This window comes from Lactuca serriola, chromosome 6, assembly GCF_051521515.1.
Source record: "Lactuca serriola cultivar US96UC23 chromosome 6, Lser_US96UC23_V15, whole genome shotgun sequence".
Classification (NCBI taxonomy): Eukaryota; Viridiplantae; Streptophyta; class Magnoliopsida; order Asterales; family Asteraceae; genus Lactuca; species Lactuca serriola.
Window position 1 is genome coordinate 48,702,745 of NC_136413.1, and position 72,089 is coordinate 48,774,833.

Here is a 72,089-nt window from a genome sequence, read left to right on the forward strand (position 1 = left end):
GATTAGGTAATTATACGCGGTCTTCTTTTGCTTTCACTTGATGATCATCATAGAAAAATCTGCACAACTTTTAGTATGGCAGTTGCATCCATGTCATCTCATGATTAGCCAAATGAATGGCCGGAGTTACTCCTACTCTTAATGAAGTTAACTAATGATCAAAGTAATACAAATGCAGTGAATGGGGTTCTTAAATGTTTGGTTCTTCTCTCTGCTGATTTGAATGATAAATTAGTGCCCAAAATTATACCAGTTTTGTTCCTGTGTTTGCATGCTATTGTTTCATCACCACATGTCAACTCTATGTTATAATGTTTAACTTATAAGTCAAACTTTCCATTTATGTGAGTCTTTTTTACAAATATATGACAAACCGTTGCATACAAATTTTACAAATATATGACAAACTGTTGCGTACAAAGGCTTATTTAATAGTCTATTCGTGTACATCGATGATAGGGGTTATGAGTAGTGTGTACAAGGTACTTTCTTTCTGTACACTTACAATCTCAAGGGTCAAATTGGTCATATTATATTCTTTCTTTAATGAAAAGAATACATTGTTTAGACAGAAAGAAGTGTATTGATGTTACCATTGGTCAAATCTTGGATGGTTGAATTCTCTTCCATTCTTAAGAATCTTGTGCAATTTGAAGATCCAAATGATTAGAGTATCAGAATGGAGGTATTTATTCATTTTTTTAATTTTCTTTTTTCATTTTTTTAATTGAATGTACATTCACTTTTCAATTTCTATTCCTCTATCAGAAATTAAAGTGCTTGGGTCAATTTATTCAGAACTTTCCAAGCCTAGCAGAAAGTCAGTTCATGGGTAAGTTTGTCTTTTTCCATTGTCTCCCTCTTACCATATCAACTTTGATATTATTCACAAAACTTAAAATGATTGTTTTTTTCATAGGTTTTGGTTCCATTATGGTAAACATTTGTGTCATCTCTTGTTGTATATGAATAATCTTCAATTGAAGGACTTGAAGATTCATACAAAGGAAGATATGATTCTGATGGTTCAGAAACAAGCCTTGAATCCTTATCAATCAAGTATAATTTTTATTTGTGTTTAATCCTCGTGGCGTTGCCTCTATGCTTCGCTCTGTTGTAAGTTTGGCTTGGTTTCTTGTACTTGTGTCTTATCTGGAAATGTGACTTTTTACTCTTTTTGTTTACAGGGAAAGTGGATATATTATATGGATCCATTTGAACCATTGAAATACCAAGAACCTCTTGCAACATTGAAAGCTACAATTGAAAAGGAAGGATCAAAAGTAGTTCTTGCTTCATTGATAGAGAAATATATTTTAAACAATACTCACCTAGTCATAATTGAAATGCAGGTACTTTTGATTTTGGGTTTAGGGTTTTATTCCTTTTCAATTATAAGACATGATATTAGAGTTTATTATGGAGCGACATGAGAAGCTAGGTGGTAGGCCAACTGAATACTCATGCATGCTTCAACTTCCTTGTAGTGTACCTTTTGAAAGGCTTGAGGGACCTATATGTAGTTCAATGTGAATAGCACAACAGGCATGTCATGTCTTTTGGATTATTATGTCTGTCTCTATAATTGACTTTGACATCTTTTATTGAGTTACTTTTTGTCTTGTAATATGATATGTAGGCGGTTTGCTTAGCTGCTTGCAAGAAGCTTCAAGAAATGGGAGCATTTAACAACATGCTATTTCCTTATAAGGGGAGTTGGGGAGTAGCTAAGAACATTGATGAAAATGATGAAGGCGTAATGTTTCCAAGAACTACTAGACATAGGGAATTTTATCCAGAAGGTGTAGCTAAGATCCTACAAGTTAGTTTCATCACTTACTTCTTTTTTGATTGTTTATATATATATATATATATATATATATATATATATATATATATATATATATATGTTGGATTAGTGTCTAAGTCCATAACTATTTTGGTATGTACTTGACCCGATGATGCATGGTCCTTTTGGGTTGCCTTCACACTGGTGACTAGACAAGATGATTGTTGAGGAGAGAGACCGGTTTATTGTTAAGAATAATAAATTAGGGTATAAATATGATTTCTTAATATATTATATGAATAATATATTAATTTGGAATCATATTATTAGTTAGTATTTAATCAGAAATTAATTTAGAATTAATTTTGGGATTAAAAGAACTGACTGAAAGTGCAGGGGCTATTTTGTAATTATTCAATAGTTGAGGCTTTGGGCCGTTGGATCACCTTTATTAAGGCTTGAATGAAAATCCTAGAAGGATCTAGGAGTTTTCGTCTAAGGGCTTAAGGAAAGGAGTCCATGGACTTGCTTAGGCCCTAAGCTAAGGGATTAGGGTTTACACCTTGAAACCCTAGTTAGCCTTAAGTATAAATAGCACCCTAAGGCACTAAAATTTCGTCCAAGCTTTGGGAAACCCTAAAAGGGACGAATTCTAGGGAAAGATACCCTTCTCTCCTCTCTCCAATATTCATCCTTTCACCTAGTGTGTTTGTGAGCTATTAGAGGTACTACACTTGTGGTACTTGCTTTCAAGAGCTAAGGAAATTCAAGGAACTAGTTGTTATTGCTATATAACAACAAAAGGTATGTATTACATTATTTTATGTGGATTTCGAAAATTGTAGTAGCATGCCAGGTTTCTTTTTGTGTTCATAAAGTTGTATAACTAATAGTGAAAACATAGATCCAACTCTAGGGTTGCATGCACACATAGGATTGTTTGTATAAAACCCATCAATATATATATATATATATATATATATATATATATATATATATATATATATATATATGCTTACATGTTTTCTCTTCACATAGGGCAATTGGATATTATCTGGAAGAGATGAATATGATAAGTCTGAATTGGTTCTGGTTCGTCTGTATATGTATACTGTGAAATGTGTTAATGTAGGGTCCTAAAAACATCCATTTTAACTTAAGTTTTAGAGTTCATAGTGTTTTTGGGTAATCAACTGGATGCAGAGGTACCATTACCTAATATTACCATGTTTTACATTTATCAATTTTGTTTTGTCATTTAATATTAGAGTAAACTACATTTTTGTAATTGGTCCTTATTTAAGCCCATGTTCTTCTTATGAATATTTTTGGTCCCTTGGGGTATAGCAGAATTTTGCAATTTTGGTTCCAAAAATAGTCATTTTACTTGGAACAACCCAAAAATGTGATTTACTCTTTATTATCCCTATGATTAAACTAGACTAAATGAAAAAAATAAAATACATTTTAAAGGTGTTATCGATGTCAACGGAGCTATTTATTGCACGAACAATGACAACTAAGGCATCTCTTGTTTTTCAGGGATGTATCGAGCTTAATGAAACCCAGGTTTGTTGCACTTGCAACTCTTAGTTTTGATTGGTTGGTTGGTAAAAATTAAAGCACGAGCAACTGTTGATAGTTGCTGATGAGTTTTATTGCAGTTAGATTCATTGAAGAGTTTTCATGTAAGACTAATGAACATTGTACTGGATGTGGATGTTGAACCATCCACCACTCCCTGGGATCCAATCTACGCATATTTATTTGTGCTTGTTTCTGCTGACATGATTGATTGGGATACTGTAGAAAATATTATAAAAACTCCCGCATGGAACAACCCACTTCAGATAGCTAGAGCGGATGACTACCTTGGAACAAACGAAAGGACACTTGGTGGGGACCGCAGGAAATACGGGTATGGTAAACTACGTCATGGAATGGGAATGGCATTAATAATGATGATAATACTCAAGGTACTATCGGAAATTATATTTTTAATCTGTTATGGTAAGTCTTGCAAGTTTTAACCATTAGCTCTTCACAGAACCCTATAGTATTGGGTCTTAAGTCTTAATAAGATTTTTGTGACGTCCCAAAAATACAACCCAAAAATTGTTGTTTGAAAACATTACTAAACCATAATATCGAATATCAAAAGATAAACTCCATGAATCATGTATCTCAAAATGTCATAATAAATTTATCAAATCAAAACTAGTGTCAAGATCATGTCAAAATATTAGAGTCTAACTCCCAGGCTAAAAGTGTGGTGTGTGCCATGCCATCATCCCGAGCCCTTCCCCTTGTGAGCTGAAATACCTGAAACCAAAACTGAAATTTTAAGCACGAAGCTTAGTGAGCTCCCCCAAACTACCACATACCATACAATAACATATAAAGTACATACTGGGCCTTGCCCACTGCATCGGACCGAAGTCCGGAATTAACTAGGGCCTTGCCCACTGCATCAGACCGAAGTCTGGAACTGACTAGGGCCTTGCCCACTACATCGGACCGAAGTCCAGAACTACATCGGACTGAAGTCCGGAACTGACTAGGGCCTTGCCCACTACATTAGACCGAAGTCCGGAACTCCATCGGACCGAAGTGTGGAAGTGACTGAATATAACATAATCAAAGCATATAACATAAACACATATACAACATACTGCATCGAACCATAGTCCGGAAAACATAACACATAACCTGCTTGTATCACAAACACACCAAGCATACTGAACTACTGTATCAGACCAAAGTCTGGAACTACTACTAACTAAACGGGTCGACATTGTGGCCGTAGAACCGTTCCTACTGGAAGGAAAACTCACCTCGTATGGCTGACTGCTGAAATGTTGATCGGGAACTGTCTGACTGCTGCTCCGGAAACTCCCCGTCTATAATTCCCATAAAGATACTTAATCAAATACTGATAACTAGTCTTAGGGTAAAATGACTAATTTACCCCTGGCCAAAGTCATCAACCTGTTGACCCAACTCGTCAAGTTGGGCCGCCAACTCGTTGAGTATCTTTCCTTCTACTCCCTTTCCCGACACTACTCGTCAAGTTTAGCAGAAACTCGTCGAGTCCCCATTTCTATAATAACATCGGATCCTCATTCATCCGACTCATCGAGTCGTATGAACAACTCGTCGAGTTCATCCTTGTCATATGAACACGTCCAGACTGTGACTCGCCGAGTTGTATGCACAAATCGTCGAGTGTATTCTTTGTGCAAGAAGATTGCCTCGGACTCGCCGAGTCAGGGCGTAGACTCGCCGAGTCCCTCTACACTCAGATCCATGTCTTAACTCTCGAGTCCTCTTCCATCTACTGGGTCCTCACTCTACTCACTGAACATACTCGCTACTACTGAACCGGAAATCTAAGACTCACGACCTGACTCGCCGAGTCAGAAGAACGACTCGCTGAGTCCTTTGCATGCAGTTTCTATTCAGTCGATTCTAATTAGCTTTAGTGCATCCAATTCATAGATCTGGGTTTCTGGGACTATCTGAACACGTAAAGTTGCTAACTTTACGTGTATCTAAGAGGTAATGAAGCAATAATACTCAAACTTGGCTATTATGGGGGTTACTTGACTAGAACAAAGCCATGGCTACCAAAAGGTGGCCTTCGTGAGCTCCTGGAGCTCAAGAGAGGCTAGATCCGAGATATGGATCGGTTGCAAAGATTTATCACTAGGGATTTGGGGTTTTATGCTTAAAACCAACAATTTGGGGACAAACTAGATCTAGTAGCACAATAATCAAGATGAAAACTTTATTGCCAGAAAGGATGGCCAAATAGGAGTATAATCTGGATCTACTTCTACTTCCTCAAGCTCTTCTACCATCTCATTCTTCTTCTTGCTCCACAATGCACCAAAATTCCTTCACAAGGGCAAAGATCACTCACACACACTTCGAGGGGGCTAGGGTTTCGGGAATAAGTCTATGAGAGGTGAGGGAGGCTGGTTTGGGGCTATAATGATGTTTAAATAGGTTACACACCCTGAAAATTAGGGCTTCATCCAGACTGGCGGACTCATCGAGTCGGGGATATGGACTCGTCGAGTTGCCATGCCAACATCACGTGTTGACCCGCTTCTACTTGACGAGTTAGGGCCACTGAATCGTCGAGTAGTTTCCAAAATAAGAAGAAAATAATATTTTAAATGTGTACCAGGAACGGGGCGTTACTACTCTCCCCCACTTATCTTTGACTTCTTCCTCGAAGTCTACTGCTACTGAATCTGAAAATAACTCTGGATAATGCTCCCTCATCTCCTCCTCGGTCTCCCATGTCCACTTCGAACCCTTCCGGTGTTGCCACTACACCTTCACTAGCTGAGCCACCTTGTTCCTCAAGGTCTTCATCTTCCGATCCAAGATTGCAACAGGTCTCTCGAAGTAATTCAGGCTGCTATCAACCTGAATATCCTCCAATGGTACAACTGCTGACTCATCCACCAAACACTTCCGTAACTGACACACATGGAAAGTGTTGTGGATCTAGCTAAGCTCTGCTGGAAGATCTAGCTGATAAGCAACACGATCCACCTGGGTCAAGACCCGAAAGGGACCAATGAGCCTGGGGCCCAAATTGCCCTTCTTCCGGAACCTGATGATACCCTTCCAGGGTGACACTTTCAGGAGGACCATATCGCCTACCTAAAACTCCAAGTCAGAATGCCTCCTATCGGCGTAGCTCTTCTGCCGACTCTGAGCAGTCTGGAGTCGGCTACGAACCTGCTGTATCAACTTTGTGTTCTTAAGCACCACCTCTGTGCTCCCCATGACTCTCTGACCGACCTTGCCCCCACAGTTTGGGGTCCTACACTTCCTCCCATAGAGCATCTCAAAGAGAGGGCAGTCTATACTGGAGTGGTAATTGTTGTTATACGAAAATTCCGCTAATGGAAGATACGTATCCCAACTGCCACCAAAATCTAGGACAGATGCCCGAAGCATGTCCTCAAGAGTCTGAATCATCCTATCGCTCTGCCCGTCCGTTGAGGATGGAAAGCGGTGCTAAAAAGGAGACGAGTCCCCATCTCATCATGGAACCGCTTCCAAAACCTGGAAGTAAACCGGACGTCTCGATCTGATACTACCGAAAGAGGCACTCCATGACGTGCCACAACCTCTCGCACATAAATATCGGCTAACTTCTCGGCCGATATGCTCTCCTGGATTGGTACTAAATGTGCGCTCTTGGTCAACCGATCCATTATGACCCAAATCGAATCCCCTCCGCGTGCAGTCCTGGGAAGCTTAGTAACGAAATCCATGGTGATATCCTCCAATTTCCACACGGGAATGTCTAATGGCTGCATCTTGCCGTGGGGTCTCTCGTGCTCCGCCTTGACCTTCCTGCAGGTCAGGCATCTCTCCACGTACCAAGCTACGTCTCGCTTCATGTAGGGACACTAATAATCGGGTCGAAGATCTCTATACATCTTCGTCGCCCCTGGATGGATAGAAAATCGAGACTTATGAGCCTCATCCATCAACACCTGCCGTACCCCACCCCAGTACGGTACCCACACTCTCCCATGAAGGGTTAAAAATCCTTGACTGTGATAGTCGAAAGAAGCTACTCGGCCCACGATCCTCTCACACTTCTGTCTCTCCTCCTTTCGGCCCTCAACCTGTGCCCCTGTAATCCGCTCCAACAATGGAGTAATCCCTGTCATCCTCAGACATATATCTCTGATCGGGGCCTCCATCGCCTTGTGGCTTAGGGCGTCGGCCACTACGTTGGCCTTGCCCAAATGATAAAGGATCTCACAATCGTATTCCTTTACCACATCTAGCCACCGGCGCTGCCTCATGTTTAGATTCGACTGATCCATGAGGTACCTCAAACTCTTGTGATCCGTGTAAATGGTACAACGGACCCCATAGAGGTAATGTCTCCAAATATTGAGGGCGAACACCACTGCTCCCAGCTCTAGATCGTGCGTCGGATAGTTAGCCTCGTGAGGCTTCAACTGTCTAGAGGCATAAGCTATCACATTCCCTCGCTGCATCAACACTGCTCCCATACCTGTGATCGAAGCATCATAGTAGACTACAAAGTCGTCCACTCCCTCTGGCAGGGTAAGAATCGGTGCCTCACACAAACACATAATCATGAGAAATAATCAATACAAAATACAGAGATAAAAGGAAAATACATACTTGTCACCACATCAGGAGTCACCCGCGCCTCCTCTACTGTCATCTGGAAGGCTCTACTCTTCGCCACTGGAGCCTTAGCCCGACCCTGATGACCGTCTATAATCCTCAAAGTAGTAGGGGCAGGTGCTGCCACCTTCCCTGCTGCTGCTAAACTTGGGCACTAGGACTTTTTATGTCCCCTCTGATTGCAATGGGAGCAAATCAGATCAGCTACTGTGGTGGTGGTGGTAATAGTTGTACAATCTCTACTCATATGCCCGGTCCGACCGCACTTGTAGCAGTCAGAGATCCCTGCCTTGCATGCCCCATCGTGCAATCTCCCACACTTGCCACACTGACTATAGATCTGCTGTCCTCTAGATATGTGATCCGATACCTTGGGCTTTTTGACAAAACTCCCTGTGCCAGATGCCGCCTCTGGCTTCCTCTTCTTCTCCATCTCCAAATCTATCTCTCTCTCACGAGCCCTCACAATCATGTCATCCATCATTTTACAACTGGACTGGCTCACAAACTGTCTGATATCACTCCTCAACATCTCATGATAACGAGCCTTCTTCATATCCTCATCAGCCGCATACTGTGGAACGAGAAGAGCCCTCTCCCTGAACTTGGCGGTAATCTCCGCCATAGTCTCAGTAGTCTGAGTAAGATCCTGAAACTCCCTTGCTAACTGCTGCACCTCGATAACTGGTGCAAACTCGACTCTAAACCTGGTAGTGAAATCGGTCCAGTTCATCGCATCGAGAGTTGCGTCATCTCCCATGACATGTTCGATCTCCTCCCACCAATCTCGTGCCCTGTTCTTCAGGAGATAGGATGCTAGTCTGACCTTGTCCCCCTCAGGACATCTGCTGGTGCAGAATGCATTGGCGACATCCGCCAACCACCTGGTACTCGCAATGGGGTCCCGCGACCCATAGTAGTCAGGAGCTCCACATGCTCTGAACTACTGAAAGTGAGTGTGTGCGACCCCATCATGGCCGCCACCTCGGCACGGAATGTGCTCAACCTCTCGTCCATCAGCTCCAAAATCCCGTCTTTAATCGTACCGAAGATCATAGGAGTCTGCTCTAGTATGATACAAGTAATCTTTGAGGAGAGAAACTCCCTAGTCTGCTCATCTATACGCTTGGCCCCTGAGCCTGATCCCGATCCCTCTCCGACACCTGAACTGCTGACCGCTGGTCTAGGGCGTAAAACCACCATTCTAAAAACACATAATGACAAACGTCAGAAATACTGATATATCTCGAGGGATCGCTACTTCTACAAGTTTCCTGGTCTCGTCTCAGCCTTCCTTAGTTCAAGTATAGATCCTCTGCTTTCAGTAGTACTGGCCGATACTACCTTCCACATCTATTCGTACTTTCCTCAAGAACTGCCTTGACTCCACCAAGTCCCTTCTACTGCTACAGATCTCTTCTATTCTCATCCTAGGCTTGCCCTAGGTCGATCTCTGACTCACCCAAACTAGTCCTCAGCTGCTGAAGGCCTCCTTGTAATGCCAATTAGCCACCATATGGATACCATCACATGCAATGAGGCTCAGATAATCCTTCAAGAAAGGGACTCATCCCTACAACGGTTAGGACTCAGACCAGAGCTACGCAATAGGGTCAAATCCAACACTCTGAGATTATTCAACCCTGATTGCATGTGACTTAATGTATCCAGCTAATAACTAACTCCCATCACTCCGAGTACCACAAAGCACGAAGCAAGTAGCATTCGGACAAAGGAAAATAACTCAAGCAGGTTCTATTCATATAACAAGAAACTGTACTAGAATATGATGCTAAGCTCTTACTATTAGGCATAACCTAAAAACGCTATCCTACTACTGTCTACTTGATACTAGCATGCAATTCTCATAAAGCTGAAACACATATAACAGGAACATAAGGCATCCTCCTAGATCCTTAATCCTATTCTAGCATGCTGTTCTACTGAAACTAACAATCATAACATAAAATTGTATGCATAACTTGGGAGTACTTACTTGAGCTCGGCTGATTGCATGCACCACACCCATTCCTCTTTTTGAAACACTTTTCTCTTTTTAAGTTTCTCATTAAAAATCCTTTTCAAAATGTTATTCTTTTGAAAACCTTATACCAATTCCTTAGTTTGAGTTTGGACACACTCGAAAGTATGCCCGAATCCCTCAAACCAAGGCTCTGATACCAACTTGTGACGTCCCAAAAATACAACCCAAAAATTTTTGTTTGAAAACATTACTAAACCATAATATCGAATATCAAAAGATAAAAGCCATGAATCATGTATCTCAAAATGTCATAATAAATTTATTTAATCAAAACTAGTGTCAAGATCATGTCAAAATATCAGAGTCTAACTCCCAGGCTAAAACTATGGTGTGTATATCATGCCATCATCTCGGGCCCTTCCCCTTGCTAGCTAAAGTACCTGAAAGAAAAATTAAAACTGTAAGCACGAAGCTTAGTGAGCTCCCCCAAACTACCACATACCATACAATAACATATAAAGCATATACTGGGCCTTGCCCACTGCATCAGACCGAAGTTCGGAATTAACTAGGGCCTTGCCCACTGCATCAGACCGAAGTCCGGAACTGCATCGGACTGTAGTTCGAAACTGCATCAGACTGAAGTCTGGAACTGACTAGGGCCTTGCCCACTGCATCGGACCGAAGTCCGGAACTGACTAGGGCGTTGCCCACTGCATTGGACCGAAGTCCGGAACTACATCAGACCGAAGTCCGTAACTGACTAGGGCCTTGCCCACTGCATCGGACCGAAGTCCAGAAATGGATGAATATAACATAATCATAACATATAACATAAACACATATACTGCATACTGCATCGGACCATAGTCCGGTAAACATAACACATAACATGCATGTATCACAAAGACACCAAGCATACTGAACTACTGTATCAGACCAAATTCCGGAACTACTGCTAACTGAACGGACCGACATTGTGGCCGTAGAACCATTCCTACTGGAAGGAAAACTCACCTCGTAAGGTTGACTGCTGAAATGCTGATCGGGAACTATCTAACTGCTGCTCCGGAAACTCCCCGTCTACAATTCCAATAAAGACACTTAATCAAATACTGATAACTAGTCTTAGGGTAAAATGACTATTTTACCCCTGGCCAAAGTCAACAACCTGTTGACCCAACTCGCCGAGTTGGGCTGCCAACTCGTCAAGTCCCTATCTTTCCTTCTACTCCCTTTCCTGACTCTACTCGTCAAGTTTAGCAGAAACTCGTCGAGTCCCCATTTCTACAATAACATCGGATCCTCATTCATCCGACTCGCCGAGTCGTATGAACAACTCGTCGAGTTCATCCTTATCATATGAACATGTCCAGACTGCGACTCGCCGAGTTGTATGAACAACTCGTCGAGTCTGTTCTTGGGGCAAGAAGATTGCCTCGGACTCACCGAGTCAGGGCGTAGACTCGCCGAGTCCCTCTACACTCAAATCCATGTCTTAACTCCCGAGTCCTCTTCCATCTACTGGGTCCTCACTCTACTCACTGAACAGACTCACTACTACTAAACCGGAAATCTAAGATTCGCGACCTGACTCGCCGAGTCAAAAGAACGACTCATCGAGTGCTTTGCATGTAGTTTCTATTCAGTCGATTCTAATCAGCTTTAGTGCATCCAATTCATAGATCTGAGTTTCTGGGACTATCTGAACACGTAAAGTTGCTAACTTTACGTGTATCTAAGAGGTAATGAAGCAATAATACTCAAAATTGGCTATTATGGGGGTTACTTGACTAGAACAAAGCCATGCTGCCAAAAGGTGGCCTTCTTGAGCTCCTGGAGCTCAAGAGAGGCTAGATCTGAGATATGGCTCGGCTACAAAGCTTCATCACTAGAGATTTGGGGTTTTAAGCTCAAAACCAACAGTTTGTGGACAAACTAGATCTAGTAGCACAATAATAAAGATGGAAACGTTATTACCAGAAAGGATGGCCAAAGAGGAGTATAATCTGGATCTACTTCTTCTTCCTCAAGCTCTTCTACCTTCTTCTTCTTTTTATTGCTCCGCAATGCACCAAAATTCCTTCACAAGGGCAAAGATCACTCACACACACTTCAAGGAGGCTAGGGTTTCAGGAATAAGTCTCTGAGAGGTGAAGGAGGCTGGTTTGGAGGCTATAATGATGTTTAAATAGGGTACACACCTTGAAAATTAGGGCTTCATCCAGACTGGCGGACTCGCCGAGTTAGGGATATGGACTTGTCAAGTCGCCACGCCAACTTCACGTGCTGACCCGCTGCTACTCGACGAGTTAGGGCCACTGACTCGTCGAGTAGTTTCCAAAATAAGAAGAAAATAATATTTTAAATGCGTACCAGGAACGGGGCGTTACAATTTTCTTTTGAAGTACAATGCTATGATCAAGCATTTTTCAAAGTACGATAAGGTTAGTTTCTTTCTTTGCTTAATAGTAAGTTCATTAATTATTTTATATTAGTTAACATCAACTGATTAATAAGGTGAATTGGTTGCTTTATTTAGTGTCACACTGAATAGCATAACAACTAGCTAATGCTCCAAGCGTTCACTTGCCATCCATACGACCTGGTGGACAACCGCCCATAACAGCTAGCTAATGTAGGTGTCCCTTAATAGAAATGTACTAACAAATTATATAGTTAGGGAAAGCCCCTTAGTAGCAATGTATTATATTTATTTAGCATTTGAGTGGTTATTTTTATTTTAAATACTATATGCCGTGAAATGGATTGTGTTTTTTTTTTGTCTATGATATATTATTTTGTATTGTGGAACATGAACTGTCATTTAATTTGAAAATTAGTGTGTGTCTATATATATATATACATATATATATATATATATATATATATATATATATATATATATATATATATGAAACATTTAAAATTATGGCATGCAAAAATGTGTGTCATCTTCCTTTATGACAGGGTCTTCCTTGTCACGCAATGTGTGTCGTAAATTCATGTCATAAATGTGCTTAGTAAGTTTACGACACATAAAAGCGTGTCGTCTTCCTTTATGAAAGGGCCTTCCTTAACACACATTTGTGTGTCATCTGTGGCTTTTACGATACGCAATGCATGTCATTAAAGGCTATTTTTGTAGTAGTGCGTACCAGAAAGTAGTGAATCAACAATCAACACAACAACACCGTCGGTGCAGATAAAGAGATAAGGAAGGAATACAAACATATACTTTGGTTTGGATACCATATAACATGAAAACTTCTGGCAGGAAAGCCAACCACTACTACAAAAATGTTAGTGGATACTTAAACAGTGCCAGATCTATACAAAAAATCACGACACCAAGTAAAAAATTAAAAAAATTAACCCTCGGAAGAAAAGGAAAGACAAAAGAACAAAATCTAAACAACAACACTCACACACTCTAGAGGAATAGTCGAAACACACTAGAACTCTAGAAGTAGAATAGTCATTCGTCAAACGACGAAATAACATAAATAACAACCTTACCAACTTGTATCATAGGGCTCGACACATACTTGAATAGTAAGACAAGAGCTCAAATAACAAACATGAATAACGTCTCAGATGAACCATACATGATATTAAAACACTTATGCAAGACATAAAGGAAAGAACCACATCAGTAACAAGCTTTTTAACATAACACTCTTTGAAGGGTCTGACTCCTACTCCACAAACAACCTAACTGAGAAAATGTAAGAACACCAAAAACTGGAAAAGGCAAATAACAAAAATAAGGGAAATAATAAATAGACCCATAGATACAAGCGTTTTCACCACTATCCTTAATTTATATTTTCATGTAATGTCTCTTTGGTAAGATTAATATCCTTATTGCCAATATCTAGATAAGATGTAACGACCTAATTTTTTTTACAAAGAACAATTTCATTTTTAGTTAATCAAAACCAATCTCATAAACCATAAATTCACAAAACATTTGTTTTCAAATCAACATGCATTACATCATTGTTTTCCTTTTTTAAAACATCAGAGGCTCCCAAACACACTAAAAAGAGAGAAAGAGTGAACGCCACGTCATCACGCCTTGTCCTTGCCCTTGGGCTCAGAAGTACCTGAAACAAATCAACAACCTGTAAGCGAAATGCTTAGTGAGTTTCCCAGAACATACCACACACATTCACATACACATATCCTGATAGGTAATAAAGCTATAATCATGCCACAGAAACCATGCAATACGATTCAACAAGAATGCCATGGGCTACCCCACATGGTCTTTACCTAGAACTGCCATGGGCTACCCCACATCGCCTTACATCCAATGCCACATGCTCCCCCTGGGGTCTTCCTGATGGGTTTTAGCCATAAGAACATCCTATGTGCTCATGCAACCCTAATGCTTGGATCTAGGTTTCTCTATTGTACATGCAATTCAAGACTATAAAACCTAAGATCTAATCAATATAACATATGAATTAGGGTTTAGATCATACCTTGATTGTTATGTAGCAATAATAATCTCAAATCCTTCTTGTATTGACTTTAGAAAGCTTAGAGTCATAAATGTCACCCCTCTAATGGTTCACAAACACCAAGAGCAAGAGGATGAAGAAGAGAAGAGAAGGAGGCTCTCAAAAATGTGTGGAAACCCTAACTAATTAGTTCTCTACGTTTTTGGGGCTTAAGGGTTCCTTAAATAGTGAGGCTATTAGGGTTATCTAACAAGGAAACCCTAATTTGGATGCTTAGGCCCTAAGCAACCCATGTAATCCTTTCTTAAAGGCCTTTGGACGATTTCTAATGGGTTTCCCCATAGAATTCGTCCACCCCTTTAATATGGAGTCCATTAGCCCAATATTCAACTATCACACAATTGATAGTTTTAGTCCCTTAAGTTTAATTAATGTCTTTTAGCCACAAACGTAATTCTTATTAATTCTTGACTAATATTAATTAAACAATATGATTTCTCCTTTAATATATTATTCTCATAATATATTAATAAATCATAATTAATCCTTTCTCTCCATAATTCATCCTATCAAGTTGCTTTGATGAAGGCAACCCAAAAGGACCATGCACCATCGGGTCAAGTACATACCAAAATAGTTATGGACTTAGACACTAATCCAACAGTCTCCCACTTAGATAAGTCTAATAACTATTCTGCGTATGACTTCAGATCCTAATATGCAATCGTAGCTTTCTAAAGCCGCTGTCAACTCTGATCTTATCAGATATTCCTCCATTCTAGATATCGTATAGACTGAGACATGGATCTAAATCATTCTCTTTGTCTATGTGTTGTTTCCCGAATTCAAATTTATGACGACTGACACCAGACTACAATTAAACACATCAATTTAGTCCCGGCTTGGACACGCGCTTAGGTGCCATCACTAAATCATCGAGGGGCCCACAGATATCGCTTTTATCCTACTTTGGATAAAAGGAACGGATAAACTTTGACTCAATGCTTGCTTGCACTCACTCACCAAATCACACACAACAATATGTTTTATAACACCAAGTTACTGGTGCGTTTACATATTATCAATGTGCAACCGACTTGCAAGATACAACTCACACATCTCGGTTTCAAGAATATAAGATGTTATCGTCTCACTAGTTACTCGTGATAAAATCCATGAAGTGATCCAAGTGAACATGGGTTTAATCCAATGCTCAAATCATATTCATAAGCACTCATGAACGTTGCAGCAAACATTTGCTTATGTCCAATACACTTTGGACATTCCACACACCAATTCACGAAAGTCTTCATTCATATCTACTTCCAACATATGAACGACTGTGGCCCGTTCGAATAATTTGACTGTTCTCAACCAATTAAATTATTCAGGAAGTCAAAACATGCAAAGTGAAACACAAGGATAATACTAATCCCATATGGCCTCAAACCTTTGAGTATAAATAAAACACCTTTTATTTATCACCACATCGATTACTCATTATTTGTCGTTTCGAGTAATCAGCTTCTTACTTGAATTATTACCACACTTGTCTCATGCTCTTAGCATGCACACAATGTTTACCTATGGTTCTTACTTTGTGAAATAGATAAAATGAACACATTACTAATCATACTCATTTCACAACTCCCAATCATTTCTATAAGTGAAAGAATATCAAATTCTTGCCACTTATAGAATATGCTAGATTCTAACATTTTATGTAATGATCCTTTCGTAATATCACTGCACTAAAGTCACAAGGACTATTGCCAATGAAAGTACAAATTCCTCTATCGGAGATTGTTACAAGACAATTCCATAGATGTGATGTCTTTCACTCAAAGTACATTCCTTTGAATATCCTTTTGCATAAAAGTTTCTAATCTAGACATTGATTCTTAATATCTAACTCCCAATATGGAAACCTTTCCATATTACCATATGACAAATCATTCTTAATAGAATCTTATCTATTCATAATAATGTCCTTATGGTCCATCCAATACTATACCTCCAACTACTCGCAAGCGACCAATCCTCGGCGAACTTTGGATTGTCCTTTGATAGTTGTTTAATTATCTTAGTCAAAACCGATTCTTGTCCTTTTTCCCTCTAAATGCGCTAGACATTTGAAAATTTTTTAGAATGGTCAAATATTATAGCATTTGCAATCGATCCTATACCCGAAGTGTGTGGGACACGATGCATAATGTCTTACATAAAGATTCGATACTTTATCAATCTTTTGCGATAATATTTTACGTGTCACATTCTCACAATTTGATTTATGAAGAGGGATTCCATAATCATAATCGAAATTTGAGAATGTACTATGTATCCTTGACTAAATTTATTAACATTCCACAACCTAAGCCTTTAGATTTGAAATGAAGCATAATATTCTCTCCCTTAATTATAGCAAAACAACTATTCAATCTTTACGACTTTGTAAAGTATAACTCTTGTTTTCTATAATTAATATTGCTAACTTGCAATACTTGCCTTAATAATGTCACACCCCAAAACCGATAACGGCGGAATACGTTTCGGGGTGGAGGACGTCATGTACAGTATCATCACAATTGCATAATAGTAAAAACAAGAAACATACAACCATTGCATTTACATAGTGAATTTAATTACAAGTGTGTTTCGTATTGTTCAACAAACACCAAAATTAAATCAAAAATAAGAGATGGATCTTGCATGCTCCACCTTCTCCAAAATGCTGCACCTGTACCTGTCTATCTTTGACCTGAAGATACAAGTTATTTTGAAAACGAATATCAGCATAAAGCTGGTGAGTTCATAAGAGTTTAGTGTGAGTTTTTGTATAAAAAGCAATAGTGCGAAAAATGTGCCATTTATATTCATAAGCAGTAGAAAACCTAGAAAATCCCATATTTTCCAGAAAATACATTGTAAGTGAAAATTCTGTGAAAAGTATGCATTCATCATTTTTGAAACAGTTTATGGTAAAAGTATGTTAACAAATCTCCAAATAGTAATGTGATTGAATAGGTTAAGCCAGTAATCAGTGATAGAGGTGCAAGCTTCCTTTAGTGATAGAAACTTACTTACTTTGGGATGTAGTTTAGCGATTTGTGTAGTATTTTAGTGTAGTTATTGTGTATTCCTTGTATATTACTAATAGTGATGATAATAGAGGGTCCCATGACCTTCCCAGTCATGCACAGTATAGTGAAGTAGTGGTATCCCTGGGCCTGCACGGCGCGGACTGAAATTAACAGTCGGGATGTAATAGCGTCTGCCCCGTATAGATCTATACATGTAGTGTCGTCTTCCAGTCGGAAAACTCCGGGCGTAGTGGGTAGCGAATAGAGTAACTCGTAGTGGGTTAGTATATTATTGTTTGATTTGTGTTTTCTCTTTTTTTATAGTGTAGTAATCTTTTAGTATTGATCATAGGGTGATCTCGTACTAGTGTATTGTCTGGTAATAGTGAGTATTATAGCGTAAAGAATAGTGACTTTAGCGAGTAATAGCAGTAGCAACATTAACTATACCTATTATAGTTAACTTAGAGCGGATGGTTCTTGACATGTTAATGACCTTAGTATTTAGTGAAAAGAGAAATATTCGTGTCCCATACTAATATACAAGTTATATAACTAAGAAATCAACGACAGTCGGACGGATAACTACTACCCTAAGCCCACAATCAAACAAGAACAGGAAATAAGGCGAGATATCGGTCCTAAGTCCTCCAAGTCTTACTTATATAAATATATCAGAATGGCTACATTTTATAAGTAAATTGATTTAATAAAAGTATTTACCCAAAAGAACATTTAAAATCTGGCTTGCTTGTCCAAAAATAGTTTTGAAAATGTATAAATTTGTATATAAGGCATAGTGATAAATCACACGTGATTTGAACTAAGGATGGTGAATCACATGTGATTAATCCTCGTAACATTGAAAAATCATTCTGTAAAACTTTCCATAAACATATATAAGCAACTTGTATCTCCCCCCCTAAAACATTTAAAACATTCGAAAGGTTCATTAAAGGGGTATGAACTCACCTGAAATCGCGTAAATCGGGTAAAACTGTCGGTTGAGCGTTTGGTACCAAATAACGACTTGAGCACCTTTTAGGACCCTAATGTCATATGAAATATGTATTTTACAAGAAGTTAATCATCTTATGCTTTTCATTATAGTATTTGGACATTCTAGCATCGTTTTCGGGGTTTTAGGGCCTAGAAGGGGTTCCCGGGAGTGGTACAAGGCCAAGAATGATTTACGGGAGGGTCCATGAGTTCAATACCTTGGATTTTACGGCCCAAAGGCCACTCCTTAGGAGTTTACGGCCGTAAGCCCCCTAGGCTTGGCCGTAAACTCATGTGGTCCTCCAAATTGCATGTTTAAGGCCTTATTTCACTTCCTTACTTTAATGGTATGTGTCTTGGGCCAATATGGAGGGGTTAAACTCTTATTTTTGTGACATTTTGGGGAGTTTACGGCCAAGGCTTGTTCTTAGGCCGTAAACTCCATTTAATCCATCAAAATGGTTGTTTAAATGGTACAACATGTTCTCATTCACCTTAGGTAAATTCTAGAAGACCTTAAAATGAGTTTTGGGACAATTTGGCATGAAAATTGGGGAGTTTACGGCCCAAGAATATCCTTGGCCATAAACTCTTCATTTGGCCTCAAAATGGGAAGTTTAATGGTACAACACACATCCAAGGGCCTTAGCTAAATTCCTTACATGCATTAGAGAAGTTTTGGGACTTGTTTAACACAAAAACTTGGGTGTTTACGGCCCAAGCTTAGCCTTGGCCGTAAACTCCTCTTTTTGTCCTCAAATGATGTTGTTTGATGCATTTAAACCTTCCTTAGTGTCAAGTCTAAATCACCAAACACCTTAGATGAGTTTTTGGGGCTTTAAACAAGGGTTTTTGGGGTGTTTACGGCCTAAGCACAAGCTTGGGCCGTAAACTCCTTTTTAAGCTTCAATTCCTTGTGTTTTAGTGTCCAAACTCTCCTAGGTATATGCCTTAATTAGTCCATAAGCTTAAAGGAAGGAAAAATGAGGTTTTTGGCAAGTTTCTAGGGGTTTACGGCCTAAGGGGCTTCTTAGGCCGTAAACTCCTTTTTGGTCCTTGATTTCTATGATTTTGGCCTCTAAATACAGTGAAGTATGTCTAAATTAAGATAGGGAATGAGTCCTTACGTTTGGAAGCCGGAAATTCGCGGATTTGAGGTCGATTTCGGGTCTAGAGAGAGAAAGTAGTGAGAGAGAGTGAATGTGTGGTAAAAGAGTGTTCGAATGTTGTTTACACTCATTTCATATGCCTCGGGTATCGTACCCGATACACAGCTACCCGATGCTTAAAGTTTAACAGGGTTAAAACTTTTTACCCGGGTGAAGTGGTTGAAAAAGTAATATAACTCTATTAGGTTAAACGGGGTTAACACATACGAGTTATATTTACTTATGATAATATCAAGACATGCATATAACTAGATATTCGGTTATTGACGATTCAAAATATTACAGAAAATAACGTATAGTGACGCATTCCGTTAGTGAAGATGGGATTTGTAACGGGAATAGATTTGGGGTTGTCACAAATAATCATACAATCATAACATTTATGCTCCCATTATCACGATGATTATTATAACCATAACACTTATGCTCCCACTAGCTTTAACACGTATTCAGAAACAACTTAACTTTCAGAAAAACAATGCCTATTGAATTTCTTTAAGTTCATATTTCTAATACCCAATGCTTTGATAATCTTTTATCAAGGCTTTATAAACTTATACACCTTTGCCTTAGATAGTTCATGTGTGTGTCTTAAACAATTCAGAAAAATTGCCAAATCTCACAATTCGAATCATGGAAAGGCATACCGTAAACATAATCAAATTTGAGAGTACAATTTTACAATCGCTATCTTCTTAAAATCTCTCTTAGTGAAAGCATTTCCTCACAGTTATTTTCATGAAGGAGGGAATCTTATGACACTTAGATTTTAATGGTGTATGTGTTCCTATCCATGTGAATTTGTCAAAACAAAGTTTACGACAAATTCAAACTCATATGGACCGAACTTTCTTAATCTTGATTTCTTGCCTTATGGTAACACGGCTGCCCACCATGTCTTCCAAGTAGTTAAGCAGCTCACCCTTTCCTATCAATGTACTTTTCATTGATCAAGGTCCTTGCCTTTTATGCATTCAAATGAGAACTCATCGAACTCATATGCATAATTAACTCGATTGGAATGGCACAGAAACAAGATAAGGTCAACACGATAGGTTGTAAACCTCTATTTGTGTGCTAGTGATGATCGAAAAAGTTTATTCTTGATTAGTTCTTGAAACTTTTCAAGACCATTAAGACTCCCACTGACTCCTTGACATATAAGATTCTCTTGTCAATAAACATTTCTTGACAATCAAATATTCAAGAGTTAGTGTAGCTTTTATAAAGACAAAACACCATATAAAATTGGTCCTAGTTGGTCTTTGTCTTATCCAAGACATCACAACTTTCCAATTTCAAATGTACGATAATAAGAAAATCCTTTTCCAAATTCTACACTTGATGAATGTTATAAACCTTCTTAAGACTTGTCACTCAATGTCATAATCTTAACTCTAAGACTTGTTTTGGAACGAAGTATGATTGACTTCTTGATTTAACCATTTCTTCAATTCTTGATTCCTCTTCTCAGACAAACAATTGCACTAAGACTCACACAGAGGATTAATTGAGATATGGTTCTTAATCATTAAGACCTATCATAAAACATAAAAGGTACTCTCCCTTCTTCTTAGAATAGAGAAACTTTTATCTTTCTGCTTACTTGATTCTTCTTATTCGTTCTGCTATTGATTTAAACCTTTTCAATCAATTCAGAATTATACTTAATCTTATAAGTATAATCATATTTACTAAACTTTAGTGAATCATGACGAATATCTTTGTTACTCTTGTGGTGGACTTGATCAACACACAACTTTGTGTACTCGATCTCCTAGTCCTTCACTTGACACTTTGTCAACGACTTAGTCTAATTTCCAAATATGAAATTTCTCATTCATCGTGCAACCAAGTTGCATGATTCCAAGTTTCTGTCCAATTGAAACTTGGGCGATGAGAAACTCTCCCTATTTGGTAAATTCTCGACATTTCCACAATTATCATAATTAAGAATCACATCCATTCGTTGTAGAAATATGCAAACATCAATTTTTCATAACGATTTCATTGCAAGGAAATAAATAAATAAATAAATAAATGAGTCAAATCAAAATTTATTTTATTCATAAAAGCAGCGGAAAACAATTGTCCTTACAATGCAAAATCAACTGAAAAAACTATGTAATAAAATATTCCTAACAACTCTATCATAACTTTCTAAGCTCAAATCTAATCTTCGAATCCATGCGATCGAGATCCATTTCTTCGTGATTAGACTCATCTTGCTTTCTCATCAAGCTTCCTCTCTTTTCACTGATCCTGCAAAACATTCAAATGCAATCTTATCACATTATGTATTAAGAATCAATGAATAGAAACTTAATGGAGTTAGATAGTGGGTTTTACCTGAAGCACATCCATAATCTTTGACTCTCCCATCTTCAGGACTCTTCAGGCTCTTAGGGCAGACTTGTATCCAACGCCCTTTCTCTTAGAAGCAAACGCATGTCGTTTCTCCTAGAACGTCCTCGAAAGCATGGTTGGTTGACTTTCCCAACAGATACGCTCCATTGCTTTGCCAAATCATTTCTGATTCAACAGCAATGAGCATGTATGTTAGGTCAATGAGGTTTTCGTCATGATCCATCATATAATACTTTCTCTTGAACTCATTATATGATTCGGGAAGTGACTGCAGAACCCAGTTCACAGCCAACTTATCCGGGAATGACGCACCCAACATTATCAACCTATCGATGTGTGATTTCATTCCTAGAACGTGGGCACACACGGGTTTACCATCTTCATGTTTCATTTCCAATAGGGCTTTAGTGACATTGAACCTTTCAATTCTTCGATCTTGTGGGTTAGGGAGAATAACGGGAGGAGGTGGAGGAAGTGAAGCATGATTTCTTGTTCCTCGATCGAATCGTGGAATATCATCTTCATGTGGAATGCTTGTTCCACAGGATTTGGGAAGACCATAGTTGTCGAACTTTGACATCTACAAAACGGGAGAAAACAAATTCAAGTTAGTTGATTGATTGAGTCCTTAATAAATCACCCAAATGAGATATTAAGGCTAGGACCCAACACAATATGCCACAACTCGGGAGAGGGATGTCGTAACCCTAATTGCAGAACATTTGAAGGTAAGTGAATGACGATTCACTAATTTTCCACCATGAAAAACGAAAAATAGATTAAGTCTTAAATGTGTTGAAAACTCCTAGACTCTTTGAGATTCATTGAACCTTTTCAATGGCATGTTTAAATCTCGATATGCCCCTCTAGTTTGTGACTGGGATGCCGAGGGTCACAAAGCGGGTGTGAATAACCATGCAAATCTACATGGTGCCCTCACATGTTACAGTCACCTATTCGATGTGTCGCTAAACCACACACACTCCACCGAACTATGACAAACATTGAGTCACCCTTTGCTACCTTTGCTTAGAACCATTTAGTGTGTCGGTTAACCACACACGCTCCACTAACGTCTTCGCAAGGGTACAAAGTGTAATTTCATGGAATTGCATCAATTCACTTTTGCCTAAAGTAACTAAGATTGGGAATTTGTAAAAACATTTAGTTACTTTTGTACTTCATTATACTTATAATGGAAGGTTCTGTCCTATCCTACCCGTTCGGCTAACGACCCTCCACTAGTCAAGAGTGCGGTGGGTAAGAGTGGATACCCATTCAATCGCCATTTTATAGGCAATTTCCTTAAACACCCCTTATAGACCAGCTTCGTGAATGAGGCCTACTAACGGTAAGACTGACTTTTACTCATATATAATGTTAGACTTTTAATGTTATATATATATAGTATAGGGTGTATTTTACACTTTTAAAATACTAGGAGGTCAAATTTAACAATTATACTTTTAATTCAATTAAATTGTAAACCAAAACTTTATGGATTTATTAAATCTCTTTTAATTATACACTTTAATTAATTAATAAAACCATAAGGGTGTGATTTGAACTTTTTCAAAACTATACTAGGGTTTTAGAATTTAACATTTCTAAATTAAACTTTTAATCAACTTTTAAATTCCAAAACTTGAGGGCAAGTTTTGAAACATTTCAAAACATTAGGGTTTAGAATTTAAATATTCAAAATCAAACTTTTCAATCAAAATTTAAATTCCAAAACTTGAGGGCAAGTTTTGAAACCTTTTTCAAAACATTAGGGTTTCAACTATTTAAAGTTCAAAACAAAACTTTTGAGTTCTAATTTAAACTATAAAACCTAAAGGGATTAATTTGAAACTTTTCCAAACTTTGTCAAGAATATTCTAGATCACATAATTCAAATAAGGCAATTAACTATAATTGGTGGTTATCTAATTAGATCTAGTTCAAATTCTTGCAAGATAATGATCAAATAATTTCCATAACTTAACATTTATCAAATAAGGTAACAATTATCTAATTAGATGACCAAAATCTTTTATTTTGACAAGGATAATCATAAGGAATCAATAAAATTCGAATTTTATTAATTTTAAACAATTATGACAATTATCCTAAGTCAAAATAGGCAAAAAAAATCCCGAAACAGCCTCCTTATGACGCTCGAACTCGTCGAGTTCCTCTATGGACTCGCCGAGTTGGAGCTACTCACCGAGTCCACATTGGAACTCGCCAAGTTCATCAGACAGGGGGCCAAAAATCGATTTTTGAAGCTTAAACAAATAACCAAGGCATCAATACAATAGAAACCAATCAAGGCTCTGATACCACTGATGGGTTTTAGCCATAAGAACATCCTATGTGCTCATGCAACCCTAATGCTTGGATCTAGGTTTCTCTATTGTACATGCAATTCAAGACTATAAAACCTAAGATCTAATCAATATAACATATGAATTAGGGTTTAGATCATACCTTGATTGTTATGTAGCAATAATAATCTCAAATCCTTCTTGTATTGACTTTAGAAAGCTTAGAGTCATAAATGTCACCCCTCTAATGGTTCACAAACACCAAGAGCAAGAGGATGAAGAAGAGAAGAGAAGGAGGCTCTCAAAAATGTGTGGAAACCCTAACTAATTAGTTCTCTACGTTTTTGGGGCTTAAGGGTTCCTTAAATAGTGAGGCTATTAGGGTTATCTAACAAGGAAACCCTAATTTGGATGTTTAGGCCCTAAGCAACCCATGTACTCCTTTCTTAAAGGCCTTTGGACGATTTCTAATGGGTTTCCCCATAGAATTCGTCCACCCCTTTAATATGGAGTCCATTAGCCCAATATTCAACTATCACACAATTGATAGTTTTAGTCCCTTAAGTTTAATTAATGTCTTTTAGCCACAAACGTAATTCTTATTAATTCTTGACTAATATTAATTAAACAATATGATTTCTCCTTTAATATATTATTCTCATAATATATTAATAAATCATAATTAATCATTTCTATCCATAATTCATCCTATAAAGTTGCTTTGATGAAGGCAACCCAAAAGGACTATGCACCATCGGGTCAAGTACATACCAAAATAGTTATGGACTTAGACACTAATCCAACACTTCCATACCAGCATAATATCACATAACATATCAATTCATAAATGAATAACACACATAACATTTTCACATAATGGGTTGGCCTTGGTGTCGTAGACCCATAGGTATGGTGAGAAGACTCATCTCCGTCCGACGAATATGAGTACTGTCCTCCTAATAATCTGCAACCTCCTGAGCTGAATAATAACAATAATAATATAATCTATGATAAGACCTTAAATTACCCAAGGAAAGGCCCAACCTTCAACCTCTACCCCCAAGGCCTAATTACCCTTTTCTTGCAAATAGGCCCCAAAGTCCAAGTCCAATATCCTTAATGGGCCCCTTGGCCTAATAAGGCCCAACCGATAAGTCCATGGCCCAAACATATGAAAAGGCCTCTAACTCACATAATCCAATCAAGCCCAACAGCCAAATGAGGCCCAAAACAGATTAGGGCCCAACTGAGTTGCATACGCGCAACGTACTACCCTGGTACGCGCAGCGTACTAAAGGTTTAGGGACTACGCGCCGCGTACTGCCAGTTACGCCCAACGTACAACCATTTTAAGCACTCTTTCCATTAAGTGCTTAATGCTCGAATCCTTCACGTCCAAAAGCTAGATCTAAGTCTGAAAAGATGTCCTAAGGCATAAAGTTGGCAACTTTATGCCCTTGCATGTCTCATACACACCCGACTACTCCATTAAGACCTTTCCAAGGTCTTTTACCCATGTATGAGGTCAAATCTCTCATCAATCTTCCGTTTTTATACTTCTAAATGACTAGGGGACCTCAGATCTGCCTTTCATATCAAATGGGGAGGCTTAGCTCAACAAAAGAGGTCCAAAGTTCATCAAAGGGACAAACCACCAAAACCCTAGCTAGATCTAAAGATTAGAAAGGAAAGATGCAAGCTTTTTTACCTCCAGAAGATTTGCAAGATGATTTTGGCGCTGGATCTTGAAGCACCCACTTGATCCAAGCTTGCTTGACCACCCCTTCTTCTTGAAATACACGCTAAAAGGCCACAAATGCACTCTTTAAGGCTCAAGAATGATCTCACAAGGTTTCTAGGAGTATATGGACGTTCTAAGGCCGTGGAGGCTCTCTAGGCTTTAGTCCAAGGGACTTAAGTTGTTTAAATAGGCTTTAAGTCTGGAATTTAGGGTTTTGCGTCCCTGGCACGTACGCCCCTCGTAACTCAAGGTACGCCCAGCGTACTCTGATTCCTCCATGACCACTTCCATGCAGTACACTAAGCGTACACTTAAGTACGCCCAACGTACTTAAGGGACCATTTATGCAAAAATTATCATTCCTTAGGGTTTCAAGACATACAAGAATTTTGGATGTTACATAAGAATACAAGGAAAACATTGGGCGTTAGTCCAACTTGTACAAAATGCTACAATTAAATTGTACATTATGGAGAATCACACCCCTCAATGTTGCCTCATTTCCAACTAAGGGCACTCCCCCTAAAAATAGGGGAATTAATATTACCATTAACACTTACTGTTGACAATAAATAATCAAGCGATACCTTATGAAGGATCACACCCTTTTGATGTTGCCTCAATGCTAACTACGGGAACTCCCCAAAAGAAGAGGGAAATTGTGGTACATTACCACTAACTCCTATAGCCAACAAAGGACAACCAAAATATACCTTCTAGAGGATTAAATCCTTAATGTTTTCTCAACGCTAACAAAAGATATTCCCCAAAAGAAAAGGGAAATCATGGTACATTACCACTAATCCCTACAATCCTCAGAGGGAAATCAAACAATGTTTTCCAAAGGATCACACACACTAGTATGGCATGGACACTAAGGGTATTACTGGAAGAAGAGGGCAATTTTGACATTGTCACCGAACCATATATCAAGCAAATCTATACACAAATAAAACCATCCAAATAAACAAAATAGCAACATCACACAATAGAAACTGTATTCAAAGATCTCCCTACCACCAAACAAGTTACATATAACTTATAAATTCTTATTTGTAGGTACACAAAAGGATCAAACAACCCTAATGTCTAACTGAACAACTTCGACATGAGATAAATAATCATAACTTGGAAGTCGCTTTGCCAAACACCATGAAGGAGCTTCCTAAAGAGAGCCCAGTCACTTCTTCGACCCTCTGATTTACTAGCCCCTTTTTCTAATGGCGCTAAAAATTTTGAAACTAAATAACTTACCTATGCAAACGCAAAACATCTATTCGAGAAAGAGTATTCTCCCTAAGCATTTTTCTTCATATATACAAATTTATGTTTTAAATAATTATATTGTACAAGTATTTAAGAAAAATAAGTTGTTATGTATTAAGAAAAAATGTTATATATAAATATTTTGTTAAATTATAAAAGAAAATACGAATAACAGAACCATATAGATTTTTTAAGAAAAGTATTAGGATGCTAAAAATACACATTTTAAAAACCAAGGTTTACAATTCGAATTATTAAACCATATCCAAAAGAGCACATATACCCACATTAATGATTTTTGTAATCTACAAGGAGATACATACAACCATTCCGGTCCAAGAGTATTAACGGGTTAAGAACAACCCGAACCAGATGATGGTCCGCTTTTAACATTCCTTGCCTGGTGAATCTAAAGGAGGAAAATTCACCCATGGAAGAGAATCTCATGTCCACATTCCCGAGGATAACGGAAGATGAAAATACAAGGTAAATGCATAAACTCTTTCACGATTCACACCTTACCTCTTTCCCTATAAACAAATTAGCATTTTTCTTCATAAAGTTTACAAAAGGAATCATTTGATACGGAGCTGAATGTAGCAGTACGTATATTGGTTCATAGAATTACCTGTACCTGCTCAGAGAAATCGAATTGTTTCGATTTCGGCAATTGGGTCTGCTTTAAATTTATTCAGTGCTCTTCCATCTATACTTGCGATCATGAATTACCCTCTTGCGCAAAGTGTTAGTGCCGATGATCAGAGAAAGCAATGAACTTTATCAATTGGGTTGAGTGGGAACATACATTTACTCGATTAGAGAGTAGATAATTATCCAGTATTTGATGCACACAAGGTGTTTGTCTAATGGTCTGAAAGAAGCTCATAAGTCATAACCTAACTTTCCCTATACTTATTCTACTCAACTTTAAGTTAAGTTTGTGGGTTTATTGTAGAGATGATGGACCAATGGACCAATTTTTTTTAAAATTGAACAAATTGATATAAAGCTAAACAGTTAATAATAAATTTACTCTAAGTATGTTTCTATGCAGGATTGGTGATCGATATACAAGTGATGTTATTGCAAGATTAAGAACACCTGAAGGTCGTGATGAATGGATATACTGCCATTCCCACATTCTTATAAAAAACAGCAAATATTTTGCAGATCGTTTATCTGAAACCTGGCCCACATGTCAGATTCTTGATTCTCGCAATTGTGTTGAAGTCCCCTGTCAAGAACATGACTTTGATCACCACATCACAGTCTTACGCCTCTTTTATGTCACAATCACATGTTCTGTTACTGACATATGTCATAATGTCAAAAATGCCCTTGGCATTCTCCAGGTGGCAGTGAATCTTGGCTCACCAGAAATTGTTGCCACCTGTGTAGACTTTCTAGAAGCATCTCCATGGGAGGAGGCTGAGGAGGAAGAGATTTTGAAAATTATTCCTGGAATTGGTTTGTTAGCAGAACCAGTTTTAGCTCGCCTCCAGCCTGTCAATCCAGCTGGCATAGTTAAGCTTTTCCTATCAGCCACTCTTTTTGCCACGTCAGCACTCCCATTGTCTATGGCTGATCTGAAAACTTCAGCTCAAGAACAGATCGAATACATGCTTACAGAAGATGATGATGCTCCATTGATAACATCCGATGAAGACATAAAATCCAAAGTCAAACAACACTTCAAGGGATTGTTGACCAGATTCAACAATGTAGTCAACTCATGTGAAACAAGCGATTCACAAATGAATCAATTTCAATGCTTTTTAGTAGACATGTCATGGGCATGTCAGATATTAACCAAGTTAGAAATTCTAAAAGATTTTGTGGAGAATTGGGTCAATGTATCAGAAAATATAGTCAAAGCTGTTGACCAGATAAGTCAACAAGGTGAAATGCTTGAGACAAAAGTAAAAGTTATCGAGGTAACTTCCAAGGTTCTAGAAGCAATAGCATATGGAAATGTAATTTTACCTACAATAAAACGGCTTCATATGGTGAAAATTTGGCTTCCTTTTGTGAGAATTTTGAAGCCTTTGTTTGATTCTTTAACAACCGATGAAAATGAATGTTTAGTTGTTAAAATGGATGTTGAAATATGGCAATCTTTGGAATCTGCATTTTCTTCAATAATTCTTGCATTGCCAGCTGGACAACAAGCGGAGATTTTAAGTGAATGGTTGGAAAATAAGCATATTCGGTATCCGGATCTTACAGAAGTATTTGAAGTGTGGTGTTATCGATCCAAAGTTGCTAATAGAAGACTTGCACATATAAAGGGCAATAAGGGTATTATAAAAATGTTATAACTTATACAACACTTTCTCTCCTTTGTTCACTAGGTTATTATCCACTAAATCTTTCTAATTTTCTCTTACCATTTTGTCATCATTTGTATGTTTATTACTTTGTTGTTGTGTTAACTATGTAATATGTATATTGTTCAACTTATCATTTACATCAAATGAGAAATTCAAATATAAATATTTTATTTCATCGTACTTCCTACCTACCTTATTGCCAGTATATGCTTTCACTGTTTCTATATCTGTACAATATTCACCTGTTTACCCTGCTACTCTTTACGTTCAGCTTTATTGTCTGTATCAACTATTTTTTTTGTGTCATCTTTTCGGTAAAAGATGCCTACATCTTACATCCCCCTTATATACGTGACCTTGAATCCTTGGTATTGTTGATGTATCAAATATCCAAAATATTCTACTTTAATTATCTTCCTTTTTTCCCATGATAAGTAAAGAAAGCAACATGCACTCAATTTTGTTTCAATGCCTTTCTCCAAAATGTCCATCTTTCAGATATATGCGGTATTTGTCCAAATGCGATGTGCATTTTTTTTCACTGTTTGTGTTTTCTAGTGAATATGTTTGAAATCCTTTTTATCGATGACTTATAACATTGGGCCATACCATTTTGTCATTATATTTTCTCCTCTAATAATTGGAGTGTCCTTTATGTGATACCCTTTGCAAAATTCAAAAATTCCACACAGAATATGTACATTCAGATTACGAACCTACATAGTAATAATTACTAACTCACCCTTTGATAGCGACTATGTCTTTCTTCCTTTCTCTTTTTTTTTTTTTTAGTTAATGATGCACTTTGTCGAGAAACTCTAGCATGATAATATAGGTATGTTATGATTTTAATTAAATTGTGTGTGACAGTTGGGAGTGGCGACTTTTATAACATTGAATGCATTAATCAATCAATATTGAATAGTACCAAACAACCATCAACCCGAAAGGGAAAGTAACCTAATAAAAAGTTCTTTTTAAACCACTCATTGGCCCCTAATATTTAATGAATTGGACCATTTTATACACGAAACTTGTAGGAAACATTACAGGGTCTCTCTTTTGAAATTTGGTCTATCATTATTGCCATTGTCCTGTTTCTTGAATGTGTTTTTCCATAGGTACCCCCACTCTACCCCACCCACAAATCAACACTCTAGATTGAAAATTATAATAATAAATATATTATTATTTTTTTAATTTGTATACCCCCCAATCAAAATATATATATATAACTAGTTTTTTTTTTTTTTTTTTTTTTTACTTTTACATACATACAATATGTATATGTAGCCAATCCATCTATGCATATCTGCGGATACAAAATTAATATACAACCCTCAATGAAAAACCTAATCTGTATCTATAAAGAACTCTAATGGTTCTTGTTCTTCATTAAAGTATAGATCTGATCTAGGGTAAATCTTGATTTTATTTCTTGATTTCTTGAATTTCTTGAATTTCTTGACAGTGGAAATGGTGTTTGATTCTTTGTTGATTAAGCAACAAAATCGGGCAAGGGTTGTGCAGCAAACCTCTTGCGGCTTTGAATGTTCATGGATTCATACATGGCGGCTGAGTGTGAAGAAGATGATGGATTCATGGCGCCAAATTCGTTTTCTTCCAATTCTGCCCCTCTGCCTAGTTGGATGTTTTGGTTAGGGAGGAAACTGTGGTGCGAAAGGTTTTCACAGTGTGGGAGACCTAAAGTCAAAGAAACTCCGTTTCCTGAATACTGTTGTTGGAATTGATCGGTGGTAAAACGACCGATTTCACCAATTGGGTAACCCCCGAGTCCGCCCATGAAGTCGGTTGGATTGCCACCTGTCAGTGTGAAACCGGCGTCGGAATCCTGATTCCGGTCGTTGTTTCTTGGTTTCTTGGGGCTGAATTGTGTGATTCCTTCCATTTCTAAGGACCCGATGAGGCTAAAACCAGATGGGTTTTGGAAATTTATTCTCGTGGTAGTGGTGGTGGGTGATGTGGACACGGTGGCGGGAACCGCCATTGGTGGTGGAGGATTGAAGGAGTTTAGATTCTCTTGTTTGGTGGAATGGAATCCTATTCCTCCTCTGTTTGAGGTTTCTGGTGAAACACTTTTTTCATTTTTGGATGATGAGTTCTCTTCGTTTTGTTCGTTTTTGTTTGTTTTGTTGTCGTCTAATCCGTTTTGTTCTTGTTCCTTCACTTCCTCCAAATACATTTCTTCCACCATTGGCTTCCATAGCCTCACTCGTGCATTTATAAACCAATTTGAAACCTAAATTTGAAAAAAAAAAATCATTAACTTTACAAATACAATATCCAAAATACAAATACAAAAAATAAGAAAATTTACCTGGCTTCTAGTAAGACCGGTTTGTTTTGCGAGCATATGTTTGTCCGAATCCTTTGGGTAACTGTATCAAATCCGAGTAATCGGTTAAAAATCTTTTAAGAAATGCAAATTGAAAATTTTGAGATCTATCTATATATAATGTATATTCTACTTTGAATATACAACTAGCTGTAAATATAACGGTAATATAAAAGAGATAGTTTCTTACGGATGGAGGAAATGTTCAAACAACCACGCGCGAAGAACAGAAACAGAACGCTCGGGCAATCCTCTTTGAGGTCTCCAAGCATTGTGTTGGATCATTCCCAATTGTTGCAAAGCTCTTTGTTGCCGGAGTTGATTATCAACAAATTTCAGCCTTGAACCACCGCCCTCAGCCTTCCCACCACCACCACCTAAACTGTCTTCCTCCCCTAAGCTCCGGCTGGCCGCCTTAATCTGTCCCATAATTGCATCTTTTAAGCACCTGAATTGCTTTGAAATCGTCTGTAGCGCTAGTGCAGTGTAAGTTCTTGCGGATCCAATTCCAGCTGCTTGCTCAAACCAAGAAATTACAATTTGCATTTGGTGGTGATATTGTCTGTATCTTTGCTCCACCTTCAAAACCCACAAGAAAAATTCAAACTTTTAGCTGAATTGTACAAAATCTTGAATGAAAATTGAGAATGAAGTGGTTAATTTAGTTTGTTTGCTAGTTAATTGATTAATTATTACCTCATCAAGCATGTTAACAAGCTTTGCTTTTTTCATCTGAATTTCTTGTCTTTCTGCTGTAGTAAGTTCAGCTCCACCACCGGATTTACTACCAGACTGATCATCCCTAATTCCTTCTCCGGTGACCGGAGACGATGATCCACCATCTCCGATCACTGGAGTCTTGAGATTCTTAGTTAACTGATCGGAGTTCTTGAGCACTCCCTTACCAACGTTCACAACTTCTTCAAGAATTTCTTGTGTTGCTTTCAGATACTTTGAATTCAACAACATATTATGCACACCATTGTTTGAAATCCCGGATGCTGATGACGTGGATCCACCACCACCACCACCAACAGCCGCTCTCCCATCATCGCCGGTGGGAGATATAGAAGTTACTCTGGCGGCCTGAGACCCGTACCTTGATTGTTGAGAAGAAAGGGTTAAAGACAGACCTTGTTGAAACGGTGTCACCTCACGTGGTGGTGCCGCCACCATCTCCGCCGGATTATACATGTACTGAGCTCGTGGGATGAACGCGTGAAGTGAAGAGACGTCATGTTGTGAATGAACGGATGATGGTGGTGAAGCAGAAAGTGGTATGCCAACAAATTGTTGTGTCTGACCGGAAGGTGGTGGTGGTTGTTGTGGGGGCGTTTGAGATATGTGGTGGTGGTGGTTGTGGTTATGATTATTGACCGGATTATTTCCAGGATGATTGGAATCAAGAAACACAAAGTTACCTTGCGGCTGTGATTGTTGTGCGTCTGAGTAATAAACGTATCCAGGATTCATTAGAACGAGTGTCTGTAACCCGTCTCCACCTTGAATTTCTGAATTCCCATTGTAGTATGTCGCCATCGATGTTTTTGTATCTTTCTTTATATGGATTTCTTCGATCTGTAAATTAAATATTCTTTGTTATCGCATAAGGGACAGTTGTGTGTATATCATTAGTTGATAATATTAAATAAAATAAAATCGAAGAAAAGTTATACTATATATGTTTTTACCTTGTTTTTTTCAACCCATACGCAACTGCATGTAAAACAAAACTGCTTGAATTCCCAGGAACTATGATTAAAGCAAACCTGGGAAACGAATTCAAGAATGATCAACTGATCATCAATACACAGATTCAGAAGTTGCCATAGCTGAGACAGGCGATGTGTGTGTATGTGTGTGTGAGAGAGAGAGAGAGAGAGTATGAGAGAGATGATGATGATGTTAATGGTAATATGATTGGACTGGGGAGGTACCTGAAGAGAGGGTAGTGATGGAGATATGATGAGTTCGCACGTGTTGCTTCATAATCATCATCGTCATCCAACAGCTGCAGGCGGAGATTAATAAACAAGAATAAGTTTTACAGTGACACTCGCAGACTTTATGAGAGAGAGAGAGGTTCATGCAGTTATACTTGGAGAGAGAGAGAGAGAGAGAGAGAGATATGAAATATAGAGACAACTACATGTATATGTGTATATGTACGTATAGAGAGAGAGAGAGAGAGCTCTGTGTTAGAGAGACTAGCCATCAAAAAGTCTCTCCCTCTCTCTCTATCCACTTGTTAGAGAGAGAGAGAGGTGTTTCATTTATATAATTTTCTTTTATTATCCATAAAGATTGGATGGATGAAGTGGATGAAATGCCTGAACTTTTGAAGCACAAAAGGAGAAGTCATATCATTCATCATCAACAGCAAAACGAAAGTTGAGTTGAGAATTTGATTTAGTTAATCAGATAGAGATAGATATACCTGCTGAGAACTGCTTCTTGAATTAATATATGAGTTTTCTCTCTTTCTCTCTCTAAGAAGCTGCTGGGAATTATGGAAATGAAAGAAAGAATTCAAAGGGTCGTTTGATTTGACCTTCCTTTTTCAAATCATTGGATGCGCGCAGCAGCTTTCTTTGCTTATTTGATGAATATCATCACCTGCTCACTAGTCTCGAAACAGAGACAACTTTTAGAGAGAGAGAGAGAGAGATAAAGAAAGCAATCCCAAAGATGTCGATGGTTGTGGCCTTGTGAGTGTTTTCACTGTGTTTTTAGGTGTGAGAGAGAGAAAGAAAGTAGGAGTAGGAGTAGGAATATATATAAATAAAAGAAAAGAAAAACAAAAACAAAAACAAAAGGGACTGCTGCTCTTGTTATATCAAAGTTGTGTCAGAGGATATAAACAGCTGAAAAACGAGGAAACGTCTCCTTCTGCAGCCCTAAACCCTTTCTTAAATTCTTTTGCTTTTTTACTTTCTTTCATGTTACCTATCCTCTTATAAATCGAGTTCCTGTAGATGTTATTGCTTGTTACCTATTGTGAATCATATGCATCTTTTATAAAATACTAGTTTTCTATATTACTATTTAAATGTAAAATAATAAACTCAAAACTATAAACTTAATGGATTTTTTTTATGACGGCTAACTCACATATTAACTATTTTTTTTCTTAAATATACATATTTCGTCTCAAAATCCAAACATCAATTTTTTGCGGCATGCTAACGTTCACTAAACTTCTAATATGGTTGGGTTAAAAACATTTTGATGAACTTAATGGATTAAATACCACACTTTGCTTATCTTAAATAAATGAATAACTGGGTCAATACTTAAGTGGGAGAGTCACTTTGATCATAGCATGTAGGGTAATGCAACGAGTTACAAGATGTTTGTATGAGTGTTCCTAGCAAACTTCTGTTAAAAGAATCTACAACTTTTTTTTTCTCTCACACGTACACATAAACACATAACATTAAAACACACCAAATATTTAACAAATTATTTATGAACCATCACATTTTGATTTATTTATCAAATAAACGAATAATAATTTTTTTTTTAATATTTTTAGTTAAACTAACTAACAAATATGAATAAGGTCTTACTTATTTTTTTTCTTTCTATTATAATTGTTATTAATATTTTTTAGAAATACGAATTAGTATATATATATATATATATATATATATATATATATATATATATATATATATATATATATATATATATGTGTGTGTGTGAGATCTCATGACCTACTTGTTAGAAATATATTGTTTCTTTCTATTATTTATGCTCATAATGTTCGTTTATATTAGTTTATTAACATTATTTTATGTTTGTTTATGTTTGTTTTGTTTATATTTGTTTGTTAATGTTTGTTTATGTTATTATATATGTTCAATCTTCCATTATGTTTGAGGATTGCCGAATCATGAATGTGTTTAACGTAAAATCATGCAATCATGTTGTAAGATTAATGAGATTAAATGCAAGTTGAAAATTTTCCATTATCCCAAATTTATCCCAAAGTGGTAGGAAAAAAAAAACTTTTGTGTGTTTATAAGGCTTCCATTGCCTTAATCCTTTATAGGCTTTAGTGAAAGTTAAAGGATGGGCCAAAACCATATACACGCCTAGCCAAGATAAGAATGTGAGAAACAAGGTTTGTTATATAGGCACATTTTGCACGCTACTGAGGAGATTTTGTTTTTAGTAATGTTTAGGTTGGATCGGTTTGGACCAACCAAGTCAACGTGCAGACCACGTGTTGACTTCATGGATAAGTACAAGAGATATTTCTGAAGTCTTTGGAAACCTTATAAAGTCCAAGTTTGAAATTGGATTAGATTGATATTCTATATAATGACGCCAACTTGTAGTTTATCTTGTATTTCAGTTGCCATGTGACGGCCTATGAGAGGCCATGTGTTGTCATCAAATACGATTCTTGAGATTCTATGGTTTTCGATTAGTATAAATAGGACCTCTAGGATCTCATTTATTCTCTTTTTGTTTACTGGTTCATCTATTGATGTTAGAATGAACGATAATTGCATTAAAAATCCCGAGATTCTACATTGCAACTTACATCCACTACAGTGCATAAAAACCTTTATCGACAAGAGTTATTCCATTTAGTTATAATCAAGAATCAACATCTTTTAGGTTGGTTTTAATTTTTTGCTTTGTCTTTTTTATTTTGTCTGATTACGGGACATTCTCATTCTACCTTTCTTATAATCAAAATCTAATTGAAAATGATAAATCTGATTTTTTTGGACAAAATTTATTATTTATGACTAATTGACATATAATTCTGCATATTATTTTTCAGTTTCATTTCTTTGGTTATTACTAATAATTTAAAATTACTTCACAATACTTTTCATCAGATTGTTTGCTATTAAGTTTGAATATAAAAATCTTAAAGATTTTGTTGTGATCAAATATTTCAGATAAATGGACACTGAAATGTTTTCCATTAACTACAGATTAATGAGTTAGAAGTTTTATCGAAGTAGACCATTATGACGGCCATAAATACTCCTATTGGGCTAACAAGGTCAAGTTTCTACTATTTATTATTAATCTTGAACTTGTTCTAGACCCCGCCTTGCCCCCTATTTCATTTGAACATATCCCTAAAGCAAGAAAGGATCCAAATCTAAAAGCAATTTTTGATCTGGAAAAGTTGAGATCTATCTCTATGTAAAGAGTCTGAAGGCCTATGTCTTCACCACATCAAGAACTCCATATATAATTGCCTCTATGATGTATTCGCGTCAGTCGCAGATCCTAAAGAGCTCTAGAAAGTATTGGATCTAAGTACAAGGCACATGAGGAAGGTACTAACAAGTACCTTGTGTTTATGTACTTAGGCTACAAAATGGTCGATGAAAGACCGATCTTGGAGTAGGTGCATGAACTCCGGGTCTTAGTTAACAAAATGATTATACTGTCCATCACTTTATTAAGCTATTCTGGATAGGTGCAATTGTCGTAAAGTTTCCACCCTCTTGGAATGACTTATCTAAGAGAGGATGATGCATAAGGCTGATGACTACTCCTTGGATGATATATTGAAGCACCTCTGAATCCACACAAAATTTAGAAAAACAAAGTAAACTCATATCAAGTGTGTACCTTGTGTCTGGTGGGGGTCCTAGCTACAAAAGGGAAGAACAAGTACAAGAAAAAAGAGGTTTGGAACACAATAAAAAGGATTTCAAGAAATTAAAGCATAAACAATATATGAACATTACCTTAAGCCTAAATACAGTCTAACAATGTTAAGTGTACAGAGAGACTGAATTATGCTCAAGAGTACAAGGATCAAATGTCTGGATTGGTTGCAAACATTGTTGAAGAGGTTATCATCTTGGTAGCAAATTCAAACTTGAGTGAAGTTTTCATGATTTAAATTGTACAAGGTTAAATTTCAAAAATCAACTAGAAATACATATTAAATTATATATCCAGATAGAGGCAGATAATATTTTTGCCAAGAGTTTGATGCATTCAATGAATAGAATGACATTAAACATGAAAGACCACATCGTTCACTTCCTAGCAAAATATTTTGGTTGAAAGAAAGAATAAGACCTTAGTTGAGATGGTCAAATATATGTTAAACCAATCAGGTTTACCAACCAATTTATGGGGAAGCACTATTGATCGGTTGATATATATATATATATATATATATATATATATATATATACACACACACACACACAATAAGATCAGTATCTATGTGATTCCTTCAAGTCCTTATAAGTTATGTAGAGGGAGAAAACCAAAACTAAACTATCTGAGAGTATAGCGATGTGTTTCTTATTATCGGACACCTGATCCTAAGCGATCCAAATTAGGATCCCGAGATATGATGAGTATACTAACTGGATATTATCATAACAACAAGGCTTACTGATTATTGGATAATGACTTAGGTATCATCGTAAAAATCTAAAGATGTTGAATTCTTCGAGGACAAGTTTTTGAGAGATTATGAAAACTCAAACCCTATTATAGCTCTATGTACTTCTCAAGATTATATAAAACCTTTTCAAATTGTAGAAGATTCAAGGATAAGTACAACATTAAGAAAAAAGAGAGATAAAATGATTTTTTTCTCTTATTTGACTGAAGGGACTCAAAATAAATTGACAAGAAAGGTCATTTTCTCTATTAACTTGGATGATGGCCTTAATACCTTTAAGGAATCCATGTTGTATATGGATGCTACTTTGTGAGATGAACTAGTTAATGATGAAATGGATTTGATTATGGGCAATGAAATTTTGGGAGTTAGTAGATCTATCCAAGGGAAAGAAACCTATACGATCAAAATGGATTTTCAAAAGAAAATATCATTCAGATGGATCCACATATATACCCATATATGTTATTAGTCGATAAAAGATACATATAGCAATAATGTACCGAATACTTCGATAACTATGATCTGTTTGGTAGGATTAGTTCTATTAGAACTCTAATAGGTTACAAAAATCTTATTTTGGCAGAAAAACTTAAACCTGAAGTTCAAATGCAACCTAAAGGACTTATGTTCTCACTATGATTTGTAATCAACTATTAAATATCAAGAACCCTAAAAGCATATTACTATTTTTGAGATTAAGAAAGGGTTTATGGAAATTACATACATGTAGTTTATTATAGAAAATAAACTAGTATTCCTTCTTTGTTGGTCTTCAAAAAGCAAGTGCCAGAAGTCTCGTGCCTCTAATGGATCAGACCCAAACCCTAGCAAATTGGAAGCTTTAGAGGAGAGAGGAGAAGGAAGGAATTTTTGGCTCTTAGCATTAGAGAAGGGATGGCCAAAACTATGAATCCCATAAGGGTTTTATATAGGTGAGTAAGGAAGTTCAAATAATTTCCATGATATACAAGAACAATCATTTTTTAGGATTTAATGATCTCTAATAGTATATTCACCTATTTCTTTTTATCTTTTATAAAGGATTTGTTGGTCTAGTCATTTGATTTGGTAATAGTAATAAAAAAAATAACAAATAGAAAAGAATAATGGCTTGGGCTGTGTATCTATGCCAATCTATAGTATAAAAGAAGGTTCCATCGGAACAATTATTTATTTCAGGGTACCTTTTTGTTCTTCAAAAGGGGGAGGCAGTGTGGGGAGAAATGACAAGAAAATATTGGAACATTAATTTAGAAGAGATGATGGAAGCAGGAGTTCAATTTGGTCATGGTACTAGGAAATAGAATCCTAAAATGGCACCTTATATCTCTACAAAACGTAAAGGTATTCATATTACAAATATTACTAGAACTGCTAGGTTTCCTTGGATAACTCTTATCCCTTTTCTTACTCCCTAAGGCATTCTAAGGTATTGTTTTTTTTTAAAGCAAAAATTCATGAAGTCTACGAACCACCTCTGCAATCCTCTGCAGTAGAAGAGGTGGACCAAACGGCTGCAGACTGTAATAAGAAGCGTGTTTGTTTTTTTTAACAAAACACGCGTTAAAAAATTAAAATAAACTGATTTTATAAACCAAAATGATTTTTTAATACCAAAAATTTAATAATATATAACATTTTAGCAAGAATTTATGATATTTCAGCAAAAAAAATAATGATATTTCAACAAAAAAAAATAAAGATATTTTAGCAAAAAATAATGATATTTTATCAAGAAATTATCATTATTCAATATAAAAAACACGAAAAAAATTCAACAAGAATAAACAAAAAAACGAAAAAAATGGAAAATAAGATTTCAACAACATATAATCAAGATTTCAGCAAGAAAAAAGAAGAGGTTGGAAAAGACAATACAAGTGCTGCGCCAAACAGAACACATGTAGAGGTTTTTAACTCTGAAGACTTCTAAAAAACAAACAACTACGATATTAAAAGTGTTGTACGTGTGCTACGCCACGCAATAATAAGAGGTCTGAAGAGTTTTTTTTTTCCAAAAAACAAACATCAACTAAGCTTCCTTAAAACCCAAGAAAATCTCTAGAATCCTCCTCTAGAACCGTCCCCCTCATGGGAGGTTCTAGAATTGGTCAATGTTCAACTTCTTTAATCCTTATACTTTTAATTAATCAAATTAATCCAAAAATTAATACCAATTAATTTCTAATTAATTCTTAATTAAACAATACTATTTCTAATTAATATATTATTCTTATAATATATTAACAAACATTTATGTTGATTTCTAATTAATTTATTAATCGTATAACAAATTAATAAATCAGTCTCTCTCATTCCAAAAGAAAAAAAACATTTTGTTGGGTCAATTGTGACATCCTCAATTTTCACGGCCAGAAAAGACTGATTTTTGGTTATGCTTTATAAAAATCAGAGTACCTCATTTCATAAAAATGTTACGGAATTTGTTCCCAGAAAAACACGATAAATACGTTATCAAAACATTTTCAAAGAAACGTATTTTATTCATTTTAAAATGTTTGGGATGTCATCGTCAATACAGAAACATAAGCATAAACGGAACTTACATTTATTTACACTAGTGATCTACATCTCTTTAATCTCTCAGTGTAATGTGACTTCGTATCAACACCTGTGATATAAATAAACTGAGTGGGTCAGGTTGGGAAACCTGGTGAGTACATAGGGTTTTCAACCCACAATAATATAATTATTATGCTTAAACAATCAAACAATCAACCCAATTACCCATTCCCATTATCTTCTTTACTCTTAAGGATTTAACCTAAGAGTCATCTATCCTGCATTCGTTTATTCCGAAGTCCCTTACTTCCAGGTTTATAGGACTGGCACTAAATCCATAGCTGTCAATGTTCGTTCGTAAAGCACTAATTCCATAGCTGCTATAGTGTATTCATCGGGTACTAAATCCATAGCTACCAGTATTTATCTAATAGGTACTAAGTCCATAGCTACCAATTCCTAACAGGTACTAAATCCATAGCTACCGGTGTTTGTCCAATAGGCACTAAGTCTATAGTTGCCGATGTTTATTAGGCACTAAGTCCATAGCTGCCAATGTTTACTCACATCATCTTTTATATCATCATTCATCTACCCATCTCATACTCAACATATTCGTATATATAAAATACGTATACAGTTTAAATCCTTTAAAACATGTATAAAACGTTCATCCAGCATAGACAACAAGTATTCAGATAATATGCACATATATCACGTAGTTTACATAAAATACTTCATATCTATGTGTAAGATGAAAGGGACTATGCACTCACTTGAAAGGTGGTGACTCAGCACTCGGACAGCGCTTTGATACTCTTAAAACGATTTCCTTCGATAAAACCTAGTATCAATACCACTAGGGTTTAGTCTAATGATAACCGCGACAAATTAACAACTTAGCTATTATTTTTATTATATAAGTGTTAAATAACACTCAACATAACTCATAATAACAGTCCAAATAATTATTTTAAGGACCTAATAACATTCCTATAATTATTTGGAAGCTATATTAAAAATTGCGTAAGCATAGCTCACTTACAACGAATTTTATCGAAAACCGGAACTTTATTTGGAGCAGCGTTTCAAAACTGAAAGACCCTTTTTCTCAGTAATCCGGGAGCCTCGGGGCTTCCTTTAGGTGCTAGGTATTTTTCCTAGGGCTTAGGGGTGGTTTGGGGAGCTAGAGAGAGAAAGTATTTTAGAGAGAGAAGGAGAATGGTGTGGAAAATGAAGGCTGCCTCGCCCCCTTTTATACCCAGCGAGGCCTCGGAGTACGCTGGGCATAGTCCTTGGCTACGCTGGGCGTAGTGCTCGGATAAGCATGCCACCTCGGACCAGCTGTCTTACACTCCATCAGACGGATAAGAACCGAAGTACGCGAGGCGTACTTGGCCTCAGACGCAGGGCTTACTCCGGACACTAGGCGTCTCTTCGCTACGCTCGCCGTAACCCTCGCACCAGGTGTCACCATCCGAAGCGATTTCATCCGACGGCTGGGAGTTCGGCCACGTCATCATTTCATGCATCAGCTTCGCAAGTTCACTTTCCAACTTTAAAAATTCGTAACTTTCGCGTACGAGCTCCATTTTTGACGTTCTTTATATCCACGCGAAGGCGGGAACGTACTTTACAACTTCCGTTTAGACTTCGTCGGCTAATTTTGATTTGATTTTTAAATTCTATATTACTAACAGGCCGGGACAGGATTGGTCCGTTAAATCCTCATAACTTCTTCATCCGACGTCCGTTTTTGCCCATCTTTTTCTCGTTACGCTAATCTTATCGAGATATTCGATTCTCTTTTAGGTCGTGTCGGCTAAAAATCACTCGATCTAATATTTGAATTTCGGGCTGTACACCGCTAATCCGAAACTTCGAAAAATCATAACTTCCTCATACGAAGTCAGATTTGGGCGTTCTTTTTATCGACGCTCTTAGTTTAACATATTCTACGGCTTTCGTTTAGATTGCTAAGGCTAAATCTCACTCTATCGTAAATTCACTATTTACGCTTCCCGGTGTCGTGCCGGTTTCGTCGCGAAACTTCGACGGGTCATAACTTCTTCGTTATAACTCGGATTTCGGTGTTCGTTATAGGTATGGAAACCTTGTGACATACTCTACAACTTGGTTAAGATTATTTATTTTAAATAATCTTTTGTCGAAAAGTCGTTTTTGACCTCTATTGCCTCTAATTTGACTAGCCCGGATCTGCGGGCGTTACATAAATATTATGGTTTATACTTTGCTTTTCTAGGAAATTGTGTTTTTATGTAATATCTTATATGTGTTTATCGCTAGGGAGGTGTTTACGGCCGTAAACCTGTTTACGACCCATGTTTCCCGTGTGTATATATAGGGGTGAGGGGAGTGAGGAAAGAGTGATGAACACTAGAGGAGCTTAAGTGTGTGCATTTGAAGGTGTTCTAGAGAGAGAAACTAGAGAGAAGTTTTGTGTGTGTGAATCTTTTGTATCCGGATCTTCATTCTAATCATATCATACATAGATTCATCATCATATTCTTCTTCTTCTTCTCTTCTATTTTATCTGACTTCATCTGTTTGATTGGGATACCACACCATCAAACGGATCTGATTGATACACAAGCTGATTGATACACAAGCAGGTTAGGGACTAAAAATTGGCATCAGAGCTTGGTTTGTATCACTCATCTTTGTCAGATCTGGAGCCGATTTGATCTTATTTTGGAAAGATTCTTCCGTTTTTGGATAGATCTCGGAAAATTAGGGAGGGTTTGTTCTTCGCGTTTTTCGTAAAAACGAGTTTTTGATCGAGTTTTGGAGCAAAAAGGGTGAAAAAACGTTGTTTTTCGTCAAGAACAACGATTTCTGAAGAGTTTACGGTCTTTGAAGGGTTTACGGTCCGGAGTTTACGGCCGTAAACGTGTTTACGGTCGCCGGAGTTTGCAATCGGCGGTTTGCGGCCTCGGCTCGGCTCAGCGGTTTATGGCTCGGATCGTGTGCGACTCAGCTTGGACGGCTAGGGAATTCAACGTTCAGCAGCATTCAACAGCTTCAAAAAAATTGAAACGGATTTCAGGGGTGCAGGGGATCGAACCTGCGACCTCTACTTCATTAGCCCTCCACCTTACCAGTTGAACCAACATATCACATGCTACAATCCTTCAAAATTTTATTAAAAACCACTCCCTGCCGCTTCCAAATTTCGCAAATTGGGCTATTATTATGAGTTATGTTGAGTGTTATTTAACACTTATATAATAAAAATAATAGCTAAGCTATTAATTTGTCGCGGTTATCGTTAGACTAAACCCTAGTGGTATTGAAACTAGGTTTTATCGAAGGAAATCGTTTTGAGAGTATCAAAGCGTTGTCCGAGTGCTGAGTCACCACCTTTCAAGTGAGTGCATAGTCCCTTTCATCTTACACTAGTTATCTAAATTACACGAATGGCTCCTTTGGTTTAAATTTCTTTCGTGATTGGTCATTATCAGCCATGTTTTAAATCACTCGACTAAAACTACCACAATCCTGAAACTCTAGGGACCAAAGTGTAACATTGTCATCATTCTCCCCATTAAATTTGTTTGAAACACGAAGCATACCATTGGATTTCATAAACACCAAACCAAATAATAGACAATTTTTTCTTTGATGTTAGCACATACTTTTAGTATTGTTACAAAGATAGGATGGTGAGTTTTACCCCTAAATGTATCATATATGGAAGAGATCAAGGGAGAGTAAATCTTGTCTATTTGTTACAAGACTTTCTATCATTCCATTCCATGAAAATGCATCTTTAACTTCCATATAATCAAACACAGATCTTGCACATATGATCATTCCTGATTTTCAATACATACTAATCAAAGAATTACACACCTATGTAGTTAGCTCAAAGCCAAATTTGACAACCAGTGGTATGAACCTGCATTCATTTTCACAACTGCACCATTGTCAGCCAAAGCTCCACCAACAGTAGCAAATGTGAATGGGTTATGTTTGATTCCTTCTGTTTGCATTCGCAGAAAAAGGTCTATAGCCTGATCGTGTAACCCCTTTAATGAATACCCTACAAGCATTCAAGTCCAAGACACCACATTTCAGTCAGGCATTTCATCGAATACCTTCTCAACCATTGAAATCGATTAAGTTTTTATGTATATATTAATGAGAGAAGTGTCAGCGCTAACATCCTTAGCAAACATGTATTTAATACAATCGCAAGGTATTTGTTTGCCTATTATTTGATCGCATAAGCTTCCATATATTTTAAGAACACAAGAAAAGCTTACCCCATTAACTAGTAAACCCAAATGACGAGACCTGAAACCGAACTCAACCTCGTTTCGATTGTATGATCGAAGTTGAAATCAGGTAGCAGTATTTATATGGTTGATCCTTCACGTTCTTGTAGGTCCTCAATTTGTGGCACCTCGTGCAAACGATCGGTCTCTATGGCGATTTGGGGTAGTGTTTTTGAGGATTTCATCGGGTTTTTGAGCATATTTGATCGATTTTGAAGGAGCACCGGGTAAGTTGGGATGCGAAGGAATTTAGGGAAGACGATGAAAATGTTACACTTTGGTCCCTAGAGTTTCAGGACTGCGGTAGTTTTAGTCGAGTGATTTAAAACATGGATGATAACGACCAATTACGAAAGAAAATTAAACCATAGGGGCCATTCGTGTAATTTAGATAACAATTAACAGAGGAAAGGTTAAAAACTAACGATAATGACCTAATTGACATGTACAGTAAAAGTTAGATGACCTTATGAGCAAGAAAAAAACATAATTGGTCAAGTCGGACAAATCACAAAAGTTCATTGTGCTATAGTGACATTATCCCTTCTTTTAATTTTAAAATCCTTTTTCATCCAAAAATTTTAGTTTTTAAATTTTAACTTTTATTTTTGAATTTTTACTTAAAATTTTGACTTTGACTTTAAACTTTGACTTTCTCGTTTGACTTTTAAATTTTCAAATTTAGATTTTCAGTTTGACTTTTAAGTTTGACTTTTGAGTTTGACTTTTTAATTTGACTTTTGAGGTTTTAGTCAAAGGGCATATTAAAATAAATATGAGTTCTTCAAACGTTCCAATCAATAAAGTTTCATGTTCTCAATCTTGTGAAACTACGATTAAATTTCTTTGGGACCAAATTGATTTATTAAAAAGAGAAGTTGAGGACCTAAGATATGAAGGATATCAACTCAGAAAAGGACAGAAACCCCTGAAGGCTGAATTAGAAACAAAAATAAAGGATTTTAGAAGAATTCATGTAGAGTACAGTGAGAAATGTGAATTGTACAGTTATGTTAAAAGGCAAAATGATGCGCTAACTACCGAGCTTGATACATTGAAGAAAACATTTGACTCTGCATACTTTGCTTTTCAAAAATTTGATGGATCAAGCGTGGTAGTTGGAGAAGCTATGGAGGCATGTCATCAGACTTCGATTTGTTGGTAGTGGCTGTTCCTGACACTTGATAGGGGACATCTCTCAACTGTACAACATTCAGCCATTTGTTTGAGAGTATGTGTCCTTTTGCGGGAAAGGAGGAAAGGAAGGGATCACTCATGGGGTTAGTGCTTAATGACATGAAGAATTTTCGAATCTGTCATGAGATTGCGCATGCTGTTCTCAGACCTTCTGGATGCAAATTCAATCGGTGACTTACGGTTTGAGTTTTCTTCTCTATATTCCTGAGTTTATCTTAAGCTGATTTGCTTTAAAGACTAATTTTTGTTTTAGGATAATTTAAATTTGCGCATTTACTTTCGTTTCTCTCGTATGCACAAATTTAGGGGGAGAAATAAAAACAAAACAAAAAAATTAGAAAATTTTAAAAAATCCAAAAACATTAGAAAATTAGAAAATCAAAAAAATATGTTGGTTATGAAATGTGCTTAAGGGGCATGTTTTGGGAAGTGATATTATCTAGTGATAACAGGCAATCTAAGTCTACGTAACGTACCCAAAGTTGAAGGGTCTATGATCTGGGATTGATGTGTCGGTAGGCACAAAAGATTCTAAATGGACATGACTAGGCAGAGTTGAACTTAGGAAATTTATAGACTTGACAAATCTTGACCTAGTTAGATCCGTTTAGCCTGAAAATACGACGTTTGGATAGATTGAGAAGGGAGATATATATGGGAATCTACTTGTCACATTAAATGAACCCGTATCTGGAACCGTGGTTTAACTTTTCCTCGATGAACACCCTGATATCCCTCCTCAAAACATTTAAATACCGAGTCACACGAGCCTGCTCCATCGATACCTTCTCAGGGCAGAACAAAACCCTCTGATGAAACATCCTGGTGATCTCAGTCACCGTCTCTGTCTTCTGCTTGAGAGACAAGAGCTCCTGGGCTAACCTTTCCTGCTCAATTATGGGTACAAACGCATCCCTAAGAATCGCAATAAACCTCTCCCAAGTCATTGCAACATGCTCTACAGGCGTGTAGTCAGCTGTCACAAACTTCCACCAATCCTTCACTCCCAAGCGAAGCAGGTTCAATGTGAATCGAACCCTCAAATTCTCTGGGCAGGAGAAGGTATAGAAACATCCCTCTGTTGGATTAATGTCTAAGTCCATAACTATAATTGGTAAAACTTGACCCGACCCGGCATGGTCCATTTGGGTTGCATGGCATCATGCATTTGGATAGACTATAATGAGAGAAATAACACTTAAGGTTGGTTAATATATTATAATTTCTAATGCATTAATTAGATTATTTAATTAGTATTGATCAAGAATTAATCTAGGATTAATTAAGTGATCAAAAGAAAACTAATTAAATATATGGGTTGATTGTGTAAATCATCCATAACTTATATAGTGGGCCAAAGCTCCATGGATAATCAAGTTGGGTTAAACACATAGGATGCTCCATGGAGGTTACATAACCCATGGGTCATGGAAATGAAAGGTCATGACAATTAGGGTTTACATGGTGTAACCCTAATTGTAACACACTATATAAGCATCATATTATTCACCAAAATCGGCGACTAGTGTGTGTAAAAGAAGGGCTAGCCGATTTCATGAGTTGTGGATTTCTCTCAAGTCATTCCAAGTGTATTTGGTGTTGTGTGAACCATTTGAGGTGTCACACTTGAGGCACTAGGCACTCAAGCTTCATGAAGACATTCTACTTCAAAGAGGTATGTATTCTATCTTGTTATATTCATTATTTTGTATGCTAGATTAGGATAATACCTTGGATGTTCATAATTGCATGTATAATAGAGAAAACATAGATCCAAGGTATTTAGGGTTGGATGTACACTTAGGAGTGTTAGAATGCTCAAAACCCAACACCCTCAACATCAGAGATCCATCTCATAACAACAATAAGATCCTGGGTCCCATCAAACCCGAGTGGCTTCGTGTTGGTGAACACCTAATACCACAAAGCATCACCCCCTCTACAGCTTGTAGCAGCGAGAGCTGTGATGGCCGCAACAGTAGTAGCTTTAGTGACAACGGCATAGAGCTCATCGAAGGTCTCAATCACCGTGGTCTTAAAAGACCTAAACATCTCCGGGATAGCCTCTCGGGTTGCTGCAACCACCTCTGCGGCAACAATCCTGTGAGTCTCATCGTCACTAGCACTCAGCCCCTCGGGGTCGCTAGAGCCTAAACCTCGGGTAACCACCATACTGAAATGCATAAGAAAAACTATCAACAATAGGATAAAACACCTATAACAACACTCACACCCCTACAAGTTCTTTAGTCCCCCGAGATTATTCCTCAAGTCGCATACGGATCCTGTGTTTTCAATAGTACGGGCCCAATACTGCCTTCCACACCAGTCTGCATTTGTCTCAGATCGTACCCTCGAGACCCCAAGAATCGTACATCCTCATATCATCTATGGAGACCCTTATTGGTTCCTGAGAACCTCAATCATACGTCTAGATACTAGCTCTAGACTACTCCCAACACTTCTCTGTCCTATGAGATCTCATCTGCCCTAGCTGTTCGCTTCGTGTATGCCAATTGTACAAAGTAGGAGATTTGATAAACATTCGAATAAATGATCCTTCCTCAAATCCACAACCAAATGAGGAACATGAAGAAAGGCTAAATCAGGCATTCTAAGGCTACAAAACCCTAACTATGTACAACTATAAGGCATACACTAAACAAATAGTAAAGATAGACTAAATCCAATAAGGAATGAACCCCTAGCCTAAGGCATCATAAATCAGGAAACATTTCATACTGTTTAGAAGGATTCCTTAGCCTGCAACTAGCTAGCATCTAATAATATCTGCTTGTAATATAACATGTTTGCTCTGCACTACAAAAATAAACTGAGATATTTTGGGAAACTGTCGCTCAAGCGCTGGTCGATTGTACACAGTGCTCCTCTGGCTTTTTTCAATCAATAAATAGTCTTCATTTCTTGTTAAGTTATTGAAAATGTTCAGACCCTCAGTTTGAGTTTTGAATCACCCAGAGGTTCATCCAAATCCCTAAAACCAGGGTTCTGATACCAAATTGTAACACCTTAAATTTTAGACCAAAATTTTCATTTTTAAAATTTCCGAAAACATAGTTTCACAACCAATTTTCAAGTACAATCATCCTAAAACCACAAGTATCATAGTTATCAGAGTACAAAAAAGAAAACGTCCCGGTAGTAAATTCCCAGTGCTTGTGTACAATTAGACCTTTATTTTCCCGCGGTCCAACGAAGTACCTGCCACATATAAATCACACATGTAAGCATAAAGCTTAATGATTTCCCCAAAATACCACATATAATACAACATAAGTAAACAACCATGGGTTATCTGCAACCCTAGAACTATCAGTAGTCTCGGTGAGCTAACGGCACGCTCGTACAGTTATCAGCAACCCCCGATTGGCTATCAGCAGCCCAATCACATACAGTATCATAACATAACAAATCATAGAAACTAGACCCAGCTGGTCATCATAATATATCTAGCATACCCATAAATGTAAGAATAAGTGAGGAGACTCACCTGATACTAATGACACAAAAACCTAGCAAACGAGCTGCAAAGCGTACTAGGTTGTCTTTTGTGATTATGCATGGCACATGAGTACACTGCGCGTACCCATGCGTATGCCCCGCGTACTACTCTTGCCAACATTTCTCTTTTAGGGACTAAATTTGACATTTAAGGAAAATTTTCAAGAATGATAATCATACCTTTATTCGGGATGTTACACTTGTGGTGGATCTGAAGGGTCCACACACATCTGTGTGTATGCGATCCAACAAACCATCACCTCTTTCACAATATCTAGTGAAAGGTGATTTTTCATCTTCCCCAAAAGATAAGATTTGCATTAATCATCTGTACTTAATTAATGATTCCAAAACTCCATCCTTTTGGAGTTGGGCGATGCATTTCTTGCTAATGTGCCGAAGATGACAATGCCACAAGCATGCCTTGTCTAAAACATTAAACGAATCAATATGAAATACACTATTACCCAAGCTATCATCACAAATCACAGTTTCATACACACTATTAAAAGGTAAAGCTTCAAACGTAAAAATGTCATTTTTATAAACCAAAATCGATCCATTAATGTCATTATATGAATATCAAAAACCTTGTCTAAAAAGTGCATTAACAGAAATAATGTTTCATGTCATTTCTGGCGAATAGCAACGATTAACTAAATCTAATCTATCATCACTATTAAGCATAAGACTATAAGTTCCAATAAGACTATAAGTTCCAATCTTGGTAACAATAGAAGATCACATATTGCCCATGAGTAGATTTATCCTTCCATGCTCCACCTTTTCACTTTCTCTTAGTCCAAGAAAATCAGAACACATGTGAAAACCACATCCTGTATCAAGGACCAAAGAACATGTAGGTTGTGATTTATTAGCTTTAATAGTGTAAATACATACTGACGATGGCTTCACTTTGCCATCTTTGATGTCATGTAAGTACTTGGGGCAGCTTCATTTCCAATGGTCCTTATCATTTCAGTATAAGCAAATGACATCTTTGGGATCACTAACGGAAGTAATATAAGAACTGGGCTTTTCTTTTGGGCCATTCCTAGACAACCCAACATGGAACTTGCCCTTCTTGTTATGCTTAGGACCACCTTTCTTTTTCTTCCCTTTGTTTTACCCAATGGCAATGACAGGAAAATTTGTAGAGGTAAGAGTTTGATTCTTCTTCATTCTTGACTCAGTTGTCGTCAACAAGTTGTGGAGTTGGCCTAATGTGGTTTCTGTGTGGTTCAAATGATAAGCCAGAATGAAGTGATCATAACAAAGGAGGCAAGGAGTTAAGGACCATGTCAATGGCCAAATCCTCCTCGAAATTCACATTAACCCTTTCAAGGTGCTCCACGTATATTTGCATTCTTTGCACATGGTTGTAGATAGACTTTCCTTTCTTCAATTTTCAAGCCATTAGAGCTTTGAAGACCTCATACTTTTATTGTTGAGCTCTCTTGTGAAACTTTTTCACAAGATCCAAGTTCATCTCGTATGGCTAGTAGTCCTCATATAACTTTTGCAACTTAGTTATCATGACAGAAACCATGATGCAAGCAACCTTAGTCATGTCGTCATAGTGTTTCTTGTTGGAGGCTATTTCTTGAGGATTAGCAGTGGCTTCATCAATCTTATTAAGTTGTTTCTTAAGGACATACTCATTTCCCTTGTAGCGAAGAGCCATCTTGATGTTGCACATCCAATCATTGTACTTGGTGCCATCCAATGTCACCTTGGACACGATTGAGAGTAGTGAAACGTTGTGGGAAGAGTTTGAGGAGCAAAAGCATCACCAAAAATAAACAGATATAATGAAAAAGTAGTTTTAGTAAGAGGACAATAATCCTGAATATTTTAACCCATAAATAGTATTTAAGGCTAGGATCCAATATAACAATTCACAACTAAGAAGTGGGATGTCATAATCTTATTGCGAATTTATGAAAGGTAGATAAAAGCAAATCACCAATTTCAAACTATGAAATTCCTAGATATTTTTAGATTCATTTTATTATCAATGACATGTTTAATCTCATATTATGCTCCTTTATTTGTGACTGCGATGCTGAGGATCACAAACAAGATGTGAATAACCATTCAAATATGTTTTGCACTGTCGATGTCATTTATCATCTCCAATTAATGTACCGGTTAACCACACACGCTCCATTAACAAAGATAATTTCCGAAATGCACATTATTACTCTTTATAGTGAATATTAATGTGTCGGTTGTGACAACTTGAAAATTTCCAAAGCAAACTAGGTCTAAACTTCAATCATGTACCAGTGAATTCACAATGTAACTTGATGCAATAGAAATATGATGCTCATTGAAAACCATGCTTATATATATATATATATATATATATATATATATATATATATATAGCGTTAGGTTAATGTGTTTCTTATATTTATTGTGTGCTAGAATGCACCAATAGAAATTTAGTAAAATTAAATAATTATTTAATTAAATAAAGGTAGGTATTAAAAGATTTCCATAATTGTATGTTTATTAAATGATATCCATAATTATAATTCATTTTCTATAGAAACTAATTAAATTCGTCATTCATGTCAGCAATAACATTCTTTCAGAATGAATTCGTATCTAGGTTTTGATGTATGAGTTCGTTTTTTGTTTTAGGACTTATTCACTTAAAATTCAATAAAGTTGCATGGAATATAAATAACTAGAGTGTATTCTACTAGAATACACTCTCATTCTGTTAGAATATATTCATTTTTCTAGATACGAATCCATTCTGAAAGAATATTATTATTGACATTAATGAAGAATTTTATTAGTTTCCATAAAAAAGAATATAAGTATGGATATCATTTAATATACATATGATTTTTACTAATTTCTTATTGGTACATTCTAGCACACAATAGATATGAGAAATATTTGAACCTACATTTATATATATATATATATATATATATATATATATATATATATATATATATATATATATATATAATACCTTGGAAAACCTTGTAGTAATAAACCTTTGAAGTTAATACAAGTTAACAAAACATTAAGGAGTCAAAGGAGTTAACACAAGCCAAATGATAAGTCTAAAAGCATGAAATTGTAAAGTACTTTAGGATTTCGGTTTTGGGAATCTAGGAAACACTCCTAGACTGAAATCACTTTCATTGAAACACATCATGACCGAAATCACCCCCTAAGGCCCACTAAGGCCGAAAACACTTCATGGAAGCATAACAAGACCAAAAACTCCTTAGTGGAAGCTAGGACCGAAAACTACTTTATGTGAGAGATATTTGATGATTTCGATCATGCTAGACCAAAATCTCTTCCACATTGGCCGAAATCCTCCTTAAAAGTCAAGATAAGATACAAGTGGATTGGTTATTTACCTTCCCAAAGTGATATGATACACTTACCAACGTAAGTGTCACTTCTCTTAAACTCTTATCCCTTATCTTCCATATATAATACACACTTTAGAAATCATTCTTCAAAACCATTCAGAGTTAACTTCTCCACAATTTCTCTCAAAACCAAACTCATTTCCTTTCAAAGTTTAAAGATCAAACACCTCCTGGAACTTCATTTCTTCAAAAATATTTCCTTAAATAAATCATTGTAAGTTCTTATAAACTAGTGTTATTTAATCATATTTATGTTAGTTCATTATATTTACACATCATTATGTTTTTAAAACCGTTAGGATAAAACACCCTTCATGTAATCTAAACTCGAAGATTATCGTTTTTATCTCGTTATCTAACCGCAATCACGCTCGAGGTGAGTTCATACCCCCACATTTTCACATCTTTTTCTATGTTTCAGGGTGGGTGGGGGGGGGGGGGGGAATACAATTAAAACACAAGAATATTTGTGTAAATAAACAAACCACTACGTATGTTTTCTTAACTTTTATATGTATTTTTACGTGAAATTACTAATTATGCGAAACAACGATACTATCAAATTTATAAACATTTACATGCAAAAACATGTTAAAACACAACGGTTTTCATTTCAGCAGAACATACATTATAAAATATAATAGGTATAGTTTATGGTTTATTTTACAATAATTATACACTTAGAAATCTCTATGGAAAAGTTACATTTTTATTAACTAAAGGGTATTACATTTTCTATCACTAAAGGATATTACATTTTCATTCACTATAGGGTATTACATTTTCATTCACTAAAGGGTATTACATTTCATTTACTAAAGAGTATTACATTTACTAAAATGGTTTTCAGTTCATTACTCGTAAACTCATTGAAGCAATAAATTTGTGAGACACATCTTCATGTACTTACCTAAGTACCAGCAAAAGTCCTGACTTATAACCAGAGACTCTTGTAAGGAGAGCGAGATATTTGTGTATAGATCTATATGGGACTGAAAATCCCACACCCTCACTGTTAGCTACAGTTGGACCAGCAGGTCGGGGGTGACAAATGTCGTTAACGTTTCCAATGCCTGAAAAACGTCGTGTTCAGGCCATCTTAGGTCATAGTATGGTTATAAGAACTCACATGGAGAAAACAACGACACATTTATGGAGTAATATATTTTCAAACAGTCTCATTTGAGCGTTAACTTTACATTTGGTTTATGGGGCAAACATACCTTCAAATAGTTTTATATAATAATAAAACTACATTACACGACTTCTCAGTACAACACGAGTTAGATATCTAGAAACATACATTTAAAGGGATTACATACAAATACAACTACAGTACACTATTTTTCTAGTCCAGTGCAACTTACAATTCGGAAAGGACCATTATTGTTAACTCTATGATTACTTAGTGTATCCGTTAGGGTTATATATAATTAAGATCCTATAGGCACTAGAATGTGTGATTCCACCTTAGATCCTGTTCCTTGTTTGGTTGTGGGCTTAGGGCAGAATCACTCATTCGACTGTCCGTTCGATCTTGATTATATATAACTTGTATACACTAAGTGGTCATAGGAGGAACTAGTATGGGTCACACCACGTACAAAATTTAGAACTTCGTATTACAAACTTAAAGCATAAGAAACTTATACATTTTGGTCTTAAGGTACTAAGACTATAACACTTATACAAAGAAAATATTGGATTTTCTGGAAGAATACACTAACGTTTTCAAGGAACAAAGAACATATTTTTTCGTACAAAATGATTATGAACTCACCAACTTAAATGTTTATACTTTTTAAACTACTTGTATTCTCACGAAATTAGTAGATAGGTACCCACATAGGCTTCTAGAAGACGGAGCATAGTAGCGTTACGTCTTTGTTTTTGTTGTAGTTTTGATGTCAAACAAACAATGTTTTGAACACATTGTAAATTATATATTTTCAATATGATGGTTGTGTTGCTTTGATTACTATTATTCAATTGTTATGATACTGTACATGACGTCATCCACGCCGAACGTTTCAACCATTCTGGTTTGGGGGTGTGACATCGGTAAACCACACACGCTCCACTAACTACATATTAAGAATAATGTGCAAATTTATGTATTAGCATACTTTTCACATTTTTCCAAAAGTAACTAAGAGTGAGATTTAAAAAAAAATAGTTTAGTTACTTTATATCATTATACTTATTAGTGAGATTATGTCCTATCAAAATTGTTTGGATAACGACCATCCACCATACAAGAGCACGATAGGTAAGAATAGTTACCCAAGGATGGTCATTTTGTAGGCCGTTTCCTTAAACCCCCCTTATAGTATGGCTTCATGAATGAGACCTACTATTGATTTGACTGACTTTGTCTTATACATATAATCTATTAAAATTTTAATATTATATATATATATATATATATATATATATATATATATACACACACACACACACACACACACATATATATATATATATATATATATATATATATAGTATAAGGTGTATTTTAAAACTTTTTCTAAAATACTATGTTTAAATTTAAATTTTCGAAATTAATATAAAATTTTAATTTAATTTAAAATAAACCAATTTCGATTTAATCTTTATCTTTCAATTAAACAAGTAGATTATGATAATTAGAGGGAACGCATAAATAAAATATAAATGTATATAGATATTGCAGAATAATTAAAAAAATTAGGGTTATTGGTATTATTGAAATGTGTAGAAAATACATTGAAATCAGTAAATATATATAGTCGTCGAAGGACCTCTTTGTAGACAATATTTTTTTTTTGTATTAATTGAACGACCTTCCTCATCACATATGAGTACCTTCAAACCTTTTTTACTTTTGACATGGGAAACATCTATATATAGCTGCCATGAATGAAAACGGGTCTAGACAAGTATAATCGAAAAATTTGACAATGTACTTTCAAAGTACATTGTTGTTTTATGGTTATATTGTGAAATAACTTGTTTATTTAAAAAAATAGGAACTTATTTATGTTCCTTCAAAATGAACCACATAAACCCCCATAGTATTAAATATATAGAAACTCAAACCAATAAATATAAAACAATTATATTTTCTCGATTTAGATATTGCCCATGACTCATTGATAATGTTAAAAGATAGAATTGACACACAACTTACTTGTCATTATGAGATATATTAAACAATTTAAACACACGAGGATGTCTTTTTTATTATAAGGATAAAATAATGGAAAAAGGAATGCTTACTTCAAGACATTTGCGGACGTTTGAGTAAGGTTTGTGGTCTTAACTGTTGTAAAACGTCCCAAAAATAAGGCCCAAAAATTTCATTTTTAATTTAATAAAACCAATATCCCAAATAAATCATCATTAAAATCCAGATAAACATATGTATCAATCAACATATCATATCAGAGTAAATGACAAGATGCGCAACGGGGTGGTGTGTGCTTTACAATCATCCGAGCTCTTCCCTTTGGAACCGGATGTACCTGAAACATAAAATGAAAACTATAAGCACAAAGCTTAGTGAGTTCCCCAACATACCACATACCATACATACATAACACATAACAGGCCCCGCCCTATGAGTATAACGGGCCCCGCCCAAACTCGCATAACAGGCCCTGCCCAATGAGTATAATGTGCCTGCCCAAACTCGAATAACGGGCCCTACGCACATACAATTCATGTAATCATAACAGGTAATAGTGTACAGAATAACCATTGGGCCCTGCCTAGTAAGCATACAAGCACATACACATACAAGAGTCACATAGACATCTAGTATTCTAACATAACATATCATAGGTCGGCATTGGTACCTTCGACCCGCTAAGCATGGTGTGGAAAACTCACCTCGAACAGCTAAATCTCACAGATAAATATTTGGTTGCTGGCCCACTACAAAATCCCCATGCTATAATCTCAAATCATCATACAATTAATAATTGGATACTGACTCACCTTAAGAGTCAAATTTTGGGAAAAAGACCTTTTACCCTTCCTTATATTCGACCCAAGGCCCAAGCCCAATAAAAATTGTCTAGAGGCCCAATAATCTAAAATAATCACCCAAGGCCCACTATGACCCAATTTTCCAAATTGGGCCCAAACCCCTTCATTGGCCTTAATCCAAGGTCCAAACAATACTTAGCCCCCTAACAATATTATGATGACACAAAATAAAGACTTAGACCCTTAATCCCAAAATGGAGCCCAACACCTAAAAGCGAAATCCACAACCCACTACATACTCGTACGTTAAGCATACACACTTTAGGGCTTGTACGCGGCGTGTACGAGCTTGTACGCCCAACATACTCCCCTACTTGGCTAACTTTCCATTTCCAGCTCTTAACCGAATAAGACCTTAACCTAAACTCAGATCTGACTTCCTTAAGATGGTTTATCATGTAAAGTTGCCAAATTTACATGCATGCGTGGCTTAATAAGACCCTAGAGCTCAAAAGAGCTTAATAAATGACTTAATGCATATATGAGACCATAAACCCCATAAAGTTTACGCCTTTAAGCTTGAGGAACTCTCCAAACATCCATATCTATAAGATTTAGCTACTAAAACGGTCTTAACCCATCAAGACCAACCAAAAAGGGACAAGGAAGCATAAAACCAAAACATGAAGAGATCTAAGCAAGGAGTAGACAAGGAATGAAATTTATACCTCAAAAGTCACCAAAAGACGGAGCTAAATCTGGATCTCTGGGCATCCTTCCAAAAGAATAGTCTTCCAAGTTCTTCTTCTAACACTTCAAGGAGAAAAAACTGGCAAAAATCAAGACTAAGGCTCAAGAACACTCAAAGCGGCTATTAGGGTTCGAGAATAGGGTTTTAGGACAATGAAAGCTGATAAGGAGGCCAACCCTAGGGACTTAAGGAGCTTATATAGGGTACAAAACTCTAAAATTATGGTTTCATTAAACCCCTCGTACGCCCAGTATAACCTTCGTACGCCCAACATAGGAGTCTTTGGTCCTGCGATCAACTTCCTCCTTAATACGCTAAGCATACCATGCGGTACGCCCCACGTACTAGCTTCTCAGCTAGTACACTAAGTGTACCTAATGCTACGCCCCACGTACTAAATCCAAGGACCAAAATGCAATATCTTAAATAAAAAGGGCTAAAGGAAACATACCAAAATTAAGCGTTACATGTTGAGTATTCGTACCTTTTACATATAGCTATTAAATGGTTATTCAAAATGAATTAAAAGAACAATGTTTTCTTGTTGCTTCGATGCTAAACAGATAAAAGAACAAAAAAACTTGATTTTCATTATATACCCATTTAGTACAAAAGCAGTCAACAGTAATTTAAGCAGGGAAAAACCATTAAGGAAATTGGTAAATTGAGGTTCTATTTCTTAAACATGTGATAAGGTAGAGACATACCATGACATACAATTAAAAGCTCCAATTCCTTCATCATCGCCTCAATGGGTTCAACGGACAACCATAAACAGGTCAAAAAAGTTAAAAATTTCAAATAGAGATTAATAAAATGAAGCCAAATTGATGAGAATGTTAAAAAGATGGAGGTGTTGATAACCTCTAATTGGATTAATAAGGGATCTATTAAACTAACTATGATGGAAATCACTTACTGAGAAGATACTTGAATACAACACGAAATGATCATAAAAGGTTAATGGAAAGAAGCTTGAATAGTAAGGAATGGAACTGGATGCTTTTAAAGGAATGAAATTTGTCAAATGAGTATAGCATGTACCTTTGACTATCAGGCAAAGACCAATTGTAGCAAATTTTGCATTATTTGACCGATTTTAGCATTATTAGCATCCCAACTTTCATATAAAGTTTTTCTTTTTTACATCTGACCAGATTAATGTTTTTATCATTATTACCATTCTATAATTTACATTCTTGAGAGTTTTGAAAGTACGTTGCTATATATTGGTTATTTTTTAAAGTTCATTACTATGTCTTGTCGGTTTAGAAGTATGTTGCGACCATTTTTGTATCAGAAAAGACATATTGGCTCTTCTAGTATTATTGCAATCCTATTTTCATATAAAAAATTTCTTTTTCGCAACATACCAAACTCAGTGTTTTTTAGCATTATTATCATCATATATTATACATTCTTGATAGTTTTGAAAAGTTCATTACAATTTCTCATTTGTTTTTGAAAGTTCATTGTTATTTCTTGTTGCTTATAGAAATAAGTTTTAGACTATTTTTTTGTATCAGACCAAATTTGAATGTTATTTTTGCAAAATTACCATTGTTTATGTTCCATTTCATTTTTATTGTTTGAATATATTTTTGTAGTTCTAAACCGATATGAATATAAAAATATTGACTATATATTAACTGACTCTTTATAATGTATAATTAAAAATCAGGACAGTGTATGTAACATCCCAGGTTTTTAGGTATTTTCTAATCCTTCCTTACTTATTATCTTTGTCGTTTTAGTCCTTGGTAATAGAAGGCTGTAGCCATGAGTTGCTCTAATGGCAATTTTGTAATTTTGGTCAGGAGGAGTACGTTAAGCGTATAAGCGTGCGCCCTAGTATGTTGGGGGTACACTTGTGTACGCTAGGCGTACTCATGTCTGGATGAAAACCCTAATATTTAGGGTTTGGGTGGTATATAAGTGTCCTTATAGAAAATTTCTCCCAAGATTTTCAACCTCAATATCTTTGGGACATTTTTCAAGACCCCAGCCTTGTGTGTTTGAGTTTGAGTGTGTGCGAGGGTTCTTTGTTTTGAGAAGAAGAAGAAGTAGAGATTCCTTGAAGAACCCTGATGTGGATTCAAGCTGTGGATCTGACGCCTTCATCTCCTTGGGAAGCTCCAGAAGGTAAAAAGCTTTTACCTTTACTTGTATTTTCCCTAAGAACTTGCATGGAAAGTTTATGTCTGCTTAAGTCCCTTTTCTTGGTCTTGATGATTTGAGCTACTCTAAGACCAAAGGATCCATCCTCTCTGAAGATTTAGGGTATTTTAGGTCATAAAAATGCTATCTTGGCCCATTTAGTGGTTGCATGCATGTTATAAAGGTCTTAAGTGGTTAAAACAAGCAAGGATTTTGAGTTTAAGGACTTATTGGGCATGCATAACCATAAAGTTGGAAACTTTATGGTTTAGGACAACTTTTTGGATGTAAATATGACTTAGGATGTCTGGACGTAATGTATTAAGAGCTTAATGAAAAAGTCGCATGGCCACAACATACGTTGGGCATACCAAAGAATACGTCGGGTGTAGGTGGTCAGCAACATGCTTTATGGTCAAGGTGGGTATGCTGAGCGTATAGCTGAGTTCCCCCCGCATACTCAGCCTTTTAGGTTTAGCTACTTTGGACTTCGAGTATTGGGCCATCTGTTAGGCTTTGATACTTGGGCCCTAATGGAACATCTGGATAAGTGTATTTTGGGCTAATTAGAGGATCAGATAATTGGGTGAGGCCCAATAAGGGGTTTGGGTCCAATTTGGAAAATTGGGCCAATCTTGGGCTTTGAAGTAAGTTGGGCCTTTTGGATCTAAGATTTGGACTTGGGCCTTGGTCCATTTAGGGAAAGGGTAAATTGACAATTACCTTATGTTTAGGCCCTTAGTCAAGAGTGGTATCCCAATTGTTGATTTGGTGTTTGTTTATTGTTATAGTTCGGGATTTTCTGTGAGTCAGCAGTCGGAGGTTTCAGATCACTTCGATATTGTGAGATGAGTCTTCCTCACTATACTTTCGGATCGAAGGAACCAAGTTTGAACCATTGGTTTGATAACCTAATATTGCTGATATGTTAAGTATGTGTAACTCCCTAATTTGCATGTGTATCAATCAAATCCGTTTGATGGTGCAGAATCCTAATCAAACGGATGATGTCAGATCAAATTGAAGAGAAGGAGAAGAAGAATAATATGAATCTTCATATGAATTTATTAGAATTAAAGTTCCTCTCTCTGGCCGTTAACTCTCTTCTGTTCATCAATCTCTACTCCTCACCCTAACACCTATATATATACAAGGGGAACATGGGCCGTTGAACATGGGCCGTAAATGGGTTTACGCCGTAAACACAGCTGTAAACACCTTACGGCCGTAAAACACCAATGTTACACCCCAAAACCGATAACGACGGAATTCGTTTTGGGGTGGAGGACATCATGTACAGTATCATCACAATTGCATAATAGTAAAAACAAGGAATCATACAACCATTTCATTTATATAGTGAATTTAATTACAAGTGTATTTTGTAATGTTTAACAATCACCCAAAAGTAAATCAAAAATAAGAGATGGGTCTTGTGTGCTCCACCTTCTCCAAAAATGCTGCGTCAGTACCTGTCTATCTTTGACCTGAAGATACAAGTTATTTTGAAAACGAATATCAGCATAAAGCTGGTGAGTTCATAAGATTTTAGTGTGAGTTTTTGTATACAAAGCATTAGTACGAAAAATGCGTTATTTATATTCATAAGTAGTAGAAACCAAGAAAATCCCATATTTTCCAGAAAATACATTGTAAGTGAAAATCTGTGAAAGGTATGCACTCTTCATTTTTGAAACAGTTTATTGTAAAAGTATATTAGCAAATCTCCAACTAGTAAATGTGATAGAATAGGTTAAGCCTGTAATCAGTGATAGAGGTGCAAGCTTCCTTTAGTGATAGATACTTACTTACTTCGGGATGTAGTTTAGCATTTAGGGTAGTATTTTAGTGTAGTTATAGTGTATTCCTTGTATATTACTACTAGTGAGGATAATAGAGGATCCCATGACCTTCCCAGTCATGCACAGTGTAGTGAAGTAGTGGCATCCCTGGGCCTGCACGGCGCGGACTAAAATTATCAGTCGGGATGTAATAGCGTCTGCCCCGTATAGATCTATACATGTAGTGTCGTCTTCCTGTTGGAAAACTCCGGGCGTAGTGGGTAGCGAATAGAGTATCTCGTAGCGGGTTAGTGTATTATTGTTTGTTTAGTGTTTTCTCTTCTGTTATAGTGTAGTAATCTTTTAGTATCGATCATAGTGTATTCTCTTACTAGTGTATTGTCTAGTAATAGTGAGTATTATAGTGTAGGGAGTAGTGACTTTAGCGAGTAGTAGCAGTAGCAACATTAACTATACCTATTATAGTTATCTTAGTGTGGATGGTTCTTGACAGGTTAGTGACTTTAGTATTTTAGTGAAAGAGAATTATTCGTATCCCATACTAATATACAAGCTATATAACTAAGAAATCAACGACAGTCGGACAGATAACTACTACCCTAAGCCCACAATCAAACAAGAACAGGAAATAAGGCGAGATATCGGTCCTAAGTCCTCCAAGTCTTACTTATATAAATATATCAGAGTGGTTACGTTTTATAAATAAATTGATTTAATAAAAGTATTTTCCAAAAGAACATTTAAAAATCTGGCTTGCTGTCCAAAATAGTTTTGAAAATGCAAAAACCTGTTTATAAGGCATAGTGATAAATCACATGTGATTTGAATTAAGGATAGTGAATCACATGTGATTAATCCTTGTAACATGGAAAATCATTCTGTAAAACTTTCCATAAACATATATAAGTAACTTGTATCTCCCCCCTAAAACATTTAAAACATTTGAAAGGTTCATTAAAGGGGTATGAACTCACCTGAAATCGCGTAAATCGGGTGAATCGGGTAAATCGGGTAAAAGTGTCGGTTGAGCGTTTGGTACCAAATAACGACTTGAGCACCTTTTAGGACCCTAATGTCATATGAAATATGTATTTTTCAAGAAGTTAATCATCTTATGCTTTTTATTATAGTATTTGGACATTCTAGCATCGTTTTCGGGGTTTTACGGCCTAGAAGGGGTTCCCGGGAGTGGTACAAGGCCAAGAATGATTTACGGGAGGGTCCATGAGCTCACTCCCTTGGAGTTTACAGCCCAAAGGCCACTCCTTGGGAGTTTACGGCCGTAAGCCCCCTAGGCTTGGCCGTAAACTCATGTGGTCCTCCAAATTGTGTGTTTAAGGCCTTATTTCACTTCCTTACTTTAATGGTATGAGTCTTGGACCAATATGGAGGGATTAAACTCTTATTTTTGTGTCATTTTGGGGAGTTTACGGCCAAGACTTGTTCTTGGGCCGTAAACTCCATTAAATCCTTCAAGATGTATGTTTAAATGGTACTACATGTTCTCATTCACCTCAGGTAAATCCTAGAAGGCCCTATAATGAGTTTTGGGACAATTTGGCATGAAATTTGGGGAGTTTACGGCCCAAGAATATCCTTGGCCGTAAACTCTTCATTTTGCCTCAAAATGGGAAGTTTAATGGTACAACACACCTCCAAAGGCCTTAGCTAAATTCCTTACATGCATTTGAGTGGTTTAGGGACTTGTTTGACACAAAAACCTGGGTGTTTACGGCCTAAGCTTAGCCTTGGCCGTAAACTCCTCTTTTTGCCATCAATTGATGTTGTTTGATGCATTTAAGCCTTCCTTGTTGTCAAGTCTAAATTACCAAACACCCTAGATGAGTTTTTGGGACTTTAAACATGGGTTTTTGGGGTGTTTGAGGTGTTTACGGCCTAAGCACAAGCTTGGGCCATAAACTCCTTTTTAAGCTTTAATTCCTTGTGTTTTAGTGTCCAAACTCTCCTAGGTATATGTCTTAATTAGTCCATAAGCTTAAAGGAAGGAAAAATGAGGTCTTTGGCATGTTTTTAGGGGTTTACGGCCTAAGGGGCTTCTTAGGCCGTAAACTCCTTTTTGGTCCTTAATTTCTAAGATTTTGGCCCCTAAATACAGTGAAGTATGTCTAGATTAAGATAGGGAATGAGTCCTTACGTTTGGAAGCCGGAAATTCGCGGATTTGGGGTCGATTTCGGGTCTAGAGAGAGAAAGTAGTGAGAGAGAGTGAATGTGTGGTAAAAGAGTGTTCAAATGTTGTTTACACTCATTTCATATGCCTCGGGTATCGTACCCGATACACGGCTACCCGATGCTTAAAGTTTAACAGGGTTAAAACTTTTTACCCGGGTGAAGTGGTTGAAAAAGTAATATAACTCTATTAGGTTAAACGGGGTTAACACATATAAGTTATATTTACTTATGAAAATATCAAGACATGAATATAACTAGATATTCGGTTATTGATGATTCCAAATATTACAGAAAATAACGTATAGTGACGCATTCCGTTAGTGAAGATGAGATTTGTAACGGGAATAGATTTGGGGTTGTCACAACCAAGTTGTTTACGGTCCAAGACACAAAAAATATATTTTTCTAGAAAAGTAAAGTATAAACCATATTTTTGACCCAACAATCTCCCCCTTGGTTTATAACTTTCTTTGTGTATCAATCAGATCCGTTTGATTGTGCGAAATCCCAATCAAACGGATGATGTTAGATCAAATAGAAGAGAAGGAGAAGAAAAAGATGATGAATCTCTTATGTATTGATATGAATGAAGATCTGGATACAAGATTCACACACACTAACACACACTCTCTTTTCTCTCTCTCTATAGAACACCTTCAAATGCACACACTTAAGCTCCTCTAGTGTTCATCATCCTTTTCCTCACACCCATCACCCCTATATATATACACACGGGAAACATGGACCGTAAACAAGGTTTACGGTCGTAAACACTTATATGATATTACATAAAAATACAATTTCCTAGAAAAGCAAAGTATAAACCATAATATTGACCCAATAGTATGATATAGATATGCATACTAGTGTTGATATGCTAGTCTGGTAGGACTACCTGTGAATTGCCTATTTATCTGTTTATGATATTATCTGTCGTATGTCGACATATTGTGTGGATTGGTTGAGGTAGTACTATTTTGTACTGTAGCTAGCAAACCCTGGAGTATGCCAAATGTGAGCTGAGGGCCAGGGAAGGCATGCCAGACTCATATTGAGGACTCATGAGCATTCTAGATACGAGCTGAGCATTGGACAGGGTATGCTAGACTCATACTGAGGGCTTAACGGTATTCAGTCTGTTGAGTGCTCAGGCCAGGAAGCAAGCCAGACATAAGTTGTGGGCCCATGGAGTAAGACAAAATTATGTTGTGGGCTCAGGGGTAATCCAGTCTGTAAAGTTTTGGACTCATACATGTTGTTATTATATTTGTCCTATTTTTTATGTATTGGTATTTTGGGGAAACTAACTAAGCTTTGTGCTTAAAGTTTTGGATTGTGTGTCAGGTACCTTAGTGGATCGCGGGAAGGCGAATGCGTGATCGTGCACCTCATCATGTTTTTGTTTTACGATTTTGGGATTTCTCTAATGTGAAACTTATTTTGAAAACAATTTGTAAACAGATGTTGATTTTTGAGTTGTTTAAAAAGTTTAAAATTTTCATGAATTTCATGAACGTTACACTGTAATCATAATTTATTGATGCTAGTTTAAAATGTAATTTATTTGGGGATGAGATTAGTTTTGGGTTATTTATTTGGGAAGTATAATATGTATTATGCATTAAAACTGCTTACCTTTTGAATTTAACATTTTTTACTTTAGAATTTTATTTTGGCTTGACATGCCGTAATCATTCCATATTTAATACTTTGCTCTTCTTGTACGTTTAGTACTTGCTGACATGCATTCATTATTTCATGATTGAACATTTTTAAAAACAAATATAGACAAGAAAGTATTAAACTCAATGGATACGCTAAAAGAGACATGAGACTTGTCTTTTGTGAGATCAATAATACAAAACTGAACCACTTTCTACAAAATAATTTTAGAATTGAAGAAAACCTTATTGCCCAAATATCTATTATCATTATTTAAGTCATAACCTGTTACATAAAATTGAAAATTTCAGCCAAAACTCTGTTGCATGCCATCAAAATTGAAACAAAAATCATTTAAAGTTAGATGAGGGTATTAATTAATAAAAACCTCTTTCACTTTTTGTTGGATGTATTTTCTGAAGGCATGAATAATTATCAGGCCAAACATAATCCTTAAAAATCCATCTAGACCAATCATAGATCACTTAATGAACAAAATAGAATACCACAGTCGTAGATGGTAATCCAGTTAGAACATATTTTTCTAAAAGATCATGAAATTGACAATTTATTAGAATCTGATCACGTTGATAAAAGTCATAACAAAGTGCAATAGATTGAATCGATAGTTTACAATAAATATAAAAAAATGAAGCCCTACCAGAGATAGAAAAGCCTGAGAATGGGAAAAAAGTATGTAACACTACAAAGTTGCAAACAACAAAAACACATGATGCTAAAAATCTAGAAGAAAATAAAACCAAAATTTATACCTGTTTGTGAGGTGAGCGTAGAGAATTTGTGCCAGATTCTTTGAAACATTTCGTTAAACGCATAAGGTGCCTATTCTAATAACGAATCTTTTGAATGTAACATGACAAAAAAAATCCACTATTACAGGAAAGTGTAGGAAATGAACTAAATTAACATATATCTAGATTATGCAAATTATTTTGAACGATGTTCCTTCAAAAATATATTTATTGTTGTTGCATAACTACGTACAAAGTTTAATAAAATGTTAATCGTAATTATGCAATTTGATTCTGTCATATAAATACGACCACATAGAAAATTTAAGAATCAAATAGAATTTTTGTCTATAATACCGTATATTTGATATTCAAGGTAATAAGATCATTTCTAATTTAGATTCTAACTTCTTAGCCTACTTCTGATATGGTTCATGTATTAATATTTAAGGAAACCGATAGGCAAGTATGTTGATCTTAAATGTTGTATATTGTTGTTACCTGTAAAAAACTAAGTTGTAGCTTAAAATTAATTTTTTTTCGTGGTAAGTATGTTTCTATAATTTGTAAAAAAATCACATAGCTAATGATAGAGAAAAAGAAACGTATGTTGCTATTGCGCTTTGTAGAGGTTGTTGAGGATTGAGTCCAAGTTAATAGGTTAAACATTTAATATGAAAGTTATACATTGTCATTTTGTTTGACTTAATCTAAACTGAATGATGTAATATGTTAAGCCAAAAAACCTTATGTAATATTTTATGAGATTTCAAAAATAGAAACATAATTTTGTTAGTCATAGAAAGAAATCTTTGAAAGGTTGTATTTACAGCACAGAAACATATACAAATTAGAATAATTATAGTTTAAACCTTTTGGATTAAATTGTTTATAAAATTCATCCCCTTAATAGTGAATAAAAGATAAATTAAAAGAGACATTTAAAATACAAAAAAAAAAATCACCACGTTGATCATACAAACATAAATAGTAACAACAACTGATTTGATCCATTTTTAAATTAAATTACCGATTTCCCGTCTGATGAACATTGTCCACACTAAATTAATGATTTACCCTTCAGATAAAAAATGGGAGTATCATGCTAAAAGAATCATTTTAGTACACCTGTCATCTCAATATCTATTGTTGAATTGCTTTTTCAGCCCAATGTTTTTCTAGTTTCCTAAGTCGAATTCTCTTTTACCCTTATATTTCCTTACTTAAAGGTTTACTGCATCTAATTGCAATCAAATTAAACTAAATCACATAAAAGTAAGAGTTTATTAATACCTTCAAAAGGTAAATTCAAATCTTACTTCTTTATTCTATCCCAAATAAAATTACCTTTCTGCCCCTAAACCTTAAAATCATACTTAACATTTAAAAAAAATTCATCAAACAATATCAATACCCTTTTGTTATGATTTGAATTTAAAATTATAATTGTTGTAATTCAACCATCATATTAGGATATTAATTAACATTCAAATACTAAAACAATATCTTTTTATTCCTATTGTACCCTTATCCTCCATTTTCCATTTAGTATTACTATATATTTATCTTAACAAATTATTTGAGTTCTATATCAAGGTTGCAATCCCTGTAATTTAGCCAACAATTCAAGATATTATATACAATAAAAATCAGTAACCGGGTTGAGATAATCAAACAAACAAAAATAGTAGCAGCTTATGATTTGATCCATGTTTAAATTAAATTACTGATTTAGCTTTCTGATGAACATTGTACATACTAAATTAATGATTTACCCTTTGGATAAAAAAAAAATGTAAGTATCATGTTAAACAAATACACAAAAAATTGATTATCATGAACAAAAAAACAGGTAAGTTTGCATTTTTCATTCCATCAAAGTACTTAGTTATAATGTGTTTTAACTGGTTTCGATCAAATTACATTATTTTTTTTCTAGATTAAAGGTATGTAATATCTTTTCATGTTTATTTGAAATTTTTTAGAAAAGTAGTTAATCGATTTCATGTAATTTGGGACAAAGATAATTGAAATTTATGAATACATATATTTTATACAAAAACAAAAAAATAATCGAAAAAAATATAAAAACCAAAAAAAGGTACAGACCTTCCAGTACACAAAAGCGAATGTTTGAAGTAGAGAATAGTGATGGAAGTTATAAGTAATAAGAATGATGTTGTAGGAGAATGTTTGAAGAAAAGAAATGATTGAAAATAAGTGTGAGTCGCGAATTCAAGGATGAATCGTGTATGTATGTGATAATTTGAATCTGATTTTTTGGTATTAAGTGTTTCCTAATAAAAATGGATTTTATATTAATGGTTTATTAATATAAACGGATTTATATTAATGGTTGATATTTTAATGCAACAATTGAAATGGTTTTTAATAATATATTTTTAAAGTTGTCCATATTAAAATCTTTATAACCGCAAATTTAAGATTTAAAATATGGGGTGCTTTAATTGAAATAAAATATATATTTCATTTAAACGGATGTAAGTTAATTTTGTTTGAAAATTGGAAAGATTTTATTGGAATTAAATACATTACATTGGGGGGAGATGATGTCAACAATTTGATCTAAGGGTGGAAAATATAGGATTGAAATACAATCAAGTACCCAGATTGTTTAAGATGATGTTATAAGGTTTATGTTTTAATATATATTAAAGATTAATTAAATTAATTAAACCATTATGGATTAAATAAATATTTACAATTAACCAATTAATAAAATAATTCAAATTTAATCCTAGTCCTAAGCCTTCTAATTTTAAAAAATAGGCTAGGGTTTATCAGATTTTAATTGTTCTATTTGTAAGACTTTTAAAATAACAAATAAGGAAACAACGTAAACCCTAAAAGAGACTCCTAAGTTTTTGAAAATGGGCAAAGGAGGCTAGGGTTTCTAAAACCCTTGCAAAAATAAAAAATATGAGGGTTGAGGCTGGGGTTTCAAGAACCCTAGTGGATTTCAAAAATTGTCTCCTTAGGGTTTAGTTTCTATAAGCCCTAATTTTGATCTATTCAACTTTGTGCAAGATCAATGAGAACAATGACTCTAATACCACTGATGGGTTTTATAGGTTACAAAAACCTTACTTTGGCAAAAAAAACTTAAAACCTAAGCTCACATGCAACCTAAAGGATCTATGTACTCACTATGATTTACAATCGGCTACTGATTATCAAGAACCCTAAAAGCACATTGTTATTTTCAAAATTAAGAAAGGGTTTATAGAAATTACATACATGTAGTTTATTATAGCAAATAAACTAGAAATTCCTTCTTTTTTGGTCTTCAGAAAGCAAGCGTCAGAAGTCTCATGCCTCTAATGGATCACACCCAAACCCTAGCAAAATAGAAGCTTTAGATGAGAGACGAGAGGGAAGGAATTTTTGGCTCTTAGCTCTTAGAGAAGGGATGGACAAAAATATGAATCCTTTAAGGGGTTTATATAGGTGAGTAAGGAAGTTCGGATAAGGCAGGCTTCCTTGGATAACCCTTATCCTTTTTCTTGCTCCCTAAGGCATTCTAAGCCTCCTTACTGCCCAAGAAAACCTCTAGAATCCTCCTTTAGAACTGTCTCCTACATGGAAGGTTCTAGAATTGGTCAATGTTCAACTTTTGAGCATTGTCACCTTTAGTCCTTCTATTTTTAATTAATCCAATTAATCCCAAAATTAATTGCAGTTAATTTATGATTAAATCTTAATGAAACAATACTATTTCTAATTAATATATTATCCTTATAATATGTTAATAAATCATTTATTTTTATTTCTAAATAATGTAGTAATCATATAATAAATTAATAATATAGTCTCTCTCTCTCTCTCTCTCTCTCTCTCTCTCTCTCTCTCCAAAAAACATTCCATTCAATTACTAGGTTTGAGGGCAACCTAAAAGGACTTTGTTAATAATTCAAGCTTATAATAATTTAGTTATTGTCATAGACACCTAATCCAACATATATATATATATATATATATATATATATATATATATATTATATATATATATATATATATATATATATATCCACTAACTTTCAGGTGAAAGATCTAGGAGAATTGGATACAATTCTAAATGTCAGGGTAAAAAACTAGGTAGTCATATTTCTGAGAGTCGATGTCACTACATAAGGAAAATCCTGATGAAGTTTCAACATTTAAATGTTAAGGAATTTAACACTCCTTTTGACTAAACTTAATGTAAAATTTAGTCAAGCGGTGGCTCAATTAGAATATATATGAGTGCAATTAGAAGTATAATGTATGTCATGTACTAAACTCGAGCGAACATCGCATTTGATGTATGCAAATTAATTTTGTATACTATAAACCTTAGTGAGGATAACTAAAAGGCAGCACGTAGAGTACTAGGGTATATGAAAAGGATAAGTATTGTTGAATTAACATACACGTCATCTTCTAGGATAATAAGAGGGTATTCTCATGTGAGTTGGATAGATCACACCAATGATTTTAAATCTATCAGTGGATGGATTTATACTCTACCCAAATGAGCAATTTCTTGGGCGAACAAGAAATATACTTAAGAAAAAGAGGTAGAGTATCTTACTCGAAGATGGAAGCTGAGCTTATTTCCTTAACAACATAAGGAAAAGAGGTAGAGTGGATTAAAGATCTTCTCCTTTATATCCTTCTATGGGATATCATAATGCCTTTTGATTCCCATGAATTGTACTAATAAGGCGGCACTATTTAAAGTATACAATAATATGTGTAATGGAAAGTCAAGACACGTTGGTCTTCAACATAATTTTATGAGTAATCTAATTAAAAGTGGTCTTAAAATACAATAAAATCCTAAGAAATACATCCTCATCATTAACGTAAAATATAGACTGGAAATCATAAAAATTTGTACAAAATTGAACTTTATTGCTACATTTTCTTCCATTAATCAATAGACATTAAACATATAGTTTATCAAATTACATACAAAATATTGAATGTGATGAAAAACTTGAAAACTCACTTTAGATTCCTCATACGAGGGAGCCCAATTCCTCATTATAACATTTACTAACTTTAGAGGAAGTTGATCACTGGTAGATTTCTCATCTTAATTTCAGAAAAAAAATCTTGATGATGGTTTGTGTTATACTAGTTGGCTACGATACAAAAATTGATGGGGGAGGAAGTGTATATATGACTTGGGCAAGAGTAAAGGGAAATGATATTAAATAATCGGTCTTAGTTTTTAAATGTCACTGTATATTTTGGATTGCATAACAAATAAAACCTACGTGATCGAGAATCGAATTCCTGAATCTAAAAAAGCAAAAATTTAATAACAGAGTACTGAATTGTTTAATAAACTCAATTCTGAATTGGTTTCGGTTCTTGTTTAGTTCCTACAAGT

At 35.9% G+C, this 72,089-nt stretch overlaps 2 protein-coding genes across 5 annotated transcripts; one reads left to right on the forward strand and one right to left on the reverse strand.

Annotated features, from left to right (window-relative positions):
* Positions 1-27,684: 27,684 nt before the first annotated feature.
* LOC145058258 (BTB/POZ domain-containing protein) lies at positions 27,685-29,873 on the forward strand. Its single transcript, XM_079006189.1, has 2 exons — positions 27,685-27,854; positions 28,423-29,873. The coding sequence occupies exons 1-2, from the start codon at positions 27,799-27,801 to the stop codon at positions 29,684-29,686; spliced, it is 1,320 nt and encodes a 439-aa protein (XP_078862315.1). The 5' UTR covers positions 27,685-27,798; the 3' UTR covers positions 29,687-29,873.
* A 1,113-nt stretch (positions 29,874-30,986) lies between these two features.
* Positions 30,987-34,816, reverse strand: LOC145058259 (BEL1-like homeodomain protein 1). Of its 4 annotated transcripts, none has more exons than XM_079006190.1 (7): positions 34,492-34,816; positions 33,992-34,065; positions 33,746-33,823; positions 32,751-33,632; positions 32,245-32,633; positions 32,037-32,097; positions 30,987-31,958 (listed from the first exon to the last, which is right to left on the reverse strand). In XM_079006190.1, exons 4-7 carry the CDS (start codon positions 33,591-33,593, stop codon positions 31,197-31,199), a joined length of 2,055 nt encoding a protein of 684 aa, XP_078862316.1. In that variant the 5' UTR covers positions 33,594-33,632; positions 33,746-33,823; positions 33,992-34,065; positions 34,492-34,816; the 3' UTR covers positions 30,987-31,196. The 4 variants fall into 4 exon arrangements, with proteins under 4 accessions (XP_078862316.1, XP_078862318.1, XP_078862317.1 ...); XM_079006192.1 differs by having other exon boundaries at positions 33,746-33,850; XM_079006191.1 differs by lacking the exon at positions 34,492-34,816 and having other exon boundaries at positions 33,992-34,314.
* Positions 34,817-72,089: the final 37,273 nt, after the last annotated feature.

Excerpts from the sequence above, each read along its gene's own strand:
- LOC145058258 (XM_079006189.1), top strand. The coding sequence starts at position 27,799 with ATGGAAGAGAATCTCATGTCCACATTCCCGAGGATAACGGAAGATGAA. Across the intron at positions 27,855-28,422 it reads ACGGAAGATGAAAATACAAG|GATTGGTGATCGATATACAA; the intron begins GTAAATGCATAA and ends GTTTCTATGCAG.
- LOC145058259 (XM_079006190.1), bottom strand. The coding sequence starts at position 33,593 with ATGGCGACATACTACAATGGGAATTCAGAAATTCAAGGTGGAGACGGG. Across the intron at positions 32,634-32,750 it reads TTGTTAACATGCTTGATGAG|GTGGAGCAAAGATACAGACA; the intron begins GTAATAATTAAT and ends TGGGTTTTGAAG. Across the intron at positions 32,098-32,244 it reads TTTGAACATTTCCTCCATCC|TTACCCAAAGGATTCGGACA; the intron begins GTAAGAAACTAT and ends GATTTGATACAG.